Genomic DNA, 64,663 nt, shown 5'->3' on the forward strand with positions numbered 1-64,663 from the left:
AAGTTGCGCCGAATCAACCAATTCAGGGTCCAAAAATTGGAACCCAAATTCGGGACTCGAAAATGTGATTTTTGGTGCTGCCCAGCGGTCTCAGATCGAATCAAATCGGGCAATAGTGCAAGATGCGAGAGAGGCGCGTTTGGGCCATCTCGGCGCGATGGCTCCGACCGCTGCTCAGCCGAACCGCCGTCGTCATCAGCATCACCAACATCGCCGCATCAATCCTTCTTCCACCGTGGCCCTACCCTGTCCGGACACACTGCAGTGAGGCCTGACAACAGCACCGCACCTCGTAGCTCAGTAAACCGAGCAAGTCAAAAGAACAGACCGAGCATACCTCCCGAAGCTCGCACAACGTCTGCGCCAGCTCGCTCTCCCTTTTATCGTGCATCGGCAAAGCGCACCTGTGGCCTGCGCTCCAAACACATGTGGGAGCCGGTATCTTTTTAACGCCGCCTTTCCGACGTTGAACCTCGGCCTCAGGCCCCATTCGGCACCATGTCCGGCCGCTCCAACACCATCAAGGACCTTCGCTCCAAGATCAAACACGAAAACGCCAGCCTCGGCTCGGGCACGGCCACTGCAAGCTTCAGCTCAGCTCGCCACCAAGTCGCTCATGTCGGCGATGCTTTCGGCCACCACCCAGGCTCCGCCCCTCTTGGTGGCGCACCCATGAGTGCCTTCAACACCTCGTTGGCACCCTCCAACTATGCTCAGCCTCAGTCGGGCGCTGCAGGCCTGGGCGCCGGACCCTCGTTCGTCAGCCTCGCTCCGTCCGACTCAATCTCCAACTTTGAAGGCCGACAGTCGCACGGCTATCCATCCTCCCACGCCCTCCACCACGACCGACACAACAATGGCACGGCGTTTCATCACTCCAACCCCACCAACCCACCCTATCCGCGCTCCGCAAGCCCCACCAACCAGAGCACCGCAAGCTTCGCACTCGCCTCCGACCATACGCCCACACCTTCCACGTCCGCCACAGTCTCGCACCAGCGTATCCCTTCCCGCGTCGACGCCGCCGATCCCAACGCCAACTCGCCGCTTCGTCCCGCACGATCCGTACGCAGGCCCCAGCAGGCGCCCGTCCCCGAATCGCACAGGGGCCTCGCCGCCTTCTCCGCCTCCTCCAACCCGGGCGAACGCGTACGACCCGCCGTACAGAGACCGCAGCTTCAGATCCCGCCCGTCGGAGCCGCTCCCCGCGGCGCACCCAGCCCCACCTCCCCAGCCAGGAACGCGCCAGGCAGGGACCTGCTCGCAGCCTCGCGCTCCCAAGCAGCCTCCAGCCATTCGCGCGACCCCTCGGCGCTCACCACAGTCTCCTCCTCCACCTTGAGCCCACACGCCACGCCTCCCTCGGATCGGCACACGCGCTCCGCACAGCTCATGGCCCAGGTCGCACGCTCTGGCACACCCTCCAGTCAGCCCGATTCCGAAGATCACGAAGACCTCTATTCGCCCATCGATCCCCCCTCCGAAGGCCACGCGGCCCTGTACTCCAACCATCGCGCTGCTGACCGTCTTTCGGTGCCAGGACAGCGACCACAACGCGATCCACGCCGCCAATCGGGCGCTCCCCTCGGCTCCCTCACCGAAAGCAACCAGCCTGCCGCGCTCGATTCGGTGCTCTCGGCGCTCACTTCCGCCGGACGAAAGCGACAAGCCGCTCGCATCATGCGTGGCACCACCGCAGAGGAAGAGTCGCGCCGTCGCCGCAACGAGAAAAAGATCTCGCAGCACCCGCAGCAGGCGCGCAAGCCGGTCTCCGCCTACCTCGACCGCGCCGACCCGCGTGCGTTCCAGTCCATCAATGCCGTGCTGCGCAAGGTGGAGGCCGAGTGGCCCTTTGTCGCCGACGACCACTTCAACTCGGTCGCACTCGCGCTCTCCATGCTCGACGACAGCAGCCTCGGCACCAGCCGCGCCGAGTTCGAGCAAGTCAAGCGCCTCATCGAGACCGCTCTGCAGGGCACCGTCGACGACCACTACGAGTCGTTTGCCACCGCCATCACCATGCACAATTCGGTGCTCCAGTCGCTCACCGCCGCACAGTCGAGCGTCAGCGGCGCACGCCGTCGTCTGCGCGACTCGAGGGAGGCGCTCGGCGCCAAGCGCGCAGACCTCGTGCAGATGTGGCAGCGCAGCCAGTCGGTCAAGGAAGCCCTGCGCCTGCTCGATCTCGTCGAGCACCTCAAGTCCGTCCCCGACCGCCTCGAGAGCCTCATGGCCGAAAAGCGCTTCCTCGAGTCCGTCAACCTGCTCGTGCGCTCGCTCAAGACCATCGACAAGCCCGAAGTGCTCGAGGTCGGCGCCACCGCCGACCTGCGCGCCTACCTCAAGGGTCAGGAACAGGCCATGCTCGAGATCCTCATCGAGGAGCTCCACAATCACCTCTACCTCAAGAGCTACTTTTGCGACGCAAGGTGGAAGGTCTACAGCGCCGGCCAGGAGTCCTTGCCCGTCGTGCGCTTCGGCTCCGACTACACGCCCAGCAAGCCTGAAGCTCGTGCCAGCGACGCAGATTCATCCGCACAAAGCTCGGATGCAACGCTGCAGCTCACGCGCTTCCTGCAGAGTCTGCGGTCTCGACCGAGCTTCGACCCCAACCTTGCGTCCGACATCCAAGAAGCGACGCTCATGACATCCACAAAGTCCGTCTCGGCGCTCACTGGCGAGCTCAAGTCTCCCAGCGGCGCACTTGTTGGATCTAGCTTGGATGCTAGCGATGGTGCGGGCAGCACCGAGCTCGGGGCCAGCCGTCCTGCAGGCAGGTACGGCGCCGAGTTTGATCGCAATCCCGAGGCCGACTCGTTTGTGTACATCGAGATGCTGCTCGAATCGCTCTCGCGTCTGGGCAAGCTGGGTGCGGCGCTGGAGATCGTGTCGCAGCGCCTTGCGCTCGAGGTGCACCAGCTGGTCGACACGACCATCGACGAGGTGGATGCGCGCAACGAGCCGCTGCGGCGCTTCTCGATTGCGCTGCGGCCCGAGTCGGTGCTGCTGGCGTCGTCGTCGGCGCTGGCACGCTCGTTTAGCGAGTCGATGCGCTCGTCGCGCTCGTCGTTCAGCCTGCGCACCAGTCGGCGCGCGTCGAGCATGCTGCGCATCTCGGCGGGCGAGACGTCGGCGCTGCAGCGCGATGGCGAGACCATGCGCGATCTCTTCTGGACGCTCTTCTCCAAGCTCGATGCGGTGCTGCAGGGGCATCGGGTGGTGTACGAGGTGGCGGGCATGATTGCCAGCCGCGCCGGGTTCAAGGACGAGACGGCGTCCAAGAAGCTCTCGGGCGTAGCGTCGCTGCTGGACGTGTGGAAGCCGATCCAGCACGAAGTGCGCACGCTGCTGCACGACTACCTCATGGACGACGAGGGGTCCACTTCGGCACGAAATGCCGTCATCTCGGTCAACGATGTGCTGGTCGACCAGCGGTTCGGACGCGACCGCTCCAAGCAGCTCTTCAAGCTCGCCGATACGGGCACCCAGCGCACACCTGTCAAGCGCGATGCGGGCCCGCTTGCCAAACACCAGCTCGCCGTAGCGCAGGCGCTGAAAGCGTCGGTGCCGGGGCTGGTGAGCACGCTGGACGGCGCGGCGGGCATTGGCGGCGCGCGCGCGGGCAACCAGATCATCATCTCGTCCTCGGCCGCCAACGCCGGTGCCTCGACGGCGCGCGGCGTGACGACGGGTGTGGGCACTGGCTCGGTCGGTGGGCGCGGGCGCGGCGTCGAATCCTACACTGGCGCCGGGCACCGACTGCTGGTGAAGCCCGATGCGTTCAACGTGTCGGTGCTCTTCCAGCCTGCGCTTGCGTTCGTGGAGCGCGTGGCGGCGGTGATGCCGTCGGAAGCGGCGGGCGAGACGTCGCGCGGCTTCTCTGCGTTCCTCGACGAGTTTGTGCAGGACATCTTTCTGCCGCAGCTCGAGGACAAGGTGCAGACGCTCTTCAGCGGCGCCACGGGCCACACGGACAGCTTTGCGGAGGATCCTGCGTCGCGGCAGCTCGGCCGTACCGCTGCCTCGCGTCCCGTGGTGAAATCGGCATCCAACGTGATCGTGCTCATCGACAGTTTGTACTCGATGCTGCGGACGACGCCGTTCCACCGCGAATCGTACTCGCGCCTCATCGTGACGGTGGTGATCCAGTACTACCAGAAGTGCGGCGAGCGGTTCCGCGACTTGGTTTCGCACGAGTCCGCGAGCGATGGTGGCGAGACCAAGCCGGAGGAGCAGGGTGGGTATGCGTTGTCTGCCAATTGGGCACAGCGCGCGGAGATGGTGGCGTGTCTGGGCGAGCTGCGCGAGGTGGGTACGACGGGGGAGCGGAGGAAGCAGTTGTTGGCGCAGGAGGTGCGGTTGGAGCTGGCGTACGCACGCGCGCGCGCGCCCGTCGCGATCCACGAACTCACCACCTCGCGCAAGAAACTCATGGCGCTCGGATGCCTCCAGCACAGCATCGAGTGGTTTGCCTCCAACGTAGCCCGGCTTCAACCCGTGTGTGAGCAACACACCGCTCGCGCCGACAAGGATCCGCTTCGCGCAAGCCGTCCCAAAGCTCGCCTTAGCGTCATCGATGCACTCGCGCTCACGGATAGCAACGTTGGCGACACCTCGAAACCGGATGGGGAGGATGAAGAGCTTGCGTTGCCACTTACGCCCGAGTTGGTATCGCGATTCCCTGCGCTCGCGGGCGCCTACCACCAACTTGGATCGACGGTGCTCTACACTTTGCGTCTCGAGGTGCGGCTGCGCGTCATCGCGTACCTGCAACACGCGGTTTTGGAATCGACGTACGCGGTCAACGAAAACGCCGTCGACCCGGCACCGCACATTGTCGATCTCAACGCCGAACTTGCTTCGATCGACGATATGCTCACCGAGACACTGCCCGCCTCGAGTCGGGCGTTTGTTCTCGAGGGCGTTGCGGCGCTCATGGATGCGCATCTGGTTCGGCTGGTGCACAGCATCCGTGCGGTGAATACGCAGGGGGTGACCAAGATGCTGCGCAACATCCTGGCGCTGCAGCAGAATCTGAAAAACATCCTGCCGGGCAAAGAGGTCTCGTTCGAACGCGCGCGGAGGTTCTACGAGCTGCTGTACGCACCAACCCCCACGCAGCTACTGGCGGGCATGAGGCAGTTTCAAACCGCCCAAAGGACCAAAGTGGTCGGATTCGCAGAACTTCAGGCTGTCCTGCATCTGGCTTTGGGCATCGATGCATCGGCCAAGGGCGAGGGGGCACAGGACAAGGGTGTAGGGACGATCAGGGGTGCAGATGTGTCGAGGCCCAAACTCAACGAATACCTCATCGAGCTGCACGAGCTGGCCGGCGACCACGAGTCGGATGACGATGCCTAGACCCACCACAGCCGTCAAATATCAAGCCATTCCCGCGTCGTGCGTTGTGAGGCATGATTGCACCGTGCCGAAGGAGCTGCGCAGTGTATTCATCTGTGGCGGCTTGGCCAGCCTGAGTTGCTGTCATTCGACGTTCCGCTGCGGGTGGCACTTTGAGCTGCAAGCCAGACCTGGTATCGCCTGCATCCGGGTCAAGGGCGATCATCGGCTCAAGCCGCATTACAAGTAACCAGCTCGGCATCCTCGTTGTCGTTTGCCTAGGCGTGTGCGGGCAGTGCCAGGAAGAGCCTTGGCGTGTGGACAGAGTCGATCAGCGCCTCGGTGCGAGCGTCAAGTTGGGCCATCTGAGCCTCATAGCCTCGTGATGCGCACGTCTCACTCCCTCGCACGAAAACGCGCAACTACCTCCCCTGCCGTCGTTTGAGCAAGTGCTTTGGCATCACATCTGTCCGTGGAGGTCGACCGGCCACACACCGCCACCATCTTACTCTCAAGCCAAGCTCAGTCTCGCTCCCACGGCCACACACACACACACACGCACACACCTCGAGGCGCAAGTGAAAGCTCGATTCGCCATTCCGACCTCCGACCGAAACGTTGCCTGCACCGCGACGAGCGATCAGGCCGTACCTTGAACCTGCATCGCGTGCTCGTGGCGACGCATGCTACTGCTATTGCGATCGACATTACCAAGCGCCATGCGACAAACGACGATTCTACGCTCGAGTCAGTTCTCCTTGCAACTGCACGCACCGCTAGATCGCGTCACTTACCGCCGGTTCGAGCTTGTCCTACCCATGCAGCAACCAACCCCCAAGTCAGCTTTGCGTATTGATTCCAGTTGGAGCAAGGTGCACTTACGACGTTGCGGTTGATGTGCGAAACCGCGCCACTGTTCTCACAAAGCGGTTAGCCCGGAATCCAAGCCGATGACCGAGACGTGGGCGCAAGAACTTACTCTTTCTTGTCGAATCGGATCGTGGCCATGACTGTACCAACGTCGTCTCATGTCAGTCACCACCGCGCATCAAAACCACGAGGTGGGGCTATACGTACCCGTGCCGTCGTCGCGATCTGTTCCGTCATCCTAAATCAGCATGGCTACATCGCAGCAGGTTGAGTGCAAGGGATGCGACTCACATTCGACCGTCTCGACGACGCCTTCCTCCTGGTTCTGACCGATGGTAAAGTAGACTTTACAATCCCCCGTTTCAGCGCGATCAGGCGCTTGCATCCCGTCTTTCCGTCATGTTGAGCGCTTACCTCGGTCTCCTCCTGTACAGTACATCGTCGAGCCAAAATCCAAAACGATGAGCCAGAGTCTTGTGGTGACGCGCGATTCAGACGACTTACGCTTGCAGTGCTGCATGATTGGAATCGCAAAAAGCTGGTCGGATGGTGTGGTGGGTTCGAGTGGGACTGTCAAATAGTGTGCTGTGAGGGAAAGCGCAAAGGACGAGGCCTAGGCGGCGAGGTTATTTATACGCGATTCAAGACGATAGCGCAACCAAGACGCAGTCGAGCCCCTGCACTCGAGCAGCCAATCTGCACCCAGCGGTTGAGGGACGAGCTGGGGAGCATGGATGCGAGCACGAGGTGCGCAGTGGCAGCGACTCAGCCTTTGCCCAAGCAGAGACGGCGGGAAGGTGCGGGCCATGGCAAGGTGAGTCAACACGATCGTCTCGGAAATGCCTGAATCACTCACTACCCTCACTCACTAGCCAGCAGAGAGGTGGAGCTGTCGCGAGGAAAAAAAAAAGATGCGCCACCCACTCAAGCCAATGCCGTCACTTTCTCTCCCTCTCTCTACTCTCTGTCACGGCGCTTGCCTCGGCGCTCAGCTCACTCACGCCTAGCCAAGTCGACCAAAGCCGATGCGGTGGTTGTACGTATTTTTTTTCGTTTGAGCCAATCGCTCTAGTGAGTCTGGCGGCGACTGTGAGTGAGCGCGCGCTACTTTGCGGCGTTGACTTCGGTGATGCGACGGCCACGGCTGCGCTCAATGTCGAGGCGGCTGCGCATGCCGCGACCCTTGTCCTTGCGGCGCATCTGGCCACCGATGCCATCGCCCATGCCGAGCGGCGCCGCGCCGCCCCAGAGGATCTGCAGCGTTGCCTTGACCACGTTGACCGGGTTGGTGGAGCCCTGGATGGAAGCCGAGAGGTCCGTGATGCCGACGGAGCGGCAGATGGCGTGGATGACGGGGGGCACGCGCAGACCGAAACCGGCGGGACGCGGACGCAGGACGACGGTGCTGGCGCCCCACTTGGCCTCGACCTGGGTCTCGATGGTGCGCGAGCCGTCGGAGCCCTTGTGGACGGCGACGCTGTCGAGCGTCTTGACGGCCTCGTGGAAGGCCTTGCGACCGGCCTTGGAGGCGTTGGTGTCCTTGCCCTCGCCGTAGCCGACGAGGCCGTTGGCGTTGCCGGCGATGACGAGCGCATACATGCTGGCGTCCTTGCCCTTGGTGGTCATGTGGACGACGCGCTTGAGCACGATGGCGTGGCGGTGCAGGTCGCGCACCTCGCGCACCGACAGCGGCGTCACGGTGGAGAGGTACTGCTCCGAGTTGACCTCGTCCGCGTCCGAGCCCGACGAGAGCACCAGCGAGTCGGCCGAGGGCGGCGTGGGCTCAAACATGCGCGGCTCGTTGAAGAAAGTGACGCTCGAGGGGTAGGGCATGGAGGTGGTGGGCTTGTTGCGCAGCACGTTGGACGGATGCGCATCCAGCACCGGGTCGGCAAAGTGGAGCAGCGACGGGAAGCCACGCAGCGTGCTCGAGGGGAAGCCGATGGGCATGGGCTTGTCCAGCAGCGGCGACGATGCGGGGATGGTCTTGACGGGCTTGGACGGTTTGGCGGGCGCCGCCGAGGATGCGCGCGGTGCTGGTGCTGACGAGGAGGAGGACGAGGAGGACGAGGAGGATGATGATGAAGAAGGAGACGACTGCGACGGGGAAGATGCGGTCCATGTAGACGACGACTCGGCGGCGTTCAAGGCGGAGGCCGACGTCGAGAGACAGCGCGAGCGTATCAATGCGGAGCCATGGTGTGCCGAGGTGGAAGCGTGCGCCGACGAAAGGTTGCGCAACAGACCAGCGACGCCGGTGCGGCAGCTTTGAGAAGATGCCATGTTATTGACGTGCGTTCAACGAGTAGAGAGCGGAGCCGGAAGTCGTCGTGAGCTGCTGCCGATGCACGAGTCCAAATTGAAGCGAGGAAAAGGTGGATGGTGACAAGAGCTGGTCGCAAGATGAGGTTCGAGTTGGAGTTGCAATCCGCGACCGCCTGGCGCCGAGGGAGGATCAGGACTGGAAGGAAAATTGCGGGTCGATCAGCTGGATGGCAGGCGGCCGCGCGGGCAGACAGAAGGACCGAGTCTCGTGAGCAACGGCGAGAAGAAGAAAAAGGAGCGCGGCATGCGTGATGACTAAGCGTGTCTAAGCCCACTTCGGCGATTTTGGGAGGCTGCGTGCCTATGACGCCGTTGTGCCGCCCACCTTCAGATTGCAGCCAGGCAGAGAGAGAGAGGCAAAATTGGCACCATCTCCCAACTCGGGCTGTGGCTCGGCCTCGTCCGACCGCGCTTGGCTGCTGCTCTCCTCGCCCCCGCAAGCCAACTCCACTCGGCCGCGTCGTACCACTGCCTCTCTCCACCCATCCTCCATTCCCTCCCTTCCCCTCCATCCCGTCTGCCCATCCTTCAGGGCGACATCTCGCATCAGTCCCCTCTTTCGGTCGGCAATTGGCGCCGCTCTCTGGTCACACTGGCTTCTCTCGGTCACGGTTCGCGTTGGGTCTCCTCGGTCACTCCCTCTCGTCAGTCCTCGTCTCGTCTCATACCCGCCCCCCCTCATCTCTGGAATATCCTAGAAAAGTCCTAGCTTCAGCGCCTCTCTACGCAATCACCGCTACCTGCACCAGCACACACGAAGCCGGCAATACCCGCGTACACCTCTTGCGCGCACCATGTCCGCCAATCCTCCCAGCGACGCTTCGGATGCCGCTTCGGCCACCCCATCCCACTCGGTCTCGTCCCCCTTCTCCCCTCACGCCGCCGCCTTTGGCCCATCTCCACCCCTCAACCTCGGCGCCTCCAACCGCGTCCACGGCTTGAGCTCCGACGGCCACTCGCTCAGCAGTCGCGCCAGCTCCTTTGCTTCCAGTCACGGCCGTGCCCTCTCTCCCGCCGCCAAGGCCGCCTCGCCCTTTGCCAATGCAGACAACAACCACACCTCCACCGCCTTTTATGGATTCGGCGATCGCCTTCGCGACACCACCGACCATTCCCGTCAAAGCAGCGGCGGCGCTCCCAACAACCTCACCGCAACGTCTCCTGCCACTCCTTCCCTCCTTTCAGGATCGGCTGCCTCTCGCCGCGCTCCATCACCCTCGCCACACTCCACCTACCCGTCAACCGACTTTTTGGGCCAATCGCAACCATCGCTCCCCAACGCACGCTCCCCAACCTCGCTCGCACCGCCGTCAGCGCCAAGCGACCTTCAGCGCCGCCTCTCGTCATCGTTTGGCGCTCAAGCTGATGCCACCAACGGCGCTCGTCCGCCGTTTGGTCGCCAATCTTTCTCAGATGGCCCTACAGCCTCGGATCACCAGCAGCACTCGGCAGAGATCACTTCAGCACTCATGGAATCGCATCACAGCTCGTCTTCCGGCGGCTTCCTCACGCCCACACACCCCGCCAATCTGCACCATCTTTCCGACCCCGCTTCTCACCGGCCCGATCCATCTTTGCCGCTACCCGCCGCGCCCGCTCCCACAACAGGTCCCCTCTCGGCTTCCGATCCGCGCACGCAGCTCCTCGTCTCCAACCTCCCTTACCGCGTCCGATGGCAGGACCTCAAGGATCTCTTCCGCAAGGCTGGCACCGTCCTCCGCGCAGACGTGTCTCTCAGCGCAGACAACCGCAGTCGCGGCTACGGCACCGTCCTCATGGCCACCGAGCAAGACGCCATCAAGGCCGCCGACATGCTCGGAGGCTTCACCTGGCAAGGCAGGACCCTCGACGTTCGCGTCGACCGCAGCGGCACCCTCGTCGGTGTCGCCGGCAGCGCAGCCATACCCACCATCGCTCCCAACAACCTCAGGCCCAACGCCATGCCATCCATGCTCGCCAACTACGCCAACGGCCTTTCTCCCGTGGCGCATGCCGTTGACCAAGCCGCCAACCAGCCCTTCCTCGGTGTGCCTTCGGGCTCCTTTTCGGGAGGCGCATCGCCGTCCGCCCTCTCTCCGCTGGCACGCGCAGCGGCCGCCGACCCTTCCCAACCAATCTCGACCCGCTCCTCGTTCTCGGCGCACAACACAAATGCACAACCCACCGAGTTCGAGCGAGCCATGCTGCATGGCGCCTCCAACGGCGGCGGTGCTGCCAGACACGGCGCCGCCTACGACCACAACTTTGCAGGTGCAGCCCAGCATCGCGCCGTGTCGTCGCTCCAGTCCATCGCAGGTTCGCGCCGCGGATCCGAAGTGGGCGTAGGCATGGGCACGTCCCCGTCTTCCGGTGGCTGGCCAGCAGCTTCCAACGAGGCCTCCGGTGGCATGCTTGTGCAGAATGCCGGTGGCTCCTCGGTGCCCACGGGCTTTCCCGGGGCCACCGCCATGGCTCCGTGGCCCGCGGGTCCCGCCGCGTTTGGAGGCAACGCTGTGGCATCCATGCAGTCGCAGCCGTTCGCTCCGCACGTGCCCACCACCTCGTACGCCGGTCGCGTCCTGTTTGTCGGCAACCTGCCGTTCCATTGCCAGTGGCAGGATCTCAAGGACCTCTTCCGCGCGGCTGGCAACATCCAGCGAGCCGACGTAGCCATTGGACCGGACGGCCGCAGTCGCGGATTCGGCACCGTGCTGTTTGCGTCGCAGGAGGATGCGCAGAACGCCGTGCGTCTTTACCATGGCTACGAGTATAGTGGGCGCACGCTCAAGGTCCACTTTGACCGCTTTGCAGCTCAGAACGGGCCTGCTATTGGCACGCCGGGCAACCCGGCGCAGTATACTGGTGCGTTTGCGGCTGCAGCTCTGCCTTCGCACATGACCAACAACGTGCGTGCACCGTCCGTCGCTGCTCCGCCTCTGCATGGCATGCAGACGTATGCGCAGAATCCCATGGCTCAGCATCAACACCACCACCACCAGCGTGCTGCTCCAGCCTCGGGCTTTTCTCAATACCCAGGTCAAGGCGCGTTCGGGCAGGTTAGTCATAATCCAGCCGATGCCCCCGCTCGCGCGTTTGGGCAGCAGCAATCCTCGCTCCCCTACCCTCAGCAACCTCAGCAGGCCCCGCAACAGTACGGACAGCAGCTGCAGCAACAGCAGCCTCGTGCGTCGTTTTCCGGCTTCGCCGACACCCCCCACGATGCCGCATCTTCCATGGCCTTTGGTGGTGCGGACCATCTGGCGTCTCCAGAGAGACAGTCGAACACCCGACCGTTTGGGCTGTTCTCGCAGCCCAGCGAAGGCGATGCGGACAAGGGTGAGGGTCGGGACTCCGACTACGGCATGACGATCTCGATGCCAGCGAGCGGCTTTGGCGCTGCGTCTTCGTACTTGCCTTCGGACCTCATGTCTCCCGGTCTAGTTTCGCCGCCGGCGATGGCGCAGAGCAACGCACATCCGGGGCGTATCCAGCTCCCGGCGACGCAGTTCGGTAGCTTTGGTGGTGGTGTGGAGGGGCGGTCGGATGGACGCATGCAGGTGCCCATGACACCGGGCATGCCTGGGTTTACGTTTAATCCGGTGCCCGAGACGCCGCCTCTGTATCCGCAGTTTCTCAGCCCGGGTTTGGGGCCGTTTAGTCCGACGGTGGGTGGGGCGTCGCACGCCGATGCGCACGCGGGCCAGATGCATGCCAATGTGGGCGCGTTGAATGCGGCCCCGGGTGCACCTGTGCATGCGCACGTGGGCGGGGCATACAACCCCATGTTCCCAGCGTACGGATCGTTTGGACAGCAACAGCCCGCTACGCCGCACTGGTCACAGACTGCCGGACCTCGGCGGTCGATTGCCGACACCGGGTCGGTGGTGGTGCAGGAGGATGAAGTGGTGGACGATGCACGTGTAGGAATTGCCAAGACCCCCGGTGCTGGCCCGCGACGACCATCGCATGTGCCGGTGGATGCGCAGCGCAGCGATCGCGCGGCACGTCGCGCGTCGGACGGTACACCCAGTGCCGAGATTGACGGCTACCCATTCCCCATGGTCGGTGCAGTGCATCTTGGACGTCGGGCTTCGACGAATTCTCCGGCCGGAACACCTTTAGCCGCCCCTGCGGCGACGGAGGAGGTGGTGCAGGGCGAGATGCTGGGTGGGAGTGCGCAAGAGCTTGCCAACACCATCGCGCGGCTCAGTGTCAAGGGTACCGCACTGGACAGCTCGCGCAGGAGCGTAAGTATGACTGCTGAGCGCAGTGCTGCTTCTGCGGCCATGGCTAAACTGCGTGGCCAGGCGGATACACTGTCGAAGGATGAAGCCAAATTGGGCGCTCCGTTTGTCGACGCGGGTGCAAGACCTACAGCGGCGGCAGAGGAACCGTACGAGAGGTTGTTGGGGTTGAAAGTGTCAGGCTCCGCACTGGAGCAGGCGCGTAATGGGTCCGCACTGGATACAGGGTCGGACGCGGGTGAGAGCAGGAAGAGCACGCCGAGGGACGAAGCAGGTCCATCCACATAGGAATTCGCATCGAGTAATGGCTCGGGATCTCACGGCAGCGGATATGTCTAGACTAGAATGCATGGATACCATCAACGCAGTGTTTGGCGTGTGCAAGAGAGGCGGGTGTGTCGAGTAGCGAGCGAGTTCTAAGACGAGTGAGGGCGGTCGTACTCACTGGCGCTGGATCCTCACACCTTGCCTCGGTCACGACACAGCATCACACGCCTGCGGGAGCCAGTAAAAGTCTCAATGGTATTGCTCGTGCATCACCGGCGGTACCCAGCCACCGCCGAGTCGAGGTAAGCATTCTGGAGGCCGACCATGAGCGCTGGACGGAGTCGCTTCCGAAACGCCACCAACGCAGCGCTCCTTGCGGCCATCTGCTTGTAGAACGCCGCGGACCTCACGGTTTGATGCGCATCCGGTTGGAGCTGCGCGTACCGCTCGCGCACCAGCTCGCACTGGTGCACCAGCGCCGCCTCCTTCTCCCCGAGCGCTGCACCCCGTGTGCGGACAGTATGCGCCGCACTCGCACTGCGCACCGCCTGCGTCTCGCGCGGAGGCGGCAGCGGTAACCCCCTCCCGCCCCGATGGGTGTAGTTCGGCAGTGTGACGCTCCCGCGCACGCGCCCAAACGTGTCGTACACCACAATCGGCGCATCCTCGTCACTCTCCGCGTCCGATCCCGACTGCCGCGAGGGGTGGGACGCACTCGATGCATCCGATGCACCCGAATCCCGACGTCGCCGTTTCCGCGAGGTCCTCCCACTCTCCACCCCGCCTGCCGAAGCCACAGCATCCCGACGCGGATTGCGGTAGGTATGTCCGTACCAGCCGTGCAAGCCACGCAGGCCGAGCTGAATGTCCAGAATCGCCTGGAGCACATCCGTGTCCGCCTGTTGCGTCGGCGGCTTGCCCTCGCCAGCCACATCCGCATCGTGCCGCGCCACAAGCTGGCGCACATCAAAGCGCGCGATCGTGTCGTAGTCAAACTGCTCCTCCACCGCCGACTCTGCATTGTCCGCCACCAGGTACGCCGGCACCGAGGTCTGCGTGCCGTCCCAACGCCGTAGCCGCACCTGCTCCACCGGCTCGGGTGCAGGCCCCGACAGCGAGCTCGAGGCATTTTGCGACCACGACTGGTGCGGATCGCGGATCGACTCGGAGCCGAATACGCCCGAACTCGCCGAGGGCAACGGAGCGGCACGCGCGAACAGCCGCGTCGCCGCACCGTGCACCGACGCAGACACGTCCGAGAGCGACATGCTCACGTCTCGCTGGCCCGCCGCCGCACCGGGCAGCAGCATAGGCCGCGAAGGCGCGCGACCGAGATGCGAGAAGCTCGATTCGGGCACCAGCATCCGCGTGTTTGCGCCGGCACGCGCAGCGACGGCGCCGGCGACGCCCGCACGCGACGGTGCCGCCAGCATGTTGGCTGGAGTCATGGCAGCCTCTGCCGGCGTGGTGGAGAAGGAGACCACGCGCCGATTCGGCACGTCACCTGCAGCCGCTGCTGTCGATGCTGCTGCGCTCGGATCGGGACGTGCAGAGCGCTGTTCGCGCGTGCGGCGCTCGGCTGCCAGCGCCGCTGTTTCCAGATTGGCCGGCGACGGTGGTTGCGCCATGGCGGTGGCGGCCGCAACAGCCGTAGTGGCGCGTCCCGGCCGAACGGGTGTCTGCGGTGCTGCAAAGAAGGCGGCATCGGAAGTCTGCCGAGTCTGGACAGCGGCAGCGGCTCGACCAACGTTGAACAGCATAGGTCCGGGCCGAATGGAAGGCATCCCTTCTGGCCGAACCCTCGCTGCTGCTGGACCAAAGCTAAACGAGCCCGAGATTGAGATCGAGGCCGAGGCTGAATTGTCGAGATCAAAATGCCCTAGACTGGCACCAAAGGCTTGCGGTGGCCGTGCAAAGAGGTTTCCGTGCGGAACGGGTCTGGGCGCAGGTGCTGCGAACAATCCCGACGATGCGCGTGCTGGCCCCGGTGGGAATGCGCTCGTTTGCGACAAAGTGGCTGCGCCTCGAGTCGGAGCCTGCTGCGCTGGTCGCTGGATCCGAGGTGGCTCCGCGAGCATCGAGCGCGGGTGGTTCGGAAGTGCCGCGTCAGGAGTGGCAGCATAGGCGTAGGCATCCAGCAAGCCAGCAGAGGAGGGTGTGTTGGGCAGATCCGGCACACTGTGCGTGATGGGGGCATGTGCACGTCCAAAGCGCGGCTGCATGCTACGTTGCGGCCCTCGTAGGCTGTCTTCAACGCCCATGTCGTCGTCCGAGGCCCCAGCGTCGACTTCATCCCCCCTCATGCGCCAGTTGGGTGCTGCGCCTCCCGTATTTCGCGACATGCCGATGCCTGGCTCGGGAGCAGCCCGAAATGAAACAGGGTGGACCTTTTACCCGAGTTGCAAGGTCGCAGATGGCTGGATGGTGGAAGCCGATGGACGAGGCGAGGTTGCGTTGGTCAGAGTTGTGAGAAGCCAAGTCGGATGTGGCCGTTGCCATTTCCATTCGAGCCTGCAGCCAGCTGCATGCACGCAGAGAGAACAACACTCCTTCTCAGCCAGCCGCGAGCAGCAGCCCCCGGACGCGCCTCGCGAAATCACGCCGCTGCAAAATTTGGGCGCAGCAGCAGCCTTTGCCATCATCACAGCCATTCGCCTCCTCGGAAAGCTCTCACATCACCTTATACCTGCCACGGAGCGAGAGTGCATCGAGCCAACGTGTAAAGATAGCCTGACTCTGTACAACTAAAACTACAGCTATGGAGGCAGGAAGGCGCCGTGTTTGCGCTTGGTCCAGCGCTGCTTGCCCAGCAGCAGCTGCTCGGAATCCTGGGCCGCCGCCACCAGATCCGCCAGAAGCGCGACGGGGATGTTCTCCATCTTGTCCTGCGCCTCGGCTTTCGCCAGCGCCTTGGTGACCGTCTTGATCTTCTTCTTGAGCACTTCCGCCTCCTGCTTGAACTCCTGCACCTGCTTGGCCATCAGCGCTTCCGGGTCGTCCTTCTTGGGTGCTTTTTTGCCTGGACGTTCGCGCTTCTTTGGCGGCGACGGGTCCTTGGACTCTTGTTTCCTGGGAGCGACGATGGCACCTTGGTCTTTGAGAAGACGCTCGATCCTTTTCAGATCCGCCTCCATCTGCCGCAGCTGGCCCTCGGACTCGATCTTGTCCGCATCCTGCCCATCCCAGATCTTGCGCTTCGCCTGCAACGGGCCGCGCGGAGGCTTGTTGCTCGGCGTAAGGAAGCCGACGCGCATGTGGCTCTGGTTGACCATCGCGTCGCCATCGAGCTCCGTCAGCGCATCGCGAAGGTCGATGCCATCGCCACCGTCCAGGTCGCCGTCGAGTGGAGATGTGTTGTCCAGTCGGCCCAGCACACGCGCCAGCGAAGAGAGCTTCGTCGTCTTTCGCGTTGCGCCCCTCTCGCCGAACCGCTTGCCCGTCTGCATTTGCGTATGCGGCGAAAGATGGTGGTACGTCAGCGACGATAGATTCGCCACCACTCGATGAGGCAGCCGAGCCAGTCGATTCGCCTTGCTCGCCGCCGGCCGCTTTGTCTCTTCTGCACTGCCATCCGGTGCGGCAATGTCGTTGTGGAAAGACAGCCTGGTTCGGGGCGCAGCGGCACCACTCGGCAGCAGCGACGACGACAGATGAAATGCGAGCGTGTTGCGTGTCTTCTTGCCGAGCAAGTCCCAAGCTGCCGGCTGTTGCAGGCTCGTAGCGGCCGTAGCGGCTGTCGCGGCGAATTCATCTCGGAGGTAGCGCCGTGTGTTGCTGGTTGCAGGCCGGCTGAAGCGGACCGCGGCACCGGATGAGCGGAGCAGCGCGCGGTACAGCTGCTTCCACGATTCGGTCTTGGGTGCCTGAACCATGCTCAGATCCTTCCGCGCGCAACACCCGCACCTCGCTCAGTGGCACAAGCCGATCAAGGCGCTGTGTGTCGCCAACGCCAGCGCGATCCTCTCCACGCTCTTGACACTGTCGGCGAGACTCAGAGTGCTGAAGGGACCCTTTGAACGGAATTGCTCGGCTTGTCGGTGTTGCGGCAGGTATAGGAGGTAAAGGAGGCTGTTGGAGGGGACCCTGCAGGATCTTCTTCTTCCGACCACCGAGGTGGAGGTGCAACCTCCAAAAAATTCGCGCTTTCTAGCAATGGGGCGGCCTAACAATCCGAGGAATTTTCTCACACCCCTTCGCCTGTTCTTGGAACATGCTCTCATCGTTCACCCTCGGCGCCTTTTCTCAGATCGAACTGATGAAGTCGAGCGTCACGGCGTCAGCTCTGCTATCGTCCTCGAGCCATACAATAGGTGCTTCCGCGGATCGCAGTTGTCCCGCACTGACGTGATGTGCGCAACACAAGGTGGCGCAACTCGGTGGTGGCGTTCCAGCTTGCTTCCCCCCCACCATCCGGCGTGCGGCAACCACAATGACCAGTCGCCTGTACACAGATGAGAAGAACATTCGTACTGCCCTGCCTCCTATTCCCCTCCTCGTCGTCATTGTTGGGACCCGCTAGGGGGGGGAGATGCGACGCTTCGAGTTGCAGCTTGGCATATGCTGTGTCACAACCAGGTATTTCAGCGCCACCAGCAGCATAGCATGCAGTAGAAACGTGACCACTGGAGACAACGAGAGTGTGATCCACTGAGTAAAACGCGGCTGATTTTTGACGTGCAGAGTGTGCCGCTGGATGTGTGGTGAAAGTGTGGCGCGCAAGATTTGAAGGCACACAGATGGCGACAAAACCGCAGTGAACAATGCCCCCCTCCGAGAGACGCATACTGTATAGAGCAGAGCTAGTCACACACCATACCACGCGGTTGGATTGTCGTATCATCAGACGCACGAGGCACGGATCGTTTCATGCTACCGCTCGACGCCCGCGCTGTTGGCAAGGACACAGTTGGCGTCAATTCAGCCGACACTACGCCAACCTCAAGGGCGGAACAACAGGCGTACAATATCTCGCTCCATTCAATCTACCGCACCGTATCCTAATGCAAGCTGGATCTGGTGAATGCGAGGCGAAGGAGAGCGAAATGCAGCTAGGATTGCAGCGACATGAAGCGTTGTCATGCACAGCGGTCCAAGCTCCTCCCTTTTGTTTGTAGCCAATGGCGCTCCATCTCCCCGATGAGTCAATGCGCCACAACCAATCTCTTGCACCTCTTTTTGCCCCCGCTCCATTCTCTCCACCTCACACTGAATAGCACTTGCAAACGGCACCGCAAGTACGGAAAGCAAGGATGACATTGAAGACGTGTGTGTGCAAGGATGATATAGACGAGAATCGGTTGTTGAGATGGCGGAAGCGGTTCGGATCTAAGACCTGCACCCAGGTCCGCCCAACCGAGCAGGTGCCGAGCACAGACCTTGCGAAAAAGATGGAGCCGCATTGACCCAGCTTCATTTGCAACGCATTTGCTGCGTTGATCCCAGTCTGTCCAGTGCAGACGCCTGCGTTGCAGTGGTCCTCATCATCACCCAGGCGGCTCTACACCACCCTCAATTGTTGTCTAACTATCCCAGCGTTCAAGGCGTCATTGCTGTTCTTCGCTGACCACTGGTGGGACCGGTACCACTTGCTGATGCTATCAATAGCCGGGCGTATCGTCTGCCTTTGCTTGAGAGAGTCAATGCGGAACTTACGGGCTTGATTGTCCGAGCCCGAAATTGAGTTCATGTGGGAGCATTGCAAGAAAAAAACGCATCGCGACATGCTGATAGGGCGCGAACTTGGCGCATCGCGCCATACCAGCCACCCAGCGTCAGCGCTGATGTGTAGTAGTGGGATTCCGTGGTGCTACGGGCGGCTTTGTCCGTGTGGCATCCATGTGGACTCCGGACCGGCGACGTTGCGTCTTGTATCGGTCGTCGCTATCGTCCTAGCTCCGCGAATCCCAGAGCGACGACCGGAATGAGTTCGCCTCGCCGCGCTTTATTCGCGGCGTTTTGGAGGCGTTTCGCGATGCAGACAACGCCAGAACCAGCACCACCAAGCTGTGCACGCTCGCAAAACCACACCAATGCCGCGCACCACAGTTGGGCCGAGGGCTGATGAGGCGCCAGCTGACATTGAGCCACTTCACTTGCGTGCAGCCCTCGCGCGCCCGCGCATGTGAGGTAACAATGAAGCCGTTCGCTCGGCTTGATTAGTGACCGATCACAAAAGCTACGTTGTGCAGAGTACCACACCGATCTGTGGTGCCCAAGGAGAAAGAGGGGTGCAAAGCGCCGCCACTCGCGACTCTGGCGGGGTCTCTCGCCATCGATCGCCATGGTTGGTGCGTTGATCGCAGCACGGCCTGCATGAATCGCATGCGTCGTCTTATTTGCGCACAATGGAGCGCGGTTCCGCACCAAAAGTCCGCAAGCAGGTCTGGGTGGGTCGTACCGAGCGGACAATGACGACACCCCTCAGACCAAGCGGTCCAGGCGCTCCGCAACTCTCTTGAAAGTCACGGATCGCCCGAAGTAGAGCTCGGAGAATTGAATCCGGGTGGCGAATCGCCACCAAACGCAACAGTACGCGGAGGGGCGCGGAGGGGCAGAACCCCTGGAAGCATGTCGCTTTATTTTTTTTCCGCACTCGCTGCGAGCGGTCGATGCGTGGCTACAGATGTGCAACCACCGGCGAGTGGCACGTGCGGTGGACACACCAGCCCTGTCCCTCCGGCTCGGACATTGCCCTCGGACCGTTGCTCCAGAAAGGGGCTGTGCGTAGGCTTCATCTCTGCTGCGCAGCGCTTTGTGCCCGGAAGCTTTCTCGTCAAATCCGCACAGCTCTCGACAGGAGCCAGACGGAAAAGTACTAAAACGCGGCACGGCTCGAGCTTCCCCAACCTCCCAATCTCTGCAACCCCCTCACCATCCTCTTGCTCTTGCGAATCGGCCTGATCGTCATCAGCAGCCCGCTTGCTATCTGGTTGGCACTTCATCGCTCCCACTTTTCCCTACCTCCCGCCGGCTTCTGCGCAGCAGTTGCGCCCACATCGTTTCCCATCGGCGAGTTGTGGCGCTGCGAGCCGATTGGGTTCCCGTACTCGCGTTTTGTCTCTGCCATCGACGCAGAGCTGAATTAAGAGTCGCTCAAGCCTCGGCTCCCCGGCCATGTCCATGCTGACAGCCCGCGCCATGATGCAGCACCACGAAGCGCATCACCTTGTCACTCTGGACTCGAACCACGTCGCTTGTCTTCCACCTCATTTTGCTTCTTCCGCAGCCGCCTCGTCCTCGATGATCCCCGACTGGCCGACGTCGATTCCGCCGCCATCGTGCAATCCGAACGTCAGCTTTTCGCTCGACGTGCCAACTCCAGCAAGTCTACCCGGTGCCGGGATGGCAGCCGACATGCGCGTCGGCTACGCGACACGATCGGCCACAGGCGCTCTGCAGCGCAGCCTGTCGGGCGCAGAAGCTCCGCTGGTCAACTCGGCAACGTTCGGTCATTCTTCCCTGGGAGCCAATGGTGGTGCCGTACGCAAGAAGCGTCGAAGGTACGGGCCCAAGCCCGAGCCGCCGTACAAGTGCTTCTGCGGCAAGACGTTCAAGCGCCACGAACACATGCTGCGCCACCGCGCCACGCATGACGAAAGCATCAAGTACGAATGCCACATCTGCGGCAAGTGGTTCCGTCGCCAGGACGTGATGCATCGCCACACCATGACCCACACCACGCGCAACCGGCTGCACAGCAAGATGCGCACCACCGCCTCGGCCGAATCGTCGTCGTCGTCGTCATCCAGCTTGACGACGCTGTCGGCGGTACAGGCCAGCAAGTCGGCCAAGGAAGCAGGCGGCAGCAGGACGGAGAGTCGAGATCAGGATCATCTCGGCTGTGCACGCATGGGAGCTGAGCAGGATGTGCTTGAAGACCCAACGCTGCGCGTCGGATTGACCGACTATCCGGTGTCGCCGACTTCGGTCTCTTACAACGAGGATCACCACATCGCGGCTGCCCAGCTGTACAATGCCTGCAACCCGACTCGCTACATCTATCCATCCTATTCGAGCGAGGTGCAGCCAGGCCATGCATTTGGGCTCGGTCCAACCGTGTACGATCGAGCTGGCAACCAGCTGGTGATGGCAGCGGACCATCACCGGGGAGCCTCGTCGGTATCGCCGCCGCCGAGCTTCTTCGCCTCGTCTGCGGCATACCCTACGGAAGCGTTTGACGCCAGCAACTATCCGCGGCTGGGCTTGCCAAACGTTCACTACGGTGGCTACGACGTCAAGGCTGGGTCGTACGCGCTTTCGAATGGGATGGGCCTGCCGACGGGGTATGGACTTGGTCCTGCTTCGTCGCACGTGGGAGTATCCGAGTCCGAGTGGAGCGAGCCGAGTCCGTCGGGCCCAAGCACGCACAGTTTCGCCTCACCTGCGTGGAGCCAGAGGGCGGAGCTGATGAAGCGTGACGGCTCGGACTCAGCCATGGGTACACCGTCGTCGCTGTCGCGGCCCTTGATGGTGGCGACAGGAGCCCGATGGCGCGAGCATCAGCCACACCAGCCACAGGGATCGCCCTTGCTCGCAGATGGACAGCATGTGTACCGCAGTCCTGCACCAGAGGCTCGACGACGCCCATCCACTGCACTCGGCCACAGCCACGCTGACGAAGGGGGCGAGGGCCGAGTGAAAACCAGCCTCTCGGATCGACCCACTGGTTCGCTGGGCATCTTTGCGGCTCCTAGCTTCGGAGAAGGTATGTCTGAAGGCGAACGATTCGGCGCGATGCAGTTCTCGTCGCCGCAGCCTCCAAACGGAACACTCGCCGTTGCACCGTTCGGCATTGGAATGTCGGATGTGGCCAGAGGGCAAGCAGGTGCTCAGGAAGGCGAGCACGGCGGTGCATCGACGTTGTCCGTGCCCGAGCCGCTGGACTCTGGATCACCACTGACCGAGGCGACTGGCCAAGCATCGCCTCGAAGCATGGCGCATGGCAAGAGGGCGAGACGTGCTGAGTCAGAGGAGTAGCCACAGCCGTCTATTCATAGTGGCTCGACCTGAGGGCGAGTGCACTCCAACCTCGGTCAGAATTAGCATCATTTAGATCAACATAAGGGCACACTTTTCAGCTAGACTCATGATCATGGACAAACGCAGACGCCTTGGTGATTGACCTCGAGAGAGTGTGTGATGTGATGTGGCGTGGCGTGTGATGAAGGAGATGCTCGACGACGTGACCGAGTGATGAAGTGAAGAAAGGCGAGTGTGACGCGTGGAAAGCACGCGTTGCTTTGGTTGCTTTTTGGGCAGTTGGCAGGTGTTGGTCTCGCTTGGATCGGCGGAATTCCAGTGTGTGTGGGGTGAATTGCCGGCTAAAAAGAGACAGGGGCTTCTGCTTGCAAATCGCGCAGTCCCGGCGAAATTCACACGGAGAGCAACAACACACGACCAGCCGCAGCCACGCAGAACAGCGAGGGCAGCTCAGCGCAGCTCAGCGCAGCATGTGGACCCTGAATCATGCTTTCGGCAGGGCCGAGCAGAGCGGCATGCTCTCCACCACGCCAAGCTCCCGCACCGATTCGGCGTCAAGCCGACGGAGATTCACTCGCTCTGGCTTCTCTCTACAGTCACATCGGCCAGCATCCGATCCTTTGGCATCGTCGACGACCATCATCCTTGACGGCGTCGGTGTCGGTAGTTCTACTCAAACCATGCCCGCCGATCCATCGCCCACCGGCTCAGTCCGCTCCATCGCCTCGAGCCGATCAGGGACCCTCTCGCGACCGCCGCCTCCGCCCAAACCCTCGCATCTCTCCTCAGCCTTCACGGGCACCTGCAATTCGATCGCCCTCCGCCACTACATCCAGGAACACACCACAGGCGGGGGTGGCTCGGGCACTATCAGCAAGGCCCATCTCGGTCATGGCTACGACACCTCCACCGTAGATCACTTTGTCGACGCCTTCGACTCGGCCAGCGACGATGATGACGACAAACACGACGCCGCTGCTAGGCTCACCGTTCGTGGCAGAACATACACCGCTCCCTCGGTCAGCCGGATCTTTGATCAGAGCACCGACGACAACGACACCTTTGACACCGCACGCCTCGTCCGGAATGAACCGATTTCCATCACCGGTGCCGGCCCTTCTCGCGTCGGCAACTTGCGCAACCTCTTCGAAGCGGCTGCGCCTGCACCTTCCACCTTCGTGCCGCTGTCGAGGCAGAACACGGGCGTAAAGCCAAATCACACCGGTACAAAGCCAAAGATCAGCAGCCACGTTCGCATGCTCCAGGCACAGATCACCGGCGACAGATTCAACGGCATGGCAGGCGCTTTCCACGTCGCAGATGCGCGCTCTTCCATCATCCTCGAGACAGCCGCCAACCACGAGCAAGAAGCGACCGAATGGAGTCAAGATGACTTCGACATCTATCGCACCGCCACCCAGGACCTCCTCGGCGACGCACTCAAGATGGATGCAGTCGTCATGCCCCCGCTCTCCGACACCATCCGTCTCGCACAGCCCAAGTACAGCAGCTCCTCACAAGCCCATGCCACAATCTCTCGCTCAACGTCGCTCAACTCTGATACATCTGCCCAGCATGACCGCACCGAGAGCTCGGCCACCATTCGGCCAAGCTACGCTAGCAAAGCCCCCGCTTCTCCCTCCGAGCCTCAAGTCAGCAGCCCCTCTGACCCGTCGGAAGTCATTCCCAGCACCATTCGCGTTCGTCCAGCTCGCCAGGTCAGCGGATCAGCCAAGCAAGGCCATCTGAGCTCCATCTTCGCCGCAAGTCCGCAGTCGTCCCACCGCGGCGACGACCACGTTGGCTCAAGCATTTCGCCTTCCCCAAGCGGCGTCTCCGTCGCCAGCAACTCGTCATCGCAGCAGGACTCGGAAGCTGAGAGATCAAGAGAACCATCCATGCTGCTCGCAGATGACCACGACATTAGCTTCTCCCAGATCAGTCAACACTTGCGCGCCAACGACGGCAGCTGCTTCGATCTCGACTGGGGCAACAACTCGAGCCCCTCAAAAGCGGCCTCGGTCCGACGTGCACTGCTCAGCAGCACAGCAGCACAGACGCCCCTCGAAGATGGCGACGAAGCAACGATCGATGCCAATCCCCGCCGCAAGCAAGGAAAGAACCCAGAACTTGGCGAGGCACTGCTACAAGCTGACTCGGCTCGACCTCCTTCCATCCGCGTTCAAGACCAGCCCAGCTCCGGCACGCCAACCGTCCAGCCTGAAGGACAACCTGAACCTGAAGCCAGTGCGCTCAGTGCGCGACCGTCCTCAAAGCTGCAGCCACCACGTCCCGTCAGCACCCGCGGTCCACAGTCGGGATTCGGCAGGCCCGCTCGCGCGCTCTACGACTTTGAGGGCGAGGTCGCATTCAACGAGCTCGTCATCAAGGCCGGGCAGTCCTTCGAGATCCTCAGCGATCAACTGGCCGGCGGATGGAGTCTCGGCCTCGTGTGGGATGCTGACGGCAATCCTACTCGCGGACTGATCCCGCAGGGCTGGTACTGCTACATTCAAGATTTCACTCGTTCTCCTCCGCCAAGTGCCGGTGCCGCACCGCCTGCCACGCCTGACCTTGTCACCAAGAACGCCGACGCACTAGATGCCACCTTGCCACCAAGCGCATTCTTCGCTGTCAGGAGCGCTGACAATGTGCTTGAAGAGACCGCTGCTTCAGTGCCACAGAAGATCGAGCAAGCGACAAGCCCAAGTGGACCCGTCGATCGTGGAGTCACGCTGGAGAGCACCGAACCTGTCACATCCGAAGTCGAGATCGCAGACAAGTCAACATCGCCGCAAAGTGCGCGTACATCAGCACCCGTGTCGGCGGATTCGAGCGGGCCCTCTTGCAGTCGTGAGTCCTCAAGGCCTCACACGCCCAACTCTGCTGACGCCGCCTTGGCTGATGCAGACCCCGCAGCTGTTTGGCAGACGTCGAAGGATGTCCATTCCAAGCTTGTCACAGAGGTCGAGAGCTCGACATCTAGTCCAGCCGTGAATCCCACGGCCATGGATGGACTGCCCGCCCCGTCCGACCCGGACCATCCAATCGACTGGTCCGCTATGGCCGAATCGCAGGTATGGGCCGAAGAACAACGCATATCTTCAGAGCACGATGGGCGCCCGGCAGTTTCTAGCCCGGCAGCTACTCCTGCAGTCGAGACCACCGAGTCCAGCGCTTCTGCCGGCTCCGGCTGGACCGGCAGCATCTTTGGCAAAAAGACGTTCAATCGCTTCGCCAGCTTTGTCACTAGCGGCGCCGAGGACTACGTGCTGTCCAGCTCCGACGCTGGTGAGGAAGAGCGCTCTCGGATCATGGTCCGAAAAGTCTCCGGTAGCAAGTCGACCGCTGGGGTCGCAGCTCTTGCCCAAGTTGCGGAGGAGCCGGAGGGCGCGGCAGACCTGCCTGCTGGCTTGGAGACCAACTCGTACGAGTTCACGCCTGCCCCCCAAGCTCAGGGTGGCGCGGTGGAAAGCGATCAGAGCCAACACTTTGTCATCGCCGGCGCCGCTGGCCCAAAGTGGAAGAGCCAGCTTCCGTGTTTTCTGGTCCAAGTTCACCATCCCGAGAAGCGCACCAGGCTCAATGGAATGCAAGAGTACACGGTGTACCACGTCACCAGCACGTATCCGATCGACGCTCCAGACAGCGTGTCAGGCGAGCAGATCGACTCTGCGGCACAGGGTACTGGCACCGTACCCTACGACCCGCTCGGTGGTCCGTATCCGCCGGGAGCTCAAGTCACCGTTGTACGCCGCTTCACCCAGTTCGAGTGGCTGCACCTTGTCCTGGCCAGGCACTACTCTGCGCTGCTCATCCCGCCGCTGCCCGAGAAGCAGTACTCGGGCCGCTTCGCTTCCGACTTTATCGAAACACGCCGCGCCGACCTCGAGATGTGGATCTCGCGCCTTGTCCGGCATCCCGTGCTGAGGTATTCCGAGCCCATCCGATTCTTCCTCAGCTGCGAGAACGAGAACGAGTGGCGAACCAAGGCCGCAGTCCTTCTCCGCGAAGGATCGTCCGATGGCGCTTCCATGGGCGGCGTGTTTGCCAATACGTGGCATCCCGACTTCAACTTTGACGCCGGCGAGGCGGAAGTGGAAGCCGAGCGTATGGACGCTTTCCTCAAGGTGCTGGAGAAGACGATCAATGGAGTCGGCGGGCACAACGCAGGCAAGCAAGGCGTGCTTGCTGCCTACAAGGGCCATCGCGAAGGCAACGTCGCCATCTCGTCGACGTACCGTGATCTCTCATACACTCTGCTGCGCACGTTGACAGGCGCAGGCGCTGGTCCGGCGGACGAAGGATCGACGAGCGCAGCGCTGTTGGATGAAGACGCACATCGTATTCACGGCCCACCGATGGGCAACGTGGGTCGTCGAAGCGAGACGGGGGCTACCAACGAGCACGGCGCTTGGTGCTGGCGAGAAGACTGCCAGGACTGCCTCAACCTCACAAGTGCGCTGCAGAACACGGCCGAGTGTCTGCAGAGCGTGGCAGACATTTATGAGCATCATGCACGAGATGCGCTGCTGCGCCAGCACGAGCGGTACAAGGAGATTTCGCGCCCGCACACCATGGCGCAGGCGCTGCTCGACACGCACCGCACCACGCTCGCCAAGCACCGCGAGGCGACTGGCGAGGCGCACCCCTGGGGTGACGATGCCGAACTGGACGATGCCGGGCCAAGCAACGGTGCACGATTGCCGAAGGAGACCGCGGAGCAGCTGGTGGCGCGGTGCGAGACGGTGGTCAACGTGACCATGAGCGAGATGGATCGGGTGCACGACGAACGCGTGCAGGACTTCCACGCGCTCGGACGCAGCCTACTTGACGGCGAGATCGAGCTGTACGAGGGCATCCTCGAGCAGCTCAAAGCGGCGCGCCTGCACTACGACGAGGAGTACTACGAGCGCGAGACCGACTTCCACGTGCTGGCGAGTAGGTATCAGCCGGAGCTGTCTCGGCCCAAGAAGCCTGCGGCGCCGCTGCTCATGCCGAGTGCGGCGCACGGTCCGCCTGGCGGTCTCGGGCGTGCAGCGGGAGGTGTGGGTCTGCTGCTCAGCCAAGCGACCGGCGCAGGAGTAACACGCCCGGCGAGCATCGGCGTGGAGGACAGCGATCGATCTCCCCTCGCGTCGCCGCGTCGAGGTGAGCTCGGCATGTCGCGAGCGGGGGAGCTCGATTCGGGCGCTGGAAGGACAGCGGGCGGTGGGCTTTTGAGCACGCTGCTCGTCCCGTCGGTGCTGCGCGGTCGGACTGCGGGGGATGAGGACAGTAAGTCTACGTATCTGGCTGATACGACCAATGTGCAGCCGAGTCACGCAGATGCGGCACTCAAAGCGCTCGCGCGCAAACACGCCGCGCCGCCCGCGCACGACAACTCCCGCTCCTCGTCGTACTTTTCGGCCATATGGAGGTAGGCACGCATGCAATTCCGAGTGATGCCCATTGAAAAAGCTAAAACGTGTGGCTACAGGTGGGGATCGGGTGAGCTCACGCTTGGATCTGCGTCAGGGCAGAGGCAACATTCTTTGCTGGGCAGAATCATCATTCATTGCTGAAGAACCAACTTGCAGGAGTGGGAACGAGACACTAAATCCGAGCAGTGAGGGTGTGGAATCAGGCGTCGCTTTGCCATACGATGATGTGGCTGATATCGGCTGCGTACTGGGTGGGATCGTTTGCAGGTGCGCCGAAAGTGACGGCATTGTTTCCGGCCTTGAGGGACAACTTGACGGGGGTGTCCTGAAGAGTGTTTGCTGGATTACCTCCGGTGGGGTAGGTGATATTGGTCGTCTTACCATCCACAGTGACCGAGCCGAATCTCCAACCCGGATACGAGTTTTGGTTGGTGTAGTAGACGCTTACCCACACGTCACCGGCATTCCCACTAGGCGTAGCGACATCCTTGACGGTAAAAGTATTGCCGTTTCCGACGTAGGTGGCGATTTTTCCCGAGGGGCAAGCTGCGCAATCGCCAAACGCTGCCTGGGATCCGGACTTTGTGGTCGTATCGGGGCTGAGGGGGTACGTCTTATTTGCAGGGACTGCATAACCCTGGGCTGAAGAATCGGGTTTCCACAGGGGAAGATGCACGAGGCTGCGCGAAACAATGGGGTACCAGACATACGAACTCTGCTCCAAGTCCGTCTCCCACCATCTATCTCCCAGATACACATCGAGATTATCGTTGGGTTGGATTTCGAACGTATTCTGCGAGTTGTACGTAACCACTCCCTGTGGCGCAATGTAGTTCGAATAGGTCAGGTTGACCTTGCCCAGATCGGTGGTAGTGTAGAGTGAGTTGGCATTGGGTTGCCAACCGCTTTGGTTCGATACAACCATATTGTAGAGTCCCGCGTCGTCTTTGAATACGCCGAAGCCTTCGAGTCTCGAGTGGATGGTCTGCGTAAGTGCGGTGACGTTCTTATAGTCCGCCGTCATCTTGGCCACCGCGGTATCGGCATTTCCATTCGTGGCGAAAAGCAAATACCCCTGGTTGTTCACCGGATCGACGTAGACGTTCATGTCTCGACTTTCCATACCGAGGGGACTAAAAACCCCCTCCTCCGGACAGGTGTAGGGACCAGTGACGGCGCTTGCATAGCAAACACCTACCTTGGCGAGGGAATAGTTGGAGCTGTCTGCATGGAACCAGAGTACATACTCGCCCGTCGTTGGGTTCTTGATGAGTTTAGGTCGCTCACCCACTTGGAAAGGCAACGACGAAGAAGGTGGAACCACGAGCCCGTGAGAATCCCAATTCACAAGGTCGGTGGAAGAGTAGAGCGAGAAGCCCTGGAATCCGTTGCCCGAGTTCTTAAATTCGCCTACCCAGTACCACTTGCCGTCCGAGTCGTGGATCAGGCCGGCACCGTGTGCATTGATGTAGTTGCCCGATGTGTCGTGCCATCGATCACCGGACACGATGTAGTTTTCCGCACCAAGCGCGGTGCTCACCCCAAGGGCGGCCGTAATCAGCGTAGTGAGAAGACGCATGATGTAGTGTTCGTCGCTGGGGTCAGGTAAGCGGTCCGAAGAAGAGTGCTATATATCTGCTTCCTCTTCAGGCTGGGCTGTGCGGCTTTCAGCATGTCCCCCTTAGGCTTCCAATGTGGGGTAGCGCCGACGCTGTACCGTCCCACACGGTCCTTTCCTGCATCGTCGTTGTGGGTAGCAGCGGGGTTCGGACTTCGCCTAGACCCGCCGGACCTTGTGTAGCTTCAACCCCACAAGCTACTGTAGTGCGCACAAGCAGTTGGGGGGGGCTAGCCGAGCCGGTCAACTCGGGATTCTTTTTCCACACAGCTCGGCAGCTTAGCTTCCGCGCCACCCCCGCATCGCTTAACCGCCGCGCTAAAGAGATTTCCGAAAGCCCTACACACACCTGACGCCATCCCGCAATCGAACGTTGATGCATCGTCTCAACCCCGGTCAATGCCGTGCCCAAAGCCTCCGATCAACACCGATACCCGCAGCGGAAGCATGTCATGGCATCGGCTTTCTCGTGTACCTCATCTGACCACAACAAGATTACATCAAACGGGTCAAAATAAAAGAGTGAAAATGCTCGGAGAAAAAAGCGGCACTGAAATGGAAGACACTTCCTGCCAATGTCCATCGACTCACAACAACTCACACCGGAAGCCAGCTCGCAAAAGGCCGACATGCCCGACACCCCGACTCGGTCCGCTCTAGGGCGTTTCGTAGGAAGAGACCATGCATGTGCGTTGGATTTTGGGGAAACAGTGAAAGACCAAAACGTCTTTTGACAGTCAACCCGCCGGGTTTGAACCAGCGTGGCATATGAGCCCGAACCGTGCGTATCGCGCTCCACACGGCTCATTGCGCTATCGGCCTGAGGCGTATCTGCGCCTGAGGGGGGCCTAGTTGATATCGTCGAGGCTGTCGGATGCGCCAGGGCCGCCGCTGCCGCTGGACTGGTTCTGGACGCCGCCGTTAGCCTGGGCATTGCCGTTGGAGGTGGCTGGTGCCGACTGGGCCGCCTGCTGGGGAGGCTTTGGCTGCTGTGGTGGCGCGGTGGGTGCAGCACCTCCGAGTCCCGAGAGCGCCTGCTGCCTCGCACCGCTCGATCCACCCGACCCGGCGAGCTTCTTCTTGTCGCCCGCAGCCTTCTTCTTCTTGGGCGCCGGCGGCACATCCCACGCCCAGAAGGGGATGAACGAGTCGACGAATCCGACATCCTCAAACAGGTTGGGGAAGATCCAGATGCCCGGCTTGGCGACGACGATGGTGATGAGCCAAAAGATGAGCCTGACGATGGCGATGGCGAAGAAGAGGCCGATAAGCCCGAGTGCTGCCACCGAAAGGTACCAAACGCCGAGGCGCATCGAGGTGGGCCAGAGCGGGAACATGACACCAGCAAGCATGACTGCGACCATTCCGACACCGGCGAGCTTGAGGCCGAGCTGCGAGCCTTCAAAGAGCCAGACGTAGTGGAGCTCGCTCTTGAAGAGCTGCTGCTGGTTGATCTCGACGACCTTGGGCGAGTCCTTGCCGCCCGTGCTGGCGCCGCGGTCGACACGGAGGAAGAATGCAAAGGGGATGATGTTGTGCAGACACTCCTCTGCCTCCTCCTTGGATGTCACCTTGGGCACGTCCTTGAGCTTGGCGTAGGCGGGCGAGAGCAGCGCCTTGACGGCGGCCGAGCCCTTGAAGTAGTCGACGCGCTTGCCGTTGAGCGCACCTACGCGCGTCTTGATGCCCGACTTGTTGCGCAGGAAGTTGACCACGTTGCGCGCGGGTGCGGGTGCGCTGGATTGTTGCTCCTGCGAGACGTACGTCACCGCCGCATCGTCGTCGTTATGATTGTCCGAGAGGAGCGTAGGGCGTGCAGAGGATGCAGATTGGGTGTGCGGTTGGGGAGGGGCAGAATGGCGGGCCAGGTCAATAAACGAGTCGAGATCAATCTGGTCCTGGGCAGCAGCAGCAGCAGCATCTCGCTCCAAGTGGGCCGCGCCATTAGAGCAAAACTCGGGCTCGCGATGGGAGCGACCAAGATCGATTGACTCGCGATGGTGCGCCGGCTTGGCAGCATTGCGAGAGGCGGTCGAGTCGCGTCGAATGGCGAGCGGTGGCGCCGAGGCAGCTCGGAGGTTTCGACGACGGGCCTTGGTCATCTTGTAGACTGACTAGCCAGCAGCCAGCGAATGATGCGAGGTGGTCTTGAGGCTGAGCCGACTCGAGCGCGCATCGAGATTGCGGTGCTGCTGCGCCGGCCGCGGCTGCTGTGCGCCTGCTGAAGGGCTTGGGCACTTACCATTGTGACTCAGATCGGTTGGCTCCGAGAGGCCAAGTGTGGGAAAGGATGAACCTAAGTGTGGGTCAGCCGGCCAAATGAAGTCGGACCTGCCGATTGAGCGCGGAGCAGCGGCACAGCGTCACAAAAGTGTGACGGAGTCCAATCAACGATTGTCGAGAGCCGCTGGGAACGATGCGAAGAGGTGCGCCAGGACGAGCAGCAAGCAGCGCTGTCTACCGAGTTAGCGAGATAGATCAAGTTGCGCGAGGAAGAAGGTGGTGGAGAGAAGAGACGATGCGATGCCAGTGACAGGATGCGAGCCAAGGTGGGAGCTAAGTTACGCCGTGCCAAACCGCCAGGTGGAGACGACGCGCGCTGCAGCAAGCCTGCGTCGGAGTGTTCTTCTTCTCGCGCCTTCCTTCTGGCGTCTCAGACCAGCAGCAAATTGAGCGGCAAGCGGCAAAGAGGCCCGCCCGCTCCCGTCGTCGCCTGGCCAGGTCAGAAGTGGCCAAGCTGGCTGGCTGGCTGCACGGCACGCTCCTTCCAACTCAATTTGGCGTGCAGCCCCACCCGTCTAATTTCGGGCACGAGCCTGGCTTTGGCTTTCTTCCTTTGATGATGCGTTGGCAATTTTGAACCCGATCATTTTCGATACCCGATTTAGGCTGAGCGCTGGTGAAAGTCACGTGTGGTGGGCGCGGCAGAAGCACAGCCTAACAATTTCAAGCCACGTCCAAAAACACGCTCTGACGCGGCGGACCAGTTGGGCGTGTCGAGACCAACACCTCTGTCTCTCTCGCTCGAAAAAAAGGCTCAGCCGGCGAGGGCTCTCTGCGCGCGGCAACGGACGCGGCGTTGAAGAGGTGGAGCGCATTTGCCTTTTTTCGCCTCTTCTCTGCCGGAGCTGCTGGAGAGCAACACGCAAACAACCGCAACCATCACTGGACCGCATCTTCCTCCATCGCTACCATCTTTGCCTCTGCGCGCCGTATCGTCACCATTGCCATCTTCCTGGTTGCCCAACTCGATCCCGTTGTAGCGCGTTGCGGTCGACGCCACCAGCTGCTTTAATACTCGGTGCCGACCCGACCACAAGCGCGCCCTGCGCCCTACTAGGTCCGCAACCCCACCCATATCTTCAGCCATGACGACGTTAGACGGCGCCGGCGACGCGTCAGGCTCGAGCTATACTCTCGCCGACGAGATCCTCCTCCTCCAGGATGAACCCTACATCATCCCACAAGAGGTCGCCGTCGACGACATGAATCCCTCCGAACAGATCTCCACACTCGACACCGCCATCGACGCAATCACTTCCAGCCCAGACAACGTGTCCAATCCAGAGATCTACGACCTCATCCGCTCCTACCTCAAGCACTTCCCGAATCTCTGTCCCAATGCCTGCAACAAGCTCCTCGACGTCATTGCTTCCGGCATGTCCAATGCCCTCGACGAGGCGCAGCGCGAACTCGATGGCGAGGATCCCAACGCCTATGCCTCCCACGCAGAGACATTGGAACGGTTCGCCTTCCTTCTCCAGTGGCTCGTATCGGTGGCCGAAAAGCACAGCGGCGCCAGAAGCGACAACGCATCTTCCGCCGCTGCCATCACCGCCGCTAGAGGCGGTCGCCGAGGCACAGGATCCAAGTCGGCCGCCGCAGCCGCCGCCGCCAAGTCCGGCTCCGGCAAGGCAGACGCATGGGCATGGTCCAACTCCATCCCCGCCGTGCTCGCACTCATGTCCAAAGCCGCTCGCGTGCGCAGCGAACGTATGTGGACCGTCTCGGCCGCCCGCGACGCTTTCGTCTCCGGCTGTCTGCTCCGTCCCGCACTCTTGCTCCAGGAAAACGAGTCGTACCTCAAAGTACAGCCCATCAAGCTCGGCATCTTCAAGGTCATCTGTCAAGCCGTAAAGGCGCATGGTCAGGCTTTCAGCGCCCAGACCAGCATCATGCAGAGCCTCCAGTACTACGAACACCTCGCAGAGCCCATGGCTGAGCTGCTCGCCGTCATGCGTCTCGAATTCGACTACGAGCGCCTCGGCGAGGAGGTCCTCCGCGAGGTCGCCGCAAAGAGCTTCGGCGCCATGGACACAAAGAGTCCGCGCTCCTTTGGCCGCTTCCTCGTACGCATGGCCGAGCTCAGCCCACGCAGCGTGCTCAAGCAGATCAGCCTCCTGCAGAAGCACCTCGACTCCGAGTCGTATCCCATGCGCAACGCCCTCATCGAGACCCTCGGCCTGCTCATCAAGGAGCTCGCTCTCACAGACGACTCGCTCAACGCCGACGGCGCCGCCAACGGCGCAGGCACCGACGAGGGCGCCGACGAGAACCGCGGCACCGCAGAGGCGCGCAAGAAGCAGATCGAGACCTTCTTCGATCTGCTCATCGAGCGCTTCCTCGACCTCAACTCCTACGTCCGCTCCAAGCTCATCACCGTCTGCGCGCGCCTCCTCGACCTTCCCACCAAGTTCCCCAAGCAGCGCACAGAGATCACCAACATGGTCATCCGCCACCTCGAAGACAAGAGCAGCGGTGTGCGCAAAAACGCAATCGCCCTTCTCACCAAGCTCATCCTCACCCATCCCTTTGGCATGCTCCACGGTGGCGAGCTCAGCTTGCAGGAGTGGCAGGCGCGTTTCGACCTCGTCTCCAAGGAGCTCGAGGAGACCGAAGGCTCGCTCAACCTGCCTGGCGAAGACACAGTCGACCAGGACGCAGACTCGGAAGACGAAGATGAGGACGAAGAAGAAGATGACGATGAAGACATGGACGAGGACGGCGACGAGACCGTCACCAACGATGACGAGGATGAAGAAGAAGACGACGAGGATGCGCCTCCGCGTCGCAAGTCGGCCAGCAAGTCCAAGTCCAAGAGCACAAAGCCCAAGGCCAAGAAGGGCCGTCGATCCGGTGTCGACATGCAGGCCCTCGCTGCCGCCCAGGCCGAGATGGAGCCTGTCGACGCCGAAAAGGTGATGCGTCTGCGTCTCACCAAGCGCTACTACACCGACGCCATCGCCTTCATCACGCAGATCGAGACGGCCATGCCCAACCTCACCCTGCTGCTCGCCTCCACCAACAAGGCCGAGGTGCTCGAGAGCATGGAGTTCTTCCGCGTCGCCTACGAGTACAAGCTCTCCGGTGCTGCCGCCGGTGTGCGCAAGATGGTCCACCTCATCTGGACCAAGGACAACGCGCTCGTCATGGAGGACGGCAGCCAGCTCAAGGGCGTCCGCTCGCGTCTCATCGAGGTCTACCGTGCGCTCTACTTTGATGCGCGGGCCGATATGAACGCCAAGGACAATGTCGCGCGCATCGCCAAGAACATGATCGAACGCACCTTTGGCGCCACGCTCGCCGAACTCACCTCGCTCGAAGAGATGCTCAAGACGATGCAGATCGAGAATCTCGTGCATCCAGAGGTGGTCAACAAGCTCTGGGCCGTCTATTCCGCGCCCCGCGCCATCTCGGCCGCCCAGCGACGAGGAGCAATCATTGTGCTCGGCATGCTCGCCACCGCCAGGCGCGAGATCATCTCGGAGCAGATCGACGTGCTGCTGCGCGTCGGCCTCGGCCCGCTCGGCGCACGCGACGTCGTGCTGGCCAAGTACACGTGCGTCGCGCTGCAAAGACTCGGCGGCAGCGTTAAGAAGGTCAAGGGTGCGCTGAGCGACGAGAGCGTGCGCTATCCCATGAGCCACCCGCTCTTCGGAAGGCTCAGGGCGGCGATCCAGATGTCCGGCGACGTGCTCAAGGGCGAGAGCAAGGCGGAGTGGTTCAGCCTCGCCGAAAACGCCATCAACACCGTCTACCTGCTGGGCGAACAGCCGGACGCCATGTGCACCGAGATCATCTGCAGCATGACCTCGCGTGTATTTGGCGGCAAGCCTGCAGTTCGTGCGGCCAGCCCGTCGAGTGCCATGGACGAGGACCGCGACGACGCTGGTAGCGACGTTTCCATGGCCGATGCCAGGGAGTCGCTCTCCGGTGCCGACGCGCCTGTGACGGGCGATGCATTCCAGCTGGCCCAGCTGCTCTTTGTCGTTGGCCACGTGGCACTCAAGCACATCGTCTACCTCGAACTGGTGGAGCGCGAATACAAGCGCCGCAAGACCGAGGCGGACAAGGAGAAGGCGGTGGCCAAGGCGGTATCCGAGGGCAAGGCGAGCAAGGCTGCTGCCGCTGCCGCTGCTGCCGCGGTCGAGGAGCTCGACCAGGTGGCGGGCAATGCCGAGGACGAGATCGGCGAGGTGATAGCGAGCGTGCGCGAGAAGGAGCTGCTGTACGGCAACCGCAGTGTGCTGGCCATGTTTGGCCCAATCGTCACGCACGTCTGCAGCAGCCCCAAGTCGTACCCGAACGAGCTCGTGCGACGTGCAGCCGTGCTGACGCTGTGCAAGTTCATGTGCGTCTCGTCGACGTTCTGCGAAGCGAACCTTGCGCTGCTGCTGCTTCTCACCAAGTCCAAGGATGCGGTGATCCGCAGCAACGTCGTGATTGCGCTGGGCGACATTGCGGTGTGCTTTGGCTCGCTGGTCGACGAGAACTCGGACCGGCTCTACGCGGGTCTGGGCGATCCGGACCTGTCGGTCAAGAAGCACACGCTCATGGTGCTCACCCACCTCATCCTCAACGGCATGATCAAAGTCAAGGGTCAGCTGGGCGAGATGGCCAAGTGTCTCGAGGACCCCGAGCCGCGCGTGTCGGACCTGGCCAAGCTCTTCTTCAGCGAGCTCGCCACCAAGGAGAATGCGGTGTACAACAATCTGCCGGACATCATCTCGCATCTGTCCATCGGCAAGCACGCCGTGGACGAGGAGACGTTCGCGCGCACCATGAAGTTCATCTTTACCTTTATCGACAAGGAGAAGCAGGCGGAGAATGTGGTGGAGAAGCTGTGCCAGCGATTCCGCATGGCGTCGGAAGAGAGGCAGTGGCGCGACATTGCCTTCTGCCTGTCGCTGCTGCCGTACAAGAGCGAGCGCTCCATCAAGAAGCTCATCGACGGACTGCCGTTCTACCAGGACAAGCTGTTCCAGCCCGAGGTGTACAAGCGCTTCCAGGAGATCCTGGCCAAGGCGCGTGCCAACAAGACCGCCGGTGGTGCAGGTGCCGGACGCGGCGCTGGCGGTGCTGCGGCAGGCGGCGCCGCCGGCGAGGGCGCGGGTGATCTGCGCGAGTTCGAGGAGATCCTCGCCCAGGCCGCGGCCAAGGGCGAGCAGGACGAGGCGCTGGAGGGCGCTGCTCAAGCCAAGGTCGCCAAGCTCACCAGAGGCAAGGGCCGAGGCAAGACGAGCAGCGCGGCAGCTACGGGCGCGGCCAAGAGGGCGACGCGCGCGAGTCGCAGGATCTCGGTTGCCAGTGAGGCCTAGTTGCTGGCATTCGGTTCGGTTTTGGTTCTGGAAGTCTGTAATGTAACAGTATTGGTTCTCTTTGAGTGCGCGATTGGATGGGCATCGAGGCCACGAATGCTGGTGGTTTCTATGAGGATCTGCAGGGTCCGTGAGAGAAGGGGGAGCGGGAATCGGCTTCTCAGATGGACGAGTGGAGGAAGCAGAGGCGAGATTTCAGGGTCCACTCAAAATTCCACGCCAGGCTGTCTTCTCCACCACCACCGTGCCCATCCTCTCGTCCACCCGGCAGCCGTCACATCTCTACACCAGCCGAGATGGAAAAGGGATTCGCGTTCCAGACGCCAGCCTTTCTGGGCACGCGCTTCCGGCAGAACCACCAGATCCGTCAGGTGAAGAACAACTCGCGCCCGCATCTCGCCTCGCACCGCTCGCTGTATCCCAACACCTCGCACTCGGCGCCCTCGCTCGGCCTTCTCACCGCACGTGGTCTACCGGTCGGGGCCAACTTTGCGCGCACGCACCTCTCGTCCCACCGCCGATGCCATCTGCGTCGCTGCTACGATCTGGTGCACATCTGTCTGCAGCGGCGTCAGCTCGTGCTGGCCGCGCGGTTTCTGCGTGTCATACTGGCCGCGCACGAATGGACGACCGACGAAACCTGGCGTCTGGCTCTCGTCATTCTCTCCCTGCAGCCATCACCGGACGGAGAGCCAAGTGGATCGAGTGCGAGGATTCGATACCTGCAGCAGCTGGATTTGGAGGAGAGCTCGGTGTTCAAGGCGACCAATACGACGTATGCGCTCGTGGGCGAGTACGTAGCAGCAGGCAAACTGCTCGAGGCAGTGGAGCTGTTGGAGCAGCGCGTCAACATGCACCCCTACAAGAGCCAGCCTGAGCTGCACACCACGCTGGGGCTGCTCTACGTGTTTCTCGGACTCAAGACGCTGGAAAGCAGGGGGCAGATGACGGAAGAAGGCGTGGGGTTGAGGGCGCTAGATAGGACCACGAGGGAAAAAGCACGGCGATGCTTTGAACAAGCTGTACAGGTGGGCGATGCGTGCGTGAGGACGGAAACGCACCGCAGGCAGAGGATCTATTTCATGCATAGGAAGCACGAGCGGCACGATGCGGCGCGGCTGGCGCAAACACGGATGCGGCTGTGGGGGACCGACCCACTGCAAGCGGATACCGACGATGCATGGCCGGAGAAAGAGCACCCCGATATCGCCAAGGTGCGCCGACGACTTGCGCGTGCAGAGGGACACGAGGACGAGGAAGAGCCGGGACAGAGCGGGAGCGAGACGGCGGGTGAGGACGATTCGGCGCGGTCGGATATGGCTTCATCCGGCGGTGACAGCGACGACGAGCCCGAGCGTGGTCGCTCGCGCACACGCACGCCGTCCCAACCACGCGACCCCTACGACAAGGATGAAGAGGACGAGCTGGATGAAGATCGCGGTGGGGAGGAAGGTGAAGGCGAACCACGCACTGGCCCGCGCGCGTGGGCAACCACCTGGCCCGAGGTGGCATCGACGTGGACCGTGGCGGAGCCCTTTGCGGTCGAGATGGCACGAACCTTTCTCTTGCTGTTCCCCGCCGTTGCACCTCGTCCGACGCCCCAGCCCGAGCCCGAGGACGATACGCGGCTGCGCCAGATCCTGTTCGACGATCCAGACGTCCCCGAGTCGGTGCCCGCTTCCGAAGACGAGCAGAAACCGCGGCGCAAGGATCGCAAACACGGCAAGCACAGCAGACACCGCAAGCGCGAGCACCGCGACCGCACGCGCGAGCGCAAGCACAAACGCCACCGTCACTAGTCTCACACACACTTTCCACACTGCCCCAGGTCAAGCAATCTGCATTTCAGGAGAGCATGGCACGAAGAGCGGCGGAATCGTGTCGCTCCTGCTCGGCATCAGCATCACCTGTGCACGCCTTCCAGTCAGCGAGCTGTGGCAGCTCCAGCGCAGCCGCAAGCGTAGCCCGCACGAACTGCACCGGAAAGCGCGTAGACGTGTAGAGCGGAACGAGCCACTCTCTCTCCTCTTGCGCATGCAGCTTGATATGCAAATACCCATCGTCACCTCTATCCTCCGTATGCGTCTGGTCAAAGTACTCCCTTGCGGCGTCGGATCGCAGTACCGCAGTCTTGGCGGTGTTGGCTTGGGCCTCGAGAGCGTCGTCGAGCTTCTGTGCGACGTCGATGGAGCATTTGAGCGCGAGAAGTTGGGTTTGGAAGTGCGTCATGCGCGGGCTGGTGCGTACGCGCACCAGTGTCCATTCGAGCATCACATGTCCCTCCCTAGCCCACACGGCGCGAACCGCAGCCTTGGTCGACTCGACCTCGCTCCGAATCGACGCTTTTTCGCCATCATCACCCTGCCCACCGTGCACGGGGTGGGAGCCGGGAAGAAGATCAGCAACGTGAGCGAGAGGGACGATGATAAAGTGCGCGCCCGTGTGCGGGATCTCGTTGGCCGATGGGTGGATGAAAGGCCCTTTGGGTCGAACGAGGTATGAGGCCGAGCCGATCGTCACGATGAGCTGCTTTTCGACAGAGGGGTTGGAGAGGCAGAACCAGCAGTTGGCCGGTCCGACGGGGATCATTTGTCGCCCGCCCTGCGCGAACGACGGCTTCGATGGCAGCCCCATGGGCAGCTCGATCTTTCCCGCCCCCTCCTCCGTGGATGCTGCTGGTTGGGCGTTGGTCTTGGACGGACACGCGCGGATGAAGTGCCCCTCAACACCGCAGATGCGACACACATAGCCGGGGGGCGGTGCATCTCCATCTGCCCTCGCACGCTTTCGCCCCGCTTCGCCAAACCTGAAATTCTGCTCCTCCTCGGCGGGCTGTGTGCGTTTGGCCTGCTTTGCTGCCTTGGGCATCGCATACGGGCTCGGCGTTGCGTTGGGCGGCACCACCACAGCGCCCTGCTCGTCGGCAGGCGTCAGGTTGAGCGCCACAAACCAGCGCCGCTTGCCGCTGTTGCCAAACGTCGCCAGACTCACAAAGCGCGTTACGCTGCGCAGTGGCGCGCGCACGGGCGCAGGCAAGTAGCTCGCCAGATCCGTCGTGTACGGCGCACGCTCCCAAAATGCACCCATGTTGAGCGTGGCCTCCTGGATTCCGACGGGCAGGTCGGGGCTGTCGGGTGATGGCGCGAGCGCAAAGTGGTATCGCGCACACGCGTGTGCTGCCAGCCGCGCGATGACGGGCGAGCCCCATGTGCGTGCAGTCGGATCCGGCAGCCCCGCATCAGCATCTGCGCCCGTGGCAAAGAGCGTGACGCCCGCAGGCCAGGTGTTGGTGAGCAGCAGATCGAGCGCTGGCCGCTGCTGCAGCATCTCGAGCGCGGCACCCTGGCGTGCGGCCCGTGCTTGCTCCGCCGACGCACTCGCACGTGCCGATGCAAGCGTGCCTTCCTTCGCTACCGACGTAGACCCCTCTTCCTCTACACTCGGCTTCGGAAGACGGAATGACGGATGTGCCAGCAACCTGCGTACCGTGCTCGGGGTGATGTAGGTCGTCTTCTCGTCCTCCTCTCTCTGTGTTGGGGACTCGTGCCAGTCTCCCGCATCAAAGTCGCCCAGCCCGCCATCGGAGGCAAAGGCACCTGCGTCCCAGTTGCCCGCTACGAACGCAACGCGCAGCCCTTGCGCGGTGGTGAACACGCCGCTCTTGCCGGCTGCCCAGTGCAGCTGCTCCGTCAGTGCAACGAGCCCGTTGGAGCTGCTCGCGCGGACTTCGCTGATCCGCTTCACGACATCGGCAGGAAGGCTACCTAGGGCCTGGTAGAAGTACGTTGGGATCGGCAGCGAAAGAGTGCCTGCGAGCAGGTCGGACTGCTGCTTGAGGATGTCGTCGGTGGGGGTGGAGGCGAAGAGGTCGCCGACGATGAAGAGCGCGGCAAACGGACCGTGCTTGGCCTGAATAGCCGACGTTTTGGACACGAGCTCCAACAGCCGCCCATGCACGGGTCCCACCAGCAGCACCTTATCCGGCATGACAACACTTGCGACGACAAGAAGGATGGTGGCGAGCAAGAAGAATGGACGTGGGAGGAGCGAGAATCCAAAAAGTGGCTGGCCGTTGTCCGAATTCCGAATTTCTTGGCCATAAGCTGTTCGTTTCTTCGGGGTTGTGTGCTTGGACCACTTCCACCATCACTCTCTGCGGGGGCATAGCCAACTATGTCGAGTCTGGAGCCTACGCCGTCACGCGTGGCGCCGCGCGGTCGCGATCCGGCACGCGGCGTGTACTACAAGCTCGCGTTCTTCTCTGTCGCGCTGTTCGCCGCGCCCATCTCGGCCTACTACTTTGCCAAGGACAGGTACCTCGATGGTGAGCTGCCTCACAAGCACCCCCATAGACAAGTACGATGGCTGACACATTGTTTAATGCTTTGGAAATAGGAAACGCAACGTATGCGGGAGGTCTGGCTGCCGTGGTCGTCAACATCGTACTCGCAGCCTACATCGTAGCCGCCTTTCTCGAGGACGATTCCGAGCCCAAAGCGCAGCCCAAACCGGACGCAAAGAAGGACCAGTAACCGCATCGAACCAGACCGACACACCAGACTGTATACCCCCAGCACGCACCACACACGACCACACTCCATCTCAACAAGTTGCAAGGCTGTCTACCATTGCAAGGCGCGCCAAAGGGTATCCGGAGGGGAAAAGGCTAGATCGACTTGAGTTTGTCCAGCACCTGCTGGAGCACGCCCGCGTCCGCAAGGCCGATCGAGATGGTGCCCTGCTTGTTGATGTGGCACAGATGGTGATCCTTGAACTCGATGAGCAGCGATTTGAAATCGGCCTCGTTGGAGGCCAGGAACGAGCGCTTGGCCTTGTTGAGCAGCTCGGCATACGCCACCCCACCCACGCCCTGCACCTCGCCTCCCTCGGCGGCACTCGAGAGGCACTGCTTGGCGAGCAAGTTGAACAGCGCGCGAGCCTTGGTAGTGACCGACTTGAGGATCGAGATGGCCGAAGTCTCCGAGACGGTTCGGAACGCCTCGCTGACTTGGAGGCCGTTGAAGTACGCAGTGCCCGTTCCCTCCTGTGCGCCCGTACCTGTCGCTGATGTAGCAGCCGCAAACGCCGCCGAGGATCCGATCAAGTCGAGCGCAGGAGGCAGCACAGGCATCCACGTCGCGAATGCCGGGTTGGAACGCATCATGAGCATCTCGTCCAGACTCGGCACGAACGTCGACATGTTCTGCCAGATCCACCGCAGCCTGGAACTGCGATCTTCGTCGGTGCGATCCCCCGCGGCCGCCTGCTGTGCACTCGAGGCGACAAAGCCAGAGTTGATGTGCTCCGTGGTGGCCATGATGTGGATGTACGACGATCGCGCCAGGATCTCGAGCACGCTCTTGAAGCGGATCGACTGCATGCCTGGCGCATCAAACGTCTCGAGGATCAGGAACAGCCTGCTTGGGCCACCCGTCGCGGCCCCATGGAACCGCCGTACGATTCTCTCGGCCCTTGCTGCGGTGAGTGTCGATACCACCACGACGCCTTCATCTCCCTCGGCGGCCTGGCTTGCCAGCGTGAGCGGACCGAGCGAAAGGGCGGATTCGATCTCGGCAAGCAGGTCTTCCACCTTGAACCCCTTGATGGCGCCCTGGGCTACGACGCCCATCGCATCGCCCTCGGCCTCGATGCGTCGCTTCACCAGCTCCGTCAGCAGCTTTGTCTTGCTGCCGACGCCGTGAAAGATGATCGCGTACCCGGCGAGTAGCTGTGCAAAGTACACGGGCAGGAGATGGCGGTACATGCGCGAGGCAACGTCGGCCAAGCTGCCCTCGCGCGTCTGCGCCTCGACTACGCTCTCCAGACGCCGCGCATCCAGCGCTCGCAGCTTGGACGAGATGAGCGTGCCAGATGTGCCGATACCCATGCCTGCCAGTCCGCGTGCGCGCTTCGACGTATTGAATAGGAAATACGCATCCGACGACGTAGGCTTCACCAGACTCGACGTCGTTCCTCCCGCCACCGCACCCGATGTGCTGGCCGAGGGGTACAGTGAAAGCGAGCTTCCGTGATCGAGCGCCGCCGTGGAGGTTCGCGTGGTGGAGGATCGTGCGGCATTGATGAGTGGATTGTTCTCAAAGTCCGGCCGCCGATTCTTCGATCCCGGTGGACGGCCTTTCGGCTTCGGCTGGCGCGACTGTTGCTCTTCCGTTTCGGCGGCCGCGGAGGCAGCAGCATCCGCGAGCGCCGACATGGCGCCATCCGTCGGCGTATCGTTTGGTGCACCAGGCTCAAACGGCTGCCGCTCCTTGCGCTTCTCGGAAGACGGCACACTGGGCGCCACAACCGTCTTTTGCAGAGGCAACCCTGGCCGCTCGCCCTCATTGAGCAGCACGCTGTCTTGCGCCTCCTCTGCTGTGGTAGGAGCGGCTTCTTTCGTGCGCGTCGAAGCAGGAATCGGCTCGCCGTCGGGCCCAAGACTGTCGATAAAGTCCTGCAGCTCCGCGTCTTTCTGGCGGTATAAGATGCGTCTTCTCAACTTGGCCAGGAGATCGTCTTGCGTTCGCGGCGATTCCGTCTCATCTTCCCATGCGTCGTCCTCATTGTGGCCCTCGCCAGGGATGATGCCGGCGCTGTCGTCCTCCAGATCGAGGTCGAGGCCGGCGAGCAGGTCGAATTCGCGCTTGACCTTCCGCGTGCTCGTGCCACTGGCAGCGCCCTTGCGCCGCGGCTTGGCCTCCTCGCCCTCCGCCAGCTGCTTGGGTGGGCGACCGCGTCGCTTGGGCACTTTCATCATCACCGCATCTGGGTCCACCACCTTCTTCGGTCGGCCACGCTTCTTGAAGCTGCCGTCCGGGTTGAGCTTCCGGCGCGACCGACGAGGGCGCTTCTCGCCGGGCGCGTACTTACGTGGACGTCCACGCTTCTTGGGTACCTTGATCTCGGGTTCCTTTGGCTCCTTGCGTGGCCGCCCGCGTTTGCGCTTTAGCGGCTCGTCGGACGCGTCACCGTTGACGATCGGGATGACCACTTCCACGTCGGCCTTGACGGTGTCGATGGAGGTGGCTTTGGCTTTGCCCTTGGCGGTGCGAGGAGTGGGGTCTTTGAGCATGTCGATCACGTCGTCTTCGTCGTCGTCGTCCTCGTTGCGCTCGTCGTCCGATCCGGACGCTGAGCCCGAATCCGAGTCGGAACCAGACCCGGATGCAGAAGAAAGGTCGTCATCGTCGCTGGCGGGAAGCGAGGAGATCTCGTCACTCTGCCAGTCCTCGTCGCCTTCGACGTCGAGTTCTTGCGTCGGCGCCACACGACGCCGCTTTGGTGGTTGCCGAGCCATCTTGCAACGGCCTCCAGGTCGACTGAGTCTATGCAGGGGATGGCTTGCACGGCCGAGGCGTCAGGCGGGAGAACGCAGCCACAACGATGTGCAATTGGTCGGTCGAATCGGTCGCTGTTCGTGGTCGAATATGATGATGTATGCGGTGCGTAGGTGCCAGCTTGAGGGCTAGAGAGAATCTGGTCAGGGCATTTCATCCAAGAAGGTGGGACGGGAGCTGCTTCAGAGGATGGGGTCCGTGTCCGAGCTCGAGACGCCGCCCCATCTCGTAAATTCCGACTTCCGAGTTTAGAATTCAGGCCCCGCCGCACTCTCAACCTTGCCCCTCTCACGAACCATCAGATCGACCCTTCGAATCAAGAGCAATGCAATGTTGTGTGCGACTACTGTACTGGGTAGACAGGACGAGTCTCTAGAAGTGTCATCGTCTAGTGTTGCGGGGCTTGACAGCTTCGCGCGTGCCTGAGCCGAGCTGCTGCACGAGATCCTCCCAACTGATTTGCGGGTTGAGCGCTTCCGAATTGTCAGCTTGAACCGGCTCGCGTTTGGGCGAATCCTGCTGACGGGTAGGCGCCGCCTTGGATCTCTCTGGACGTGTCTTGTTGTGCGGACTGTGGATGCTGTCGCTGGTGCTGCGACCCGGGGAATGCGCCAAGCTCGAGAAGCGCGGGGGTGCACGAGAGGTAGGCGGAGTGGACATGGCCGCTCCACCCGGGTATATATGCGCTTCTGTGGAATGAAGCGATGGCTCTTCGGTATCCATGTCCACCTCGAATGCCTCTACATCTGCAAAATGCGCAATATCACCTGGCTGAACCGAGGGTGCGCTAGATAGATTGAACTGTTCTTCGTGCGCGAACGACGGCTGGCTGTGCTGAGGCAGAGGCTGAGCGGGCGCCGAGCCGATCTGATACTCCCACTGCTCGATGAGCGCCTCTGCCACCAGCTCCCACTTGCGTTCGGAGCTCTGCACACCAGCAAAGCCAGTTCTGAGCGCATTGGCGAGCTCGCGCATGCCGAGCGAGTCGATCGATTCAGACTCTGCCTTGGTGCGCGCGTTGATGTCGTCCGAGCAGAAAAAGACGCTGGAATGCGTCTGCTGCTTGAGCTCAGCGCAGTACTTGACGATCTGATCGTCGCAGGAGAGCGGGTCGTCAAAAGTCCAGCGCGAGCCCTGTGAGCGCGATTGCTTGGAGCGATTGTAGTGGGACGAGGTTTGAAGGAAGAGAGGCCAGAGCTGTTCCGGGAGGTTGGAGCCCGAGGCATCGATGGGGACCCGTTTCTGCTTTTGTACGGCCGCTAAAAGCCAGTGGTTGGCATCGCGTGCCTGGGATGCCACTTGGCGTCCCGAGTCGTCCTTGCGCCGAGTGAGCTTGAGGCCGTCCAGCTCGGAGAGGACGACAAAAGGAATGACCAGCTTGATCGGAGATGGTGCCAGGTGGGTCTGTTGAGAGCCCGCGGCTGCGGCACTGGCGACGTTGCGGGTGAGCAGAGCAGCAAAGAGCGCCTTGAGCAATTCCAGGCACGACATGAGCGTGTTGGTATCGAGCACCCACAAGGACGGTGAGTGCGCCACGGCTGCAGAAGGGGTCAAGACGGCCGTCGGCTGGAGCGCCGCGATGGGACCAGGCGAGGAACCGCGGCTGTCGGCTGTTCCGGAGTGAAGAGAGGCGGTCAGATGATCATTATCGTCGTGCAGCTCTTCGGCCTCCATGAGCTGTTCCTCTTCCCACCTCTCCTCGTAGCGGAAACGGTCCTGTTGTGCATCCCAGACATAGTCGCCCTTGGAGATGGTGAGGCGAACAGGATTGGAAGGGCCAGATTGGCCAAGCGCGCGGAGCCGTTCATTGTACAGGTCGGCATACGTCGGCATGGCGTAAGGCGTGGTTGTGATGAATCTGGCAAGGAGGAAAGGGCCAAGCGGCAAGTCACCTATCGACCACGAGGACTCGGAACGCTTCGTGGGAAAAGAGGTTGATTAGGTATTTGACACACCGCTCCGAGGCGGCATGTTGGCTGGGTCGAGAAAGGGAGTGTCGGCGACGTGCCGACAGATGATTGGGAAGAACCTTGCCCACGCAAATGAACTTGGCTGCAGCTGAACAAAGGGAGGATGCGGCTCAGCCCAGCGCAAAGCGCAACCTTCCTGTCGAGCAAGAGGGGCTCGAGCGTGCTTTCAACCGTGGTCTCGAAAAGTGAGCTTGGTGGTGGAGGTCGAGTTGGTGTCACGTGCAGTCTTCGGTCTGGAGCCAGTCCCAATTTTTTTCTTCGGAGGCGCCGAAGCAAGTCAAGTCGAGCCGCCGAGGCTGCCACTTCTTGCTTCTTCTCCTCAACCTACTAAAAAGAAACTTTGGCACCGCTATACCAAAGCACATTGGCTCCAGTCCATCCGAGCGTTTGCGTGCTTGGATAGGCAACGGCCATGCTGCTATGAAGCGGTGCCTCGATCGATCCAATTCGGGATTATAATGCTCGCTGGCCTGCATCGGTGGCCAATCGAGCTTCGCTTTTCCCATACATGCCTACTTCCATGTTACTGTCCAATCCCCTCCTTTCCGCATCTTTGCACGGCAGATTGCCGTAGCCATCCCACGGTCATCACCGTCTCCTGCAATCAAAAGTCACACTTGTCATCAGATGCGGTGCTCATCCAGGCGATGGAGCAAGTAAAGGCCGCCGTGAGCTTTTTGGGCTTTTGTTAAATCGATTTTCAGGAAAGTCGGCCCTTCCGCCGAGCCTGAGATGGCTGTGCGGCTGTGCCGCGTTGCTGAGCCAAAAGCGGCAACTGCGCGCCGTGTGAACCCTGCATCTTTTACGGCTTGTGACTGCCGCTCGCCGCCGTGATTCAACTCAGCCTCGCCTCGCTCCCCGAACATCACATTCATCCTCGGCATCATCAGCCTTGGTTTCTTAACTTCAACGACCATCCCTGCTTCACCGTCACAATGCCGCCCAAACCATCTGCGAATCCTTCGAATCACAAGGCGGACGCCACGCAGCAGCCCGAACCCGATGAGCCCGTCCCCTCCTACGAGACGGCACTCCGCGAGGGCGCTGGCGGTGGCATTGCTGCGGGTCCCTCTCACTCGCCCGCTCCGCCCGTCCATCCTACATACGGCTGCTCGCCCTATACACCACACGGCACTGCACGCATCGTCATCGTCCCCGCGCCGCATTTCCACTCCCAGACAGACGCTCTTCTTCCGCCGCCAGCATCGATGAACGCACCTCTCGGACCCAGGGCCAAACCACGCTTCTTCCTCGCCCTCCTCCACGCCATTATCATCTACATTCTCATCAATCTCCTCGTTGATCTTACAGTCACTCGCAATTGGTGATTGCTGCGGCCGTCTCGCATTCTCGCCCACCTCTGGATACCCGCACGCACTCTCGTCGCACCATCAAATGCTCGCATCGGATCGACAATATTAGATTGACTTGTTGTTGCAGAAGCACTTGGTACAACAGTGTGTCACAAGGAGTCTGGCGTATCTCGTGCATTTCAGTGGCCAGCCAAAGGCACGGCTTAGATGCCTTTACCACGATTGATCGCTACCCTCTCCAGAGTCGGGATGCTGCCCAGCGCCGCTGGGTCCTCTGACGTGTCCGAGATACCTTTCAGCCTCCTGGCTTACCGCAACATCCGCCAGTCTTCTGAGCGAAATGAAACTCGGTCCTGTTCTTCCCCATCGCAGCTGGTTCGCAGGATAGTGCTGCTCGACAAACGCATTAACCAGTCGGCGCGCAACAAACTGCTCCCTCCTCTCGGACACGGCCATCGTCGGTTTACCGTAGCGGCCCTCTATGAAGCTTCGGAATCTGTATACCACATCACGTCCGAGATGGTCAGTCAAAGCACTCGCGTTCTTCCCTCCAGGTGTGTTGCTTACGTCTGCCCGAGGAAGTCCTGACGCTGGCGCTGAGCAACCCCGCTGTATGAGCATCATCTCAGAAGTCAGCATTCGTTCCGCTTCCATGCAGGTCATCGAATCTCGTTCTCTGCACTTACTGGATGTCTTTCAGCTCCCTTCGATCACGGAGACAAAAAGGGTCGAATTCGTCAATCTTCAGTCTTGACAAGAGCATAGCAGGGTTGGACGGCTAACACTTACTCGACAATGAACGCCAAAGTAGCACGACCGTCCCTGCGGAGAAACTCGTGCCAGCGCGCCGTGACACCCACCTCGGGATTCACACTGTGCAGAGTGCCCGGCAGGATGTTGCCCTGCGTGACGCTGCGCCAAAGCTTCTGGGCATCTGGCATCATCTCCATGCTCGCGTGCGGAAGCACAAGGGGAGTCGGCGCACAAAGCGCTCCCCAGGCCAGCATGCCCACGGTCAAGACTGCGGAGAGGATCAGCGTGGCTCGAACCATCGTCAAGATATTTAGGAAAGAAGGGAAAGTTGGTGATATGGACAAACGGGAGGTAAGACGAGAGGATCCGCCCCTTCTTATACCCGAGATGCCTGCTACCAGACGCTTCACTACACAGGGGTGCTCGGCGAGCTTCCTAAGAGACAGTAGCACGAGTCGAAGCTCGGTCTTCTCCAGGGCAGTCGGCGTCGTTTCGGCGCGGCAGCCCTCAGTCTCTCACGATGCTGAATGCCCGCAGCTAGCTCGGTGCGCCCTCGTCTAGCTCGATGATCGCTACACGGCGCCTCATCTCCTCTCGGTCTCGGAGATCAGCGGATTCATGCTCTCGCGCTGCACCTCCTCTTGACCTGGCCTGCATACTGTATGTACCTTTGTGGGCGTAGTTGCTCTTGCTTGCCCAATTTTGCATGAGCTCATGTGCCATACGGTGTTAACCTTACTCGACGCCAGCAGGCATCGACATTAGCCGCGCTTGTTGACGCCAGCAGACATCACCATGACAGTAGCCGCGCTCCCACAATGAAGTGGTTGCCGAGTCGCTCGACGCTCGCCGCCAGTTGGCCCACGCCATGACATCAAACCGCGCAGTGGTCGCCGCTTTCATCGCACAGAGCCAATGTACCGTATGAACAACCGATCAGCGCCAATGACCATTGCGTGGGAGGGCATGTTGACGGTCCTCGATGCAAAGCGATGCGCCAGATGCGGCTGTATACACTTGCACCGTGAGAGAAACTCATTTCTCCTCGGACGCCGACATGTCCGAGATTGCGTCGGAGCGATCTTCGGTCGGCCTTCACTCTGCACTCTTTTCTCGCCCCAACGTGACTGCATAATTCATTCAATGCTTCAACGAAGGACGAATGTCAGGTAGAGCATAATGCTTGACATTGAAGGACGAAAATTGGCGAGGCGAACAGGGATAAATTTGGGAAGAGCGTCACAAACTCTGTAGAAGAGCTATAGCGTCGACATGGGAAGTGCGTGGCTACTGAGTGGCCGAGGATCGGCGAACGGTTTCGAGCGCTAGTCGCGTGAACTAGCGCGGCTACCTGCCGAGCTCGGACCAGCTTGGCCGTCCGAGTCGTTGAGCCAGCCCTTCCACTCCTCGGACTCGCGCCTCTCTTGCTCTGCTGCGCGCAGATGCTCCTTGGCTTCCTCCAAGAGTCGCAGCGAGACTCTGTGGAGGCGATACTCTCGATCAATGCGTTCCTCGACAAACGCGCGCACGATCTTGAGCGACAGCGGCTGCAGTTCCGGGTGGTAGCGCACATTGATGACCGAAGGGTTCTCGAATTGAACCACTCCCATGATTCTGCGAGAAGCACGTTAATACAAGGCAAAGATTGGCACGTCAATACGATTGAAAGGCTGGCGAAGGGGCTGAAAGGGCGATGAGCACTTACGTCGACTTTCCACTTCGAATGGCCCTACGTCTAAATCCAGCAAAGCAAAGCGCCTGTCGTCAGCGTCGGTAGAGACTCAAGTGGGTGTGGAAATCACGACTTACTCGCCGTAGTTGGCGCTAATTGATGTGGCGAAAGGCTTTACGTCAGCATCTCCTTTCAGGTGGCTTCGCACGACAGTCGACTTACAAGTGTTGGTCAATTATCTGTCTGCCTTTGGTTTCGAGGAAAGCGCGCCAGGCATTGTTCAGGTCTCGATCGAATGCAAGCAGCGAGGCATGGAAGTTGCCAACGAGAGCAGAGTCCCATAAGTACTTGACGCCCGGTTCGAGGCCCAGAGGGGCCGAGGGTGGCATCGGAGCCCCAAGCACCAGCCCGACGGCAGCGACCAGCAGGACAAAGAAAGTGAACTTCATGAGGATTTTTACGGTGTTTGAGGGCAGCGTCTTTTGTCGTGTCGTGGCGTGGCTAGGGCAAATCGGAGAGATGAGTGGCTGCTTATATGTGTCTGAAAGACCGCAAGCCAGAGGCGAATGACAGCGAGGCTTTGTGACGTGGAATCTTGCTGTGCGAGCACGGCGAAATCCGCGAGAAAGCCTCATTTGGGCAGGAACGGCACCCGCGGATACCTCTACGATACTGCCGCCCGGTACAGTATGCAGCAACATCCGCCTTGAAAGGAGCCGCAGATGATGAGCGGGGCGTGAGAAGCCGCGAGCAATGAAAGCCGCTTCACCTACTTTGCCCACCCACGAATTCGCCCAACGTGCAGTCAGCGGCCAACAACATCCGCCGAGCTCACAACCAGGGTCTTGGCACGCACGAGGGGCTGCTGTGTTTGTGTGTGGGAAACAACGATAAGATTGAGCCAAAGTATGACATCACACGGTAGCTTCTAGGGGAGACAGAATGAGGGTGGGCTTCTTGCAGATGCTGGAACGATAATCGACGTCAAAGCTCGCGCATACAGAGCAAAGCTTGCCTGTCTTGGCAGCCCGATTACGAGCGGCTGCTGCCACCACGGCCGAGGCGAAGCTCGGTATCGACCAAGCCGCGTCTCTTGATCGCGAGGTACTCGGCGAATTTTTCGACGAGGCCAGTGGCCATAGCGGGCTTATGAACATCGTTTTCCGTGTTGAACATGTAAGGCCTAGTATCTTCGAAGTTGACCATCTTCAGGAACCTGTATCGCGACCCAAACCAGCGCATGTCAGCCACGCACGTTCGTGCTACAGCAAAAAGGTAGGAAATCAGACGCACTTTTGGCCTCCATGATAACGAAAGGCAGCGCTAATGGTCACCGCCGAGGAAGGAAAACAGGTCAGCAAAAGATTCGAGATCAACTTGGGCGGCGAGGCTGTACTCACGGCGAGCCCGAGAAGAGTCGGCTGAACAAAAGAAAAAAGGGTTCCAAAGGGAAGATCAGCTATTCGAACGACTTCAAGCTGATTTAGTCAAAGGTGCCGACTTACTCGCGGAAGTCCATGATTACTCCTTCACCCTCGGTCGTGAGAAAGCGGGTCCAATCGTCTTGCAGGTGCGCGAACTGGCCCGGGAGCATGTTATTAAACACGCCTTCGCTAGCCTTAGTCCACAGAGCTTGGACGGCCGCATCGCTGTTGGCGACGACCGCAGGCATGGGGGGAGCCGCGTTCACAACCGTCACAAAGGCAGCGAGGACGGCAAAGAAGGCGAAGCCGAAGATCTTCATGTTGCTGAAAGAGGCGAATGCGTTGATGGAAGAAGGGTAGTTGAATGGACGTTGAGGAGCCTCTAGCGCTACGAATGCTCGGCACTTTATACCTTTCCTGCTGACAGGATGATGCATTGTACTCCTCCTGTAGCTTCGGAAAGCCCACCCAGCCGGAGAATCTTCGGGCCGACGGCAGCGTGAAGTCGTTAGGGCCGCGTGACACCGCACACAGGAAACATGGCTCGAGTAGATATGAAGAGCGGAAACTGTAAGCAGCGTTGTACTCTGGAAAGCAGCAACGATGCCCGTACAGGACGGAGTTACCCGTTTCAAGCTAGACACGTGCTGCTTCGAGACGCAAAGACAGCAAACAACCATGCATTGCAGACCAGCAGCTGCTCTCCTTTCGACGATCGACACGCTCGTTCATAGCAAATAAACGTCCTCTTGATCAATTGAACTCGCGATCGCACCATGTCAGACTCGCGCTTAATATGTGGGACCAAGCTTTGCACTGCATCTACTCTGCGATGACATGAATGTGAGTATGATACATTGCTCGTTAATTTCGGATGTCGTCCGAAAGCATATCGCCAAGCATGCGAGATGTGTGCGAGGAGCACAAGACTGCCGACTCTACCGTGTGTTGACGTGCGTGTTACCCTCTTGATCGAAGGCACTGCTCGCCGCTCACAACATGCATTCTTGATCATCAGCGATCAGCAGAGTGAGGGTTAAAGTGGCTCGTGCCGGGCTGAGCAAGGCTGAGATCCTTTCCCCAATCGGCTTTGGACGAGGGCATCCTCTCGGCGAATCTCTCAACGAGGAGTGCGGCCACCTCTGGCTTCATGGGATCGTATCTCGGCGTGTAAGAGTACGTCCTTGTGTCCGAGAATCTGGCCATCCTCAAAAACCTGTAAAGCCATTCCAGACATTCTCAAGCATCAGTATAGCGCAAGTGAAAGCAGAGTTGATACGTCGTATACGCGCCTTTCCTGTCCGTGCCAGCGGCCACCGGCGCTGCAAGGACACAAAACGAGGCAAGAGGTGAGCATTCGACCAAGAACGGAAGAGACAGGGATGAGGTGAAGACCAACCTCCAGTATGGAAGCTTTGCACTGCTGAGCGAGTACACAGGGTAAATGTGGAATTGGTGAGTTCAATTGCTGCATGTAGCATTTGGATGGACGATGCTGAGCTTACTCGTAATAGCTGTTAATGATACCCGGGCCTTCGTGGTAGAGAAAGTTGGCCCACTTGTCCTGAAGTTCGCGGTATTGGAACGGCAGCGTGTTCATGAACACTCCTTCGTGCGCTAGCCGCCACAGGTCGCGAATAGCCTCTTCAGCGTTGACCACACTGTCAGGCATGGGAGGAAGGGCGAACGCTACCGCCAGGAAGGCGATAGCACAAAGAGCTCGGAGGACCTTCATGTTGATGCCAAGATGAGAAACGGTGGTGTACGATCTGAAAGAAAAGACGGTGTGTGAATGCGGTGGATGGGTAGTTCCGAGCTTGAGTGGCCGACCTTTTATCTCTTTCAAGCTTCACAGACTTGTCCTACGCCACATCCAACGTCCTGTCACGGATAGTATTCGACGAGCTTGGGTGTGGAAGGGCGCATGACCTCTCTCGCTTCAAAGAGCAAGCGTGCCTGAAACACCGTATAAGGAGCCGCGGCTGGTCAGCCGGCTCGCTATGTGAAGTCTCCGTCCAGATCTTCATATCCTTCGGAGAAGCGGCGACGGGCTCTTGACTCCGGAGCCGCGCGATGTCTGAATCGTTTGGCGGCTCGGGGACTTTGCGGTTGACGGGCACGCCCACCCTTGCCCGACGCTTAGGGACCACCCTTGACAGCCCCACATGAAGGCGAACCTTATTCACGCAACTCTTTTCATACTGTACATCTCTCTCCTGCAATTCGTCTGCCATTTCGTGATCGCGAGACCATATCCGATCAAAAGGGATGTTGGTGATGCTATGACGTCGCATCTGACGGGGGCCTTTAGGCTCGGCCGGAGCCGGCCGTACCGAGGCTGCAACCCCGAGCCCGCTCTTTCTTTTCCAATTAGACATTTTCTGCGGCAGCTGTTCCGTATATCGCTCGATGTGCTGAGCAACAACAGTCTTCTCGGACGAATCATCTCAAGGGCTGAATGTGTAAGGTCGAGTAGCCATTTTCCCCAGGCTTGGACTGCCAATCACGCGTAGCGACTGATGACATCAGCAACAGGACTTCGAAGCAGAGAATACGATTTGAGAAGAGGATTGCCATTCCCGTCCGTGCCAGGTAGACGCACCCCTTTGCGATCGAGCAGGGAACTGCTTGAAATGCAGATCCCGATGTGAGGACTGGCGCCAAGCCCAGACTTACGTCAATGGAGGAACAATGGGGCGAGCCGGGAAGTGAGATACGCTGACATGCAAAGGATTAGGTTGTGTGCCTACTTGAGATGATGGAAAGCGAGCACAGCTATCTTGTGCAACCCCGAACTCGCCCGGCATGGCATTGACGTGCCTTCCTTCAAAGTACGCACACGGCCTCTTCGCCCTCGGAGACAGCCCTAGATATCGCGCATCCCCACATCTGAACCTGCCTGTAAGAGAGGCAGTGCAGCTGCGAAAGCGAGGAAACGCTGGAGCAGCATGATTCGAGAGCCGACCAGAGACTCGATGCCAAGTCAGGAGGGACGGGCGATGGTATTCAAAGTCTAGGCCTAGGGTCCTGGACAAAGTGGCAAGCTCCACATCTTTCGGTGAAAACGTTACGGAAGTAGCGCGATGAGCTTGATGCTGACCCTAAAATGGAACTCGGATGGGAGACGCCGCGACAAGAAGAGATCAGATTCATGCGCCGGTATGGGCTCCTCTCATTTTTGAGTGAGCGCCATGGCAACCGTCCCAGCCACACCGGTTAGCAGCAGTCAGGGGAGCTGTGACCTCAAAATTTGACCGTCGGAAGTGGATGGTCTCGTGCATCACGCCCGGCAGGTCCGGATTCCGTCCGACATGAACTGCCTTGTGGCTTTGAATAGAGCTAAGCCCCGAAATCGAGGGCTGTTTGCCCTCGTTCGAGCCATCTCATGAGGTGGCACGTCGCAGACCGATGACCTCCCTGTCGACTGAACGCTGGCGCAACCCTCGGACAGATGAAGAGGAGCAAGCCTATTGCTTGTGAGGCACAACGGCGTTATGTGAAAGGGGAGCTTGAACGTGGACGGTAACAAACTGAGAACAAGCCGGCTCGAGTCGAAGCTAACAAAGTTTTGGCTCGATCGAGCTCATGCGGAATACCAGCGCAGTCAAGCCCTCGAGAGGCTAGGTGGAGCTACTGTAGGTGGAGCTCGAAGAGTGGCTAGTTGCTGAAAGATGGAGGACGATGAATGTCCTTGGCCAACTGCGCCTCTCTGGCGGCGGCGAGCCTGTCCGCAAACGTGCTGATGAGGGTAGCGGCCACCTTGGACTTGTAAGCATCGCTATTGGGCTGAAATCTGTACGGCTCGGTGATGTCGAACTTGGCCATCCTGACGAACTTGCTGTGTCCGTGCAAAACTGCCGCGTTGCTACAATGACCGGCATCAAGACAAGCGCTTCAGTGCAAGCTCGATCACGGCGAGGGCTGTAGCGATTATCCACTTACTGCTTCTCTCGGAAAGCCTCTCTGAAAACATGAAATAGTGGCGGCAGGCGACAGAGGTGAGCGATGTGCCATCGGAAGAGGTGGTGGAGAGATGGACGTACCGGTAGTAGTTGTTGACGATTTGTTCGCCTTCAGTGGTGAGGAATTCCGTCCAGGGGCCCTGGATGCTGCGCATGTTGTGGGTGAGCACATTCATGAATGTTCCTTGACTTGCGGCTGCCCACAGGGTGCGAAGGGCCTCGCCACCGTTTGCTACGTTTTCAGGCATGGGCGGGAACGCAGCGCTCACGCCTACCACGGCGAGAACAGCAAAGGTATACAGGGCGGCAAAAACTTTCATGGTGCTCAGCGTTGCGATGCAGAAAGGAAGGTCAATGGGAAGGATGGATAATCGACTCAGTCCGGCTCTAAAGGTGCGCTTTTTTATATCCTTTCCTCCAGCTGGAAGTGCTCGGTCCGACAACGGACCTGACCACGGCACAGCCCCCGGGTCGGATATGACCGTGGTTCAGCGTGTTCATTGTGCCGCAGCGTCCATTGTGTTCCGACGGATGAGCGGAGTCTTTCACAACCTCGAAGACGGCTGTTTCTCCGGAGCACAGCACGACCAGAGATCGGTTGCAGTTCGATCCTCCTCATTGCGCTGCACAGCTGTTGCCGTGGCGGCCAACATCCAGCTGTTCAATACGGCAACTGCCGTGTGTCACAACAATCAGCTGCCAAACAAGCCGACCGCTCACACACACATGCCAATGCGAGAAGATGCTGTAGTCCCGCAGGCAATTACCGCCCTCTCATCTCCATCCCCGCGGGGCTTTCAACAATATCCTTGTCTAATTGCATGCATCGTTCCACCCGATCATGCGAGTGTTCGCTTGCATTTGTGGGACTTCCATCGCTACCGACTGAGATGAACAGCCTCGTTTGCGGTCGCAATCACCCTCACCGCCAACTCTTAGCAGGAACAATGGTTGTGGCAAATCGTCAAGGCCAGCCTAGCTAGGTCATACATTAATAGACCCAGGTCTCGCTCAGGCGCACGCGGTGGTTCAGCAACAGACTGCTTGTGGTGACTGTACGAGATTCAAATTGAACCTAAAAAGGCACAGCTCCCACGAGTCTGACTCGAATGAGCTAATGAAAGGTGGACCAACGTGGCTCGATCGAGCTCTTGAGGGGTAGACTAGAACTGCCAGACGCAGGCCTCAAAGATCGCTAGGTGCTGCCGGTTCCAGGTCGTCCGAGGCGGAGATCCTTGGCCCACTGCACCTTCCTGGCGGGAGTGGGTCTGCTCGCAAACGTCTCGATGAGAAGCGCGGCCACCTGGGGCTTGTATGCATCGGTGTTCGGATGATACTGGTACGGCTTGGTCAGTGCAAAGTTGGCCATCTTGACGAACTTGCCGTGTCCGTGGAATTTTGCGGCGAAGCTGGGACCATAAGCACACAAAATTTCAGTCAAAGAGTGGTTTGAGGCGAAACAGTTTGACGATCATGAAGACCTTCGTACTTACATCTTGTCCCGGAACGTCTCCCTGTAGCCGTTTCAGCGTCGGACAAGGTTCAAAGGTCAGCGAATGGCCGAAGGCAGTAGTGTTGTGATACAAAGAACACCTACTTGTAGTATCTGTTGATAATGTCTTCGCCTTCGGTGCTGAGAAAGTTGGTCCACTCGTTCTGGATGCCGGCCATGTTAGGGGGAAGGACATTCATGAACGTGCCTTGGCTTGCAGCCTCCCACAAAGCGCGGATCTCCTCGCCACCGCTAGCCACACTATCGGGCATGGGTGGGAAGACAGCCTCGACCCACGTCACAGCGAAGACAACAAGAGCGCAGAGAGGGAAGAAGATCTTCATGGTGTGGAGACACGGACTGGAGCGATAAGCGGGGCAGTGGGGATGGTGAAAAGATGGCACATTTGAACTCGAGCAAGGCGCTTCTTATATCCTCCTACTCAAGCTACTCAAGCAAAAGCGTAAGGTCAGACGACTGTCCTGATCAGTACCTATCTCGCTGGTTCGGAGATGGCACCGATCTTTTTCCTCATGTCGCAAGTTGCGGCGTCCCGCATTGATAGAAGCGGCACGGCTCGGGCAGAGATCGGTACCGCGGCGAAGAGTCGATGCAGGCAAACATCGCCACGCCGCGTCTTGATCGCGTTTGATTGGTTGTGGGGCAAAGGCTATGATACTGCCCACAGTATCATGCACATGCATGACATCATGGTTAGCGGGAAGGCAGTTGTCTAATACAGTACGGCAAGCTCTCGGATGCCGTTAGCACAGTCTTCATTCCGGACCGCGTGGGTATGCCGAGCACCATGTCCGTGCGTACTTGGCAGTGCAGATTTCGATCGCTTGCAGTGCTCGCTATACCTCTCTGTCCTCTTTCTATGGTTAGTCTGGTCTGGGTGGCACTTCTTTTGCGTATCATAGCTGCCGAACTGGAGCGTGTCGGTCTTCATTAGGATTCGGCAAGCTCATCAAGCACGCAAAGCCAAGGCACGTCTCGACGAGGTCCCCGTAGCGGTCAGCGGTGCGCGGCCGAGCATTCTACCATGCATGTATATGTGCAGCATCTGGATTCACCTCACAAAGACGGCAAATGGCCGCTGGATCTGCTTGCAGACGATGGCGTCTGCATGCATCGCTCCCTTTGCTTCCCGAGTCTCTCACCGCATCGTGATACTGTATCGGCTAAATCGGTCTTGTTTGTTCAACGTCACATGCAACGTCACATGCAGACACGAGGGAAGGTGCAAGTATTCTGAGTCAGTCGGTCATCGGCGAAGCTCTTCACGATCGGAAAGGCCATGTGCGCCTTGTAAGTTTAGTGCGAGTTGTACTCTAACGGCCCGATCTGTCCGAGGTGAACAAATCTGGTTACTCTGCACCTGCCAAGCATGAGCAACTCTGTTTCGCGTAGACGGGTGGCGGGATGATGTGCCTACATGCTGCATACAAAGGCTTTCACTCGTCGAGGAGGTGTCTTCATCAAAATGAGCCGAAAGCAAGAAAGTGTGCGAATGTCAACAACATGCTCAAAGTTGTACGGGGTTCTAAGGGAATAAGAGCATGGCATGCGAAAGCTAACCGTGCACCTGAGATAAAGAAGCGAAGGTTGAGCTTACCAGTAGAAGCGATTGAGCACGCCTTCTGGACGACGAGGAAGGGATTGGGACCACCTGGCCTGCAGAACTCAACCGGCAAGGCTTTGAAGAATGATTCTCGCACGGCGTTTTTGCATCGCGTTTGGATCGCCTGCGACACTCTCGGGCGTATGAGCAAGCCCGGCAAGGTCACCGGCAAGCCACGAGCAGCAACCTGGCACAATCGTGCTGCTCGCCAACCAGCACAGAGTGTGGGGCCAAAGCTTATCGTGACTGTTCAGAGCTTCCACGATTAAACTTCAACCGGACATTGTTCGGGCCGGTATTGGCAAGTGACTATGCCGGCCAGTTGATGCTGAGTTCAAGCTTGATGCCTGGCGGGCAAAGTTTGTTGCGGTTGTTGATCCCCACCATGCACATGTGGACGCTGTATGCATCATTCATATCGGCAACGGTGAACAATTGCCCGCACGACATCCGACTCTGCATCAATTGCATTCGGGTAGCGGCTACGTACAAGACCGGTTGATGTCGGGCTACAATTTGGACTTCCAAAACTCGACGCTTCTCTCGAAAGCCTTTTCAAACGCATCCTTGACCTGCTTGTCCGCCAGATCCGGCCTGGACGCAAAGCCATGGACAGTGTTGGGGTAGTATTCGAACTTGTGCAGTGGCGCATCCTGCCTCTTTGCCCAGTCCTGCTCGACCTGTTTGGCGTAGGCCTCTGAAAAGATCGGATCGTACTCGGCGACGTTGAACAGGATCGGGTTTTTGATCGCTGCGATGTCGCCCTTGGTGATCATTGAGGGGTGGTTGGCAACGCTGACGTCAATGTGACCGGTAGCATTGAGTGCGATGACGAGTTTGCCGCCGTAGCAAAAGCCGGTGCCGCCAAGACGCGTGTAGCCCTTGGAGGCCTTGAGTTCGTCGACCCACTTTTTCATGGGACCGATCTTGGTGGCGGGGAAGTGGCGCACGAAGAATGGCGTAGTCGTCGCAAAGGCGGCGACGGTCTTGAGCTTCTGCACGATGCCCAAGGAGCGCGCACTCTGTGCGGTCATGGGTGTCGAGCGAGGCAGCAGCGCTGCCTCGCTAAAACCTCCTCCCTTGAACATCTGTGGGTGTCGCCAGAGATCGGTCAGCAAAGCAAATCCAGACGCGTGTTCAATAAGGAAATGGTGAGGAGCTTACATCGGGGACATAGACGGTGAGGCCGGTGGCATCGGCGAGCAGGTCGGGGATGATCTTGTTGTTGACGAGGTTGAGGCCGAATGCGTCGTAAAAGTAGATGATCGCCTTTGTAGCCGAGTCGGCCGAGGGGCTCGCAGGCGTGGCGACGTAGGTGTTGAAGCCGTGGAGCGACTCGATCTTGCCCTTGGGCTCGCCGGGGATACGCGAGCCCGAGGTGCAGTGTACGCAGAACCCGGAACCGGGCGCAGCGGTGGTGCTGGACGACATGGCGGAGGTAGTGTTGTGTGCCCAAGTAACTGTGGTGAGAGATGGAGATGGCTGGGCGGATGGCAGGGGGTGGGCAGATGGTGGTAGCCCGGAAAGGTGTGGAGTGGTGCGGCTTGTACGAGGGGGTGCCGTGTTCGACAGGCGGGGTGCATGGTCTGTGTGCTTGTGCAACATGGCCTTGGGCGGACTGCTCCAACACGGTCCCTTCTCCTTCAACCGCCGGCCGTTGGTCCGTGTGAAAGCGCCAAAAAATGCGAATTGGATTGCCGGCACGGCACATCCGAAAAACTCTCGTGGTGTGTGGTTAATGCACAGGCCAACACAGAACCTGTGACTGAAATCCAATGCACGACCCAACGCAGCCCACACTTACAGGTTGTGGGTTAATTGACACAGACGGTCACGTGACCTTGATCCGAGCAACAAAATGTTAAACTGCTTTTCCACCCACCTCTTCCTCCAACACTCTCTGACACATGCTTATGTAACCCTCATCTCAATCTTCCCGCACTCACTCACTCACTCCCGCACTCACTCACTCACTCACTCACTCACTCACTCACTTACTCGAGACTCACTCAGACTGCTGCATTGCATGTGCTTCTACGTGGGTCTGCTTATGCGTGCTTATGTAATTATGACTACTCTACGTGACTACCGACTGACTACCCTAGCTGACTACCACCGTGATTACTTACAGGTATGAGGGTAGAAGCAACTTGAGGTCGACCAGATGCAAGTTGCTCTATGCGGGTTAGGTAGGTGTGGTGCGCATTTTGTGCTCTGGTTAAGCTGTGGTTTGGACGTTGTCACAGCTTCTGTGTTGATGGTCAATGCACCGGTTAGACACAGGTTCTGGATTAGATGGTGTTAATACACAGCTCAACCACAGACCTAACCTGTGTATTAATGCCTATCCACAGGTCAATCACAGCTTCTGTGTTACAATCATGCTAATACACCGCTCAACCACAGCTTACCTGTGTATTGATGCCAAACCTACCTGTGTATTGATGCCAAACCTACCTGTGTATTGATGCCAAACCACAGCTTGTGTATGGTGTGTGGATTGCAGGAAATTAATCCAGAACCTCTGGATTACGTGGTGGATTGACTACCCACCACGCGAGTTTTTACGATGTGCGGCCGGCGTAACATTGACGATGCCGTTCGGCGTAACATTGTCAAAAAATCCACCTCGAACGAGCCAACAACTCGCACCAACACAACCGTGTCCCTGAACGTCAAACGACCATGATCCCCGGCGTGACACGATAGAGACAGCTCTAGACGAACGCTGCTCAGTCTTGGACGCGGCTGCTGGACTCGGCCATGGAGGCCAACGCTGAAAGCAACACACGCCGCGACTCCGCCCATGCCGACAGCACCGATGCTCCGGAGGCCACTGCAAGCACACCGCTTCTGCCGCGCGCCCCAGCGAGTCACGCACGCAAACCACGGCCGCGCTACACCACGCTCGGTCTCTTCCTGACTGTTGTGGTGGTACTCGGCGTCTTGGTGCTCTCGCTGCTTGGTCTGCACTCGGCTGCTGACGACGGCGCGACATCGCTGTGGCCGAACGCGACGCTGTCCAACGGCACACACACGTTCCGGCGCACGGTGATCCTCATCTCGCTGGACGGCGCCAAGCCTGTCTACCTCGACTCTGGGCATGCTCCGCACATCCAATCGCTTTCGATGCAGCCACACGGACGACGAGCCGAGTACATGCAGCCGGTCTTTCCGACGCTGACCTTTCCGAACCACTGGGCGCTGCTCACGGGTCTGTACGCCTCATCCCACGGGATCGTTGCCAACGACTTTACGCTCGGCACCACCCACGCGCAGTTCTACTACACCGACCCGCACCGGTCGTGGTCTGGCTCATGGTGGCTCGGCGAACCGATCTGGGCCACTGTGCAGCGCGCGGGCTTGTCGGCAGCTGTCCTCATGTGGCCCGGTCCACCCGTCACTGCTGCCGGGGTAAGACCGAGGTACTTTCAAAAGTACGAAAGCGGGCCAGAGTGGGATCTACAAGGGCGGAAACGGGCGGTGCTGGACTGGATCGACATGGACAATGTGCAGGATCGACCGAGCTTGATCTGTGCCTATGTGCCGGATATCGACCAGGCAGCGCATCGGTTTGGACCCAACAGCACACAAGCCCTGCAGGCGGTGCGGGCAGTCGATGCATTCGTGGGGGAATTGCATACCGAGCTGGTACATGCGCGTAATCTCGGTGGGGTGGTGGATGTAGTGGTGGTGAGTGACCACGGCATGACGACGACGAGCAATGCACGGCTGGTGTTTCTCGACCAAGTGTTGGGTGCCGAGGTGCTTGCGTCGCTCCAAACTCGCGATGCATGGCCCCTCGCCGGCTTGCGATTCCGCGGCTCACAGCTCGAACAGGACCGAATGGCACAGCTCGCCTATACGCAGCTAAAGAAGGATGCTAAGGGGTACGATGTATTCTGGCGGCAAGAGTTGCCGGAACGATGGCATTTGAACTCACCCACGGTGCGAGATAGGCTGGCTCCACTCTGGATGGTCCCCTGGCCAGGATGGTCGATCACGGATCATGCCGAGTTCGCGACGTTTGCAAACGGAACCTATGCGCCAAGAGGCAACCACGGGTACGATAATACGCACCCCGACATGCACGCCATCTTTACCGCTACCGGCCCCTCCTTCTCTCCCCACGGCCAGGCGGGGAAGGCCAACATGGAGGCGTTTGAAAACGTGCAGGTGCACAATCTGGTCGCTCGCATCCTGGGCGTTCCACCACACACGCGCGCTTCGACCAACGGTACTTGGTCCTTTTGGACTCCCCACCTTCGCCCCGGTCTCTAGACAGTAAGATGAACAATGCTATTTTTTTGCCGGCTAAACGTGCGCTGGCTACGGCTCGGTACGTTGTTTCTTGTCAGCCTCTTGTGAGTCGTCCTTCTTCTTGCGCTTGACCATGCTGCTGAGGTTGTTGACGGGTGCATCCGAGGCGGCGGTCTTGGCGCCCGTGAATGGGTTGACGTCGTTGTCGTCGGCGGATGCGCCGAGGAAGGCGTCTTTGATCGCCTGCTGCAACGCGTCCTTGGTCGTCATTCCCGCCGCTGCTGTAGCTTCGGCAGGCAGACCAAGCACGCCAGCTAGGTCAGGCTGCCCACTCAGCTGCGCCTGGCCGTCCTCGGTGTCGTACTCGTCGAGCTTGGTGTCGATCTCGCGCTTCATCCCGCTGACGTCCTCGAGCTCGGTCTTGAGCGCCGCCGCGTCCAACTCGACCAAGTCATCGCGCTCCTTACCCTCCTCCTCTTTGGCATCTGCAGAGGAGGGGTTGTCGATGCGAGCTTGGATGGCGGCAATGCGGCTGGCGAGGACCTGCGAGGCGGACTGGACGTGCTGCTTGGCACGCTTGCGCTGGTCGATGTCCGGGTGGAATTCAAGCGCCAGGCCGAGACGCAGATGGGCGTCGGCGAGACGGCGCGAATGCGCGCGCAGCAGCGGCTCGAGCATCTGCAGGCTCGCCTCATAGTCCGCCGAAGCCTGTGCAAAGTTCTCGGCCTCGAGCCCGACGTCGCCGAGGTGGTTGAGCACCTCGGCGAGCTCAGCCTGGATGCGCGTCTTGCCCCACTGCTGCGCCTCGAGCGTGGTCAGCTCCGGCTTGTCGGCCGTCAGGATGCGCTCGTAGATCACGCGCGCCAGATCCAGCACCGAAAACGCCACCTGAAGATCGTCGTCGTCGTCGTCCTCGTTGGCGCCCGCAGCTGCTGCACCTTCGTCATCCTCGTCGTCGTCCTCGGCATCCCCACTGAAACTGAAGCGAGGATCCGCTGTCGCCGAGGCGGAGGAGGAGGAGGCAGCATTCGAGGTGGATGGCTTCGACGAACCTCCTGCAGCAGGCGCCGATTCGACCGCAGCGCTCTTCGTCGGTGCAGAGGGAGAGGGAAGTGGTGCCGATCCACCTCCGCCTCCGAGTGCGGCCGAGTTGATGATAAAGTTTTCGAGCAGGCTGCGGCCGTACAGATGGAGCACGGGTGCAAGCTCGTCTGCATCCTCGGCGTGGTGCGACGAGAGCTGCTCGAGCGCCTGGGCCACCTTGTCGATGGCTTGCGCATACTCCTTGAGTGCAAAGTGACGGCGCGACTCGTCGATGAGCTGGCGTGCGTTGGCTGCGTCACCGGCGCCGGTGGAAGCATCCGCCTCGGCAGCAGCAGGGTTGGATGGCTGCTCGTTGAATGCCATTGTATGCGTGTGTGCGTTAGGAGGATGAGCGTGGTGATGGACGTTGTGAAAGGTGCGGAAGGTGGAGGAGGAATCCAACTTCCCGCTTCTTCGCTGCTCTCTACGCGCTCAGTCGATTTTAGGCTCGAAAGCGCAGTCAAACACACGCGTCGCGTCGAGAGGCGTCTTTGTTACTTTCGACGCTTCCATCTTCGTGCCTGCTCTCTCACCAAGCGCGCGGATGCCACACAACAACGATCCATTGCATTTTCCTTCCATGATGCAAGCTAAGCAATCTTGTACGCGATGACAAGCTCGGGCACTTGCGTCTTGGGCAGCGAGCCCAGCGCAAACGTGAGGTTGTAGTAGTAGAAGCCGTTGACGTTCTTGGACGAGTCGTAGGTGAGGGAGCGGTTGACCGAGCCTGCAGCCACGTTGCCGCTCAGCTCGAGCTGGATGCCGGGCACGGCGCCCGTCGCATTCGAGTGCAGCAGCAGGTCGGAAGGCAGGTTGTTGAGCGGCGACGTGCCGATCATCAGCGTCATCTGGGACGGGGCGGTGTAGTTGGCGCCGAAGGCGCGCGAGGGCGGGAAGCGGATGGTGATGTTCGACTCGGACGCCGTGGCCGAGATGGTCTGGGTGGTTGGGTAGAGCGAAAGCCAGGATGTCTTTGGCTGTGCATAGTGCAGGCCGTGCGTGTCGGGCGTGGACCAGAGCAGCACGGCTGGGGTAAAGGCAGTCGGATTCTTGGCTGGCCCCCCGATGGTGGCCTCGTCGATCTCGGTGCCGCCCGCGGAAACGTTGCGTCCGATCCAGGCGGTGTAGTT

The 64,663-nt window shown here is 60.4% G+C and overlaps 26 protein-coding genes across 26 annotated transcripts in view; 9 read left to right on the plus strand and 17 right to left on the minus strand.

The window, feature by feature from the left end:
* Positions 1-498: 498 nt before the first annotated feature.
* On the plus strand, positions 499-5,361 carry PAN0_005c2755 (exocyst complex component sec8; the record flags this gene model as incomplete). The annotated part of the gene is made up of 1 exon (XM_014801995.1): positions 499-5,361. The coding sequence occupies one exon, from the start codon at positions 499-501 to the stop codon at positions 5,359-5,361; it is 4,863 nt and encodes a 1,620-aa protein (XP_014657481.1).
* Positions 5,362-5,570: 209 nt separating this feature from the next.
* On the minus strand, positions 5,571-8,493 carry PAN0_005d2756 (ribosomal protein S5 domain 2-like protein; the record flags this gene model as incomplete). Its single annotated transcript, XM_014801996.1, has 11 exons — positions 5,571-5,618; positions 5,907-6,026; positions 6,135-6,152; positions 6,223-6,253; positions 6,320-6,350; positions 6,418-6,435; positions 6,502-6,555; positions 6,625-6,636; positions 6,715-6,780; positions 7,080-7,099; positions 7,319-8,493. The coding sequence occupies 11 exons, from the start codon at positions 8,491-8,493 to the stop codon at positions 5,571-5,573; spliced, it is 1,593 nt and encodes a 530-aa protein (XP_014657482.1).
* Positions 8,494-9,329: 836 nt separating this feature from the next.
* PAN0_005c2757 (RNA-binding domain-containing protein) lies at positions 9,330-13,046 on the plus strand (the record flags this gene model as incomplete). The annotated part of the gene is made up of 1 exon (XM_014801997.1): positions 9,330-13,046. The coding sequence occupies one exon, from the start codon at positions 9,330-9,332 to the stop codon at positions 13,044-13,046; it is 3,717 nt and encodes a 1,238-aa protein (XP_014657483.1).
* A 248-nt stretch (positions 13,047-13,294) lies between these two features.
* Positions 13,295-15,367, minus strand: PAN0_005d2758 (uncharacterized protein; the record flags this gene model as incomplete). Its single annotated transcript, XM_014801998.1, has 1 exon — positions 13,295-15,367. The coding sequence occupies one exon, from the start codon at positions 15,365-15,367 to the stop codon at positions 13,295-13,297; it is 2,073 nt and encodes a 690-aa protein (XP_014657484.1).
* Positions 15,368-15,781: 414 nt separating this feature from the next.
* On the minus strand, positions 15,782-16,897 carry PAN0_005d2759 (uncharacterized protein; the record flags this gene model as incomplete). Its single annotated transcript, XM_014801999.1, has 1 exon — positions 15,782-16,897. The coding sequence occupies one exon, from the start codon at positions 16,895-16,897 to the stop codon at positions 15,782-15,784; it is 1,116 nt and encodes a 371-aa protein (XP_014657485.1).
* Positions 16,898-20,138: 3,241 nt separating this feature from the next.
* Positions 20,139-22,001, plus strand: PAN0_005c2760 (uncharacterized protein; the record flags this gene model as incomplete). Its single annotated transcript, XM_014802000.1, has 1 exon — positions 20,139-22,001. One exon carries the CDS (start codon positions 20,139-20,141, stop codon positions 21,999-22,001), a length of 1,863 nt encoding a protein of 620 aa, XP_014657486.1.
* Positions 22,002-22,474: 473 nt separating this feature from the next.
* Positions 22,475-27,427, plus strand: PAN0_005c2761 (PX-domain-containing protein; the record flags this gene model as incomplete). Its single annotated transcript, XM_014802001.1, has 1 exon — positions 22,475-27,427. The coding sequence occupies one exon, from the start codon at positions 22,475-22,477 to the stop codon at positions 27,425-27,427; it is 4,953 nt and encodes a 1,650-aa protein (XP_014657487.1).
* Positions 27,428-27,626: 199 nt separating this feature from the next.
* PAN0_005d2762 (arabinanase/levansucrase/invertase) lies at positions 27,627-29,006 on the minus strand (the record flags this gene model as incomplete). Its single annotated transcript, XM_014802002.1, has 1 exon — positions 27,627-29,006. The coding sequence occupies one exon, from the start codon at positions 29,004-29,006 to the stop codon at positions 27,627-27,629; it is 1,380 nt and encodes a 459-aa protein (XP_014657488.1).
* An 887-nt stretch (positions 29,007-29,893) lies between these two features.
* On the minus strand, positions 29,894-31,147 carry PAN0_005d2763 (translocation protein; the record flags this gene model as incomplete). Its single annotated transcript, XM_014802003.1, has 1 exon — positions 29,894-31,147. The coding sequence occupies one exon, from the start codon at positions 31,145-31,147 to the stop codon at positions 29,894-29,896; it is 1,254 nt and encodes a 417-aa protein (XP_014657489.1).
* Positions 31,148-32,413: 1,266 nt separating this feature from the next.
* PAN0_005c2764 (mitotic chromosome condensation-related protein) lies at positions 32,414-36,643 on the plus strand (the record flags this gene model as incomplete). Its single annotated transcript, XM_014802004.1, has 1 exon — positions 32,414-36,643. The coding sequence occupies one exon, from the start codon at positions 32,414-32,416 to the stop codon at positions 36,641-36,643; it is 4,230 nt and encodes a 1,409-aa protein (XP_014657490.1).
* Positions 36,644-36,939: 296 nt separating this feature from the next.
* Positions 36,940-38,442, plus strand: PAN0_005c2765 (uncharacterized protein; the record flags this gene model as incomplete). Its single annotated transcript, XM_014802005.1, has 1 exon — positions 36,940-38,442. The coding sequence occupies one exon, from the start codon at positions 36,940-36,942 to the stop codon at positions 38,440-38,442; it is 1,503 nt and encodes a 500-aa protein (XP_014657491.1).
* A 46-nt stretch (positions 38,443-38,488) lies between these two features.
* On the minus strand, positions 38,489-40,630 carry PAN0_005d2766 (nuclear protein; the record flags this gene model as incomplete). The annotated part of the gene is made up of 1 exon (XM_014802006.1): positions 38,489-40,630. One exon carries the CDS (start codon positions 40,628-40,630, stop codon positions 38,489-38,491), a length of 2,142 nt encoding a protein of 713 aa, XP_014657492.1.
* Positions 40,631-40,816: 186 nt separating this feature from the next.
* Positions 40,817-41,175, plus strand: PAN0_005c2767 (uncharacterized protein; the record flags this gene model as incomplete). The annotated part of the gene is made up of 2 exons (XM_014802007.1): positions 40,817-40,967; positions 41,039-41,175. 2 exons carry the CDS (start codon positions 40,817-40,819, stop codon positions 41,173-41,175), a joined length of 288 nt encoding a protein of 95 aa, XP_014657493.1.
* A 134-nt stretch (positions 41,176-41,309) lies between these two features.
* On the minus strand, positions 41,310-43,940 carry PAN0_005d2768 (origin recognition complex subunit 2; the record flags this gene model as incomplete). The annotated part of the gene is made up of 1 exon (XM_014802008.1): positions 41,310-43,940. One exon carries the CDS (start codon positions 43,938-43,940, stop codon positions 41,310-41,312), a length of 2,631 nt encoding a protein of 876 aa, XP_014657494.1.
* Positions 43,941-44,361: 421 nt separating this feature from the next.
* On the minus strand, positions 44,362-45,813 carry PAN0_005d2769 (uncharacterized protein; the record flags this gene model as incomplete). The annotated part of the gene is made up of 1 exon (XM_014802009.1): positions 44,362-45,813. The coding sequence occupies one exon, from the start codon at positions 45,811-45,813 to the stop codon at positions 44,362-44,364; it is 1,452 nt and encodes a 483-aa protein (XP_014657495.1).
* A 1,072-nt stretch (positions 45,814-46,885) lies between these two features.
* PAN0_005c2770 (uncharacterized protein) lies at positions 46,886-47,278 on the plus strand (the record flags this gene model as incomplete). The annotated part of the gene is made up of 1 exon (XM_014802010.1): positions 46,886-47,278. One exon carries the CDS (start codon positions 46,886-46,888, stop codon positions 47,276-47,278), a length of 393 nt encoding a protein of 130 aa, XP_014657496.1.
* A 198-nt stretch (positions 47,279-47,476) lies between these two features.
* PAN0_005d2771 (uncharacterized protein) lies at positions 47,477-48,315 on the minus strand (the record flags this gene model as incomplete). Its single annotated transcript, XM_014802011.1, has 4 exons — positions 47,477-47,759; positions 47,831-47,872; positions 47,950-47,967; positions 48,053-48,315. 4 exons carry the CDS (start codon positions 48,313-48,315, stop codon positions 47,477-47,479), a joined length of 606 nt encoding a protein of 201 aa, XP_014657497.1.
* Positions 48,316-49,341: 1,026 nt separating this feature from the next.
* On the minus strand, positions 49,342-50,137 carry PAN0_005d2772 (uncharacterized protein; the record flags this gene model as incomplete). The annotated part of the gene is made up of 4 exons (XM_014802012.1): positions 49,342-49,630; positions 49,722-49,745; positions 49,826-49,840; positions 49,911-50,137. 4 exons carry the CDS (start codon positions 50,135-50,137, stop codon positions 49,342-49,344), a joined length of 555 nt encoding a protein of 184 aa, XP_014657498.1.
* Positions 50,138-50,720: 583 nt separating this feature from the next.
* On the minus strand, positions 50,721-51,432 carry PAN0_005d2773 (uncharacterized protein; the record flags this gene model as incomplete). The annotated part of the gene is made up of 2 exons (XM_014802013.1): positions 50,721-50,904; positions 51,194-51,432. 2 exons carry the CDS (start codon positions 51,430-51,432, stop codon positions 50,721-50,723), a joined length of 423 nt encoding a protein of 140 aa, XP_014657499.1.
* A 694-nt stretch (positions 51,433-52,126) lies between these two features.
* Positions 52,127-52,847, minus strand: PAN0_005d2774 (uncharacterized protein; the record flags this gene model as incomplete). The annotated part of the gene is made up of 3 exons (XM_014802014.1): positions 52,127-52,328; positions 52,392-52,535; positions 52,618-52,847. 3 exons carry the CDS (start codon positions 52,845-52,847, stop codon positions 52,127-52,129), a joined length of 576 nt encoding a protein of 191 aa, XP_014657500.1.
* Positions 52,848-54,769: 1,922 nt separating this feature from the next.
* On the minus strand, positions 54,770-55,394 carry PAN0_005d2775 (uncharacterized protein; the record flags this gene model as incomplete). The annotated part of the gene is made up of 3 exons (XM_014802015.1): positions 54,770-54,977; positions 55,055-55,075; positions 55,156-55,394. The coding sequence occupies 3 exons, from the start codon at positions 55,392-55,394 to the stop codon at positions 54,770-54,772; spliced, it is 468 nt and encodes a 155-aa protein (XP_014657501.1).
* Positions 55,395-56,269: 875 nt separating this feature from the next.
* Positions 56,270-56,910, minus strand: PAN0_005d2776 (uncharacterized protein; the record flags this gene model as incomplete). The annotated part of the gene is made up of 3 exons (XM_014802016.1): positions 56,270-56,483; positions 56,568-56,588; positions 56,672-56,910. 3 exons carry the CDS (start codon positions 56,908-56,910, stop codon positions 56,270-56,272), a joined length of 474 nt encoding a protein of 157 aa, XP_014657502.1.
* A 1,789-nt stretch (positions 56,911-58,699) lies between these two features.
* On the minus strand, positions 58,700-59,621 carry PAN0_005d2777 (alpha/beta-hydrolase; the record flags this gene model as incomplete). The annotated part of the gene is made up of 2 exons (XM_014802017.1): positions 58,700-59,278; positions 59,355-59,621. 2 exons carry the CDS (start codon positions 59,619-59,621, stop codon positions 58,700-58,702), a joined length of 846 nt encoding a protein of 281 aa, XP_014657503.1.
* Positions 59,622-60,953: 1,332 nt separating this feature from the next.
* On the plus strand, positions 60,954-62,471 carry PAN0_005c2778 (phosphodiest-domain-containing protein; the record flags this gene model as incomplete). Its single annotated transcript, XM_014802018.1, has 1 exon — positions 60,954-62,471. The coding sequence occupies one exon, from the start codon at positions 60,954-60,956 to the stop codon at positions 62,469-62,471; it is 1,518 nt and encodes a 505-aa protein (XP_014657504.1).
* A 48-nt stretch (positions 62,472-62,519) lies between these two features.
* On the minus strand, positions 62,520-63,857 carry PAN0_005d2779 (NASP family CENP-A chaperone; the record flags this gene model as incomplete). Its single annotated transcript, XM_014802019.1, has 1 exon — positions 62,520-63,857. The coding sequence occupies one exon, from the start codon at positions 63,855-63,857 to the stop codon at positions 62,520-62,522; it is 1,338 nt and encodes a 445-aa protein (XP_014657505.1).
* A 266-nt stretch (positions 63,858-64,123) lies between these two features.
* The window catches only part of PAN0_005d2780 (uncharacterized protein), a gene marked incomplete at both ends in the record, with an annotated part of 1,782 nt that continues 1,242 nt past the window's right edge, over positions 64,124-64,663 (minus strand). Inside the window, one exon of the mRNA XM_014802020.1 lies at positions 64,124-64,663. This exon is cut by the window's right edge and continues 1,242 nt beyond it. Within this exon, the coding sequence (XP_014657506.1) occupies positions 64,124-64,663 (540 nt within the window).

This window comes from Moesziomyces antarcticus (assembly GCF_000747765.1).
Source record: "Moesziomyces antarcticus DNA, scaffold: scaffold_v10005, strain JCM 10317, whole genome shotgun sequence".
NCBI classification, from domain to species: Eukaryota; Fungi; Basidiomycota; class Ustilaginomycetes; order Ustilaginales; family Ustilaginaceae; genus Moesziomyces; species Moesziomyces antarcticus.